We start from the raw sequence: 72,089 nt of genomic DNA on the forward strand, positions 1-72,089 counted from the left end.
CAGAATACACACACCAGGGAACACCAACCATGGAACACCAACACCAGTGCAGCTAAAACAAATACAAAACAATGAGGTTTTTTTTCTTAGATGGGAATATCCACATTGTAGTTCATCGTGTATACCATATGGTTTCTAAAGAATAAAATAAAAAGTATTTTGGGGTGCCGTTGTAGGGCTAATCTTTAGGGTGCCGTTGTAGGGCTAATCTTTGTGTGTGTGTGTGTGTGTGTGTGTGTGTGTGTGTGTGTGTGTGTGTGTGTGTGTGTGTGTGTGTGTGTGTGTGTGTGTGCATGTGTGTGTGTGTGTGTGTATGTGTGTGTGTGCATGTGTGTGTGTACACACAGGTTTACCAATGAACCCCTGGGCCATGGTATAGCCAGCAGCATTGTGGAGTGGAATGGCGTGAAGATCGGGCTGATGGGACTGGTGGAGGAGGACTGGCTGGACACTCTGGGGACCGTAGACAAGAGCAGCCTTCGCTATGTGGACTACGTGGAGACGGCTGACCGCCTGTCCGCTGAGCTCCGCCAGCAGCAGGCCGACCTGGTCATAGCCCTCACACACATGAGGTGGCACAATGATATCAGGCTGGCGTCGGACTGCAAGGGGCTGGACCTCATCCTGGGGGGGCACGACCATGAGTACGGGGTCCTGGAGGTCAACGGGATCCTGATAGTGAAAAGTGGCTCTGAGTTCAGGTACCTGTCCAAGATTGACGTGGTGAGGGACCAGGATATGACTTTTCACTATATCTGCCATAAGATCTCCACCATGAAACGTCTTGAGGAGGACGCCGAGATCAAGCAGATAGTGAACAGATACTCCGGTAACGCACAGGTGTGCCAGATGTGCCAGCATGCCAACACTTTGCCGTTGTACTGTCTACTGACACAGGGCTCTGGAATATTCCACCATCTATCAGAGTGGTATTTTCTGTTCATTTAATTACCAACCACTTTCACATGATGCAGACGTTACAGTAACTCCCACCTGCAGATGACAGTTTATGTAACATGTACACTAATGGGGAATTGATCGTCCAGAAAAAATCGAGGTGAAAGTATCACTCTCTCTCTCTCTCTCTCTCTCTCTCTCTCTCCCTCTCTCTTTCTCCCTCTCTCTCTCTCCCTCTCTCTCTCTCTCTCGCTCTCCCTCTCTCTTTCTCCCTCTCTCTCTCTCCCTCTCTCTCCCTCTCTCTCTTTCTCCCTCTCTCTCTCCCTCTCTCTCTCTCCCTCCCCCCCTCTCTCTCTTTCTCCCTCTCTCCCTCTCTCTTTCTCCCTCTCTCTCCCCCTCTCTCTCTCCCCCCCCCCCCCTCTCTCTCTCTCTCTCTCTCTCTCTCTCTCTCTCTCTCTCTCTCTCTCTCTCCCTCTCTCAGCACATGCTAGGAGAGGTCCTCTGTCACACGGATGTGGACCTGGATGGACGCTTCGCCACAGCGCGGCGAGGAGAGTGCAGCCTGGGTAACCTGATCACCAACGCCATGCTGGAAGCCACTCATGCTGAGGTGGCCATCCTCAACTCAGGTCATTACGGCCGCAACACCCTTCACCTCTATACTTCATTCATAGGCACAGCGGAGGGATTATACAGCCAATATGACCTCACATTGGACCTCAGGACCATAGAGCAGTTTGTATGAATGAGTCTAACTTTCCTCACTTCATACAGAGCACTCAGTAGAACTCACTTCATACATAGCACTCAGTAGAACTCACTTCATACATAGCACTCAGTAGAACTCACTTCATACACAGCACTCAGTAGAACTCACTTCATACACAGCACTCAGTAGAACTCACTTCATACATAGCACTCAGTAGAACTCACTTCATACATAGCACTCAGTAGAACTCACTTCATACATAGCACTCAGTAGAACTCACTTCATACATAGCACTCAGTAGAACTCACTTCATACATAGCACTCAGTAGAACTCACTTCATACATAGCACTCAGTAGAACGGGACATTTTGTCATTCATCTTTTACATGGGGTTAACATATCCTATGTTTGCTTCCATCTTGGACAGGCCTCTCTACTCTTACAAAATAGATGTGTTATATCACTTAGACTTGTATGGATAATGGCTAAGCATGACCCTGTGGTGCAGGTAGTCTTCGTTCTGACCGGGTCCACCCAGCGGGCCCCCTGACCAGGCGTGACCTGCTGCAGATCCTGCCCATCACAGACCTGGTGCTGGTGGTGGAGGTCACAGGGCAGCGGCTGTACCAAGCTCTGGAGAACGGTGTCAGGAACTACCCTGCCCTGGACGGCAGGTAGCTGGAGCTACCACACCCGGGACACTCTAGAGAAGCAAGATACAAAGAACTTCACTCATTGTGTGTGTGTGTGTGTGTGTGTGTGAAAACCTTTGTGACGTGATATCTTGATCTTTCAGATTTCCCCAGGTCGCTGGAATCCAGTTTGGTTTTGATCCCAGTAGAAAGCCTGGACAGAGGATCCTAGCTGAGACGGTGAAAGTCCAAGGCAAGAGTCTGGATAGAGAAAGGACATACTCGGTGGCAATGAAAGAATACTTAACAAAGGTATTATATTTTTGCTTTTCATTCAGCACAATTAATTATGATCACAATTAGTGATCATCTTGCATGAAACTAGGAGAAAGAAAGGAAGTTATTCAGTAAAATAAAAATAAAAAAATATATAAAAATGCACCAAAAATAAAAGAGATAGAATTGTACCATCTCATCATTTGGTCTTCAGGGCAAAGACGGCTACACTATGTTCCAAGGTTGTCCTTGGAGGTTTGACCTTGAGAACGCCCAGATCCTCTCCACCATACTCATCAACCACTTTGAGTCAGGCCAGATCGTCAGGGGGCTGAAAGCCTGCAAGTCTGGTCACAGGATGGGCCTCATCACAGTCTCCAGCAGCCCCTCAGTCGCCGGTGAGCACGGATTGCTTCATTCATTTGATTGGTCATCCATTCAAGCATTTATTAATTCATCTATTGATGAACCATTCATCCGTTCTATTAAGATAAGCATATCTTTGCCACCGAAACATGTGCATGGTTGATTCTTTGAGGTTTTTTTTCAGCCATAGAGAAAAGCGTTAGTGAGAAGCTGTCGGGAGAGGCTGTGGGCGTGGCTGTGGGCGTGGCTGTCGTGCCCGGAGTAGAGGGAAGGATATTCCACGTTTTCACTGACAGCCAATCAGAAACTGAGGGCTGAAGTAAGGAAGGTTTCACCTTAGAACCAGGTTTCACCTTAGAACCAAGTTTCACCTTAGGAGTCCATCGCAGTTCCCTTCAAACCAAGGGACATCCCAACAGTGTCACTGCCCAGTGTCATTTCCCACATGCTGTGTAAGGTGCTGATATCTAAACCAAGAAAACTAGATCAATTGTTTCACCCTCTGAAATGCAGGACTGAGAGTAATATTAAATCACTTGAGTTTTATTTTACATACTGTTAGATAGCCTAAATGAATAGTATTGGAAATGTAATGAAAATGGTAATGTATTATAGTACTGATGTTGGTGTGCTTTCATGTGTTTATGGACTCAGTAATGCAGTCAGTCTATCCAACCTCACAATGGTCTCACGTTTTATTATTCAAAAGCCCATAGATGCCCCAAATACAAAGATATTAAACAAAATGTACCAAACAGAATTGCCCATGCAGTGGTCTGTATTATCATGAGTTCTAAAAGGGTCCCTGAACAGACTGGAATAGAACTGTAAAGTCACCACATAAACCACGTACGCCCATACACTCCCCACTAATGTGAATAGGTCATGGACTGTGAAACACTTGGCTTAGCAGCTTCATTAAATCTTCCTCAATGAAGAAATTCCGATCTGGGGTTGTCCAATACAAAATGTAAACATGGTCTTTTTTTTTAAAATATAAAAATAAGATGTGCCTTTGTAAATATAGTACAATATGGTAAGATAATGTATTTCAAGCTATGCCATTGTGAAGACTTTTAATTACAAAGAATGCACACACAGGAAACAGAAACTACACAACATCCCTTTATACACGAGAGCAAGCAGTCCATGAAAGAGCATGGATCCACAATCCACATCAAAGAAGCATTGCTGAGAAACTAAATGTATTTGGTTAAGGCATTTGAGGGAAAGCATACCATATCTAGATTAATATTGAAAGGATAATTAAGCGTTCCCTATTGTACTCCTTTTCAACAAGTGACTTTGAATATCTTTGGTGAAAATACCAGTCAGGTTCTAAAAATAATACCAGTCAGGTTCTGAAAATAATACCAGTCAGGTTCTGAAAATAATACCAGTCAGGTTCTGAAAATAATACCAGTCAGGTTCTAAAAAGAATACCAGACAGGTTCTGAAAATAATACCAGACAGGTTCTGAAAATAATACCAGTCAGGTTCTGAAAATAATACCAGTCAGGTTCTGAAAATAATACCAGTCAGGTTCTAAAAATAATACCAGTCAGGTTCTGAAAATAATACCAGTCAGGTTCTGAAAATAATACCAGTCAGGTTCTAAAAATAATACCAGTCAGGTTCTAAAAATAATACCAGTCAGGTTCTGAAAATAATACCAGTCAGGTTCTAAAAATAATACCAGTCAGGTTCTGAAAATAATACCAGTCAGGTTCTAAAAATAATACCAGTCAGGTTCTGAAAATAATACCAGTCAGGTTCTAAAAATAATACCAGTCAGGTTCTGAAAATAATACCAGTCAGGTTCTAAAAATAATACCAGTCAGGTTCTGAAAATAATACCAGTCAGGTTCTAAAAATAATACCAGTCAGGTTCTAAAAATAATACCAGTCAGGTTCTAAAAATAATACCAGTCAGGTTCTGAAAATAATACCAGACAGGTTCTGAAAATACCAGTCAGGTTCTGAAAATAATACCAGTCAGGTTCTGAAAATACCAGTCAGGTTCTAAAAATAATACCAGTCAGGTTCTGAAAATAATACCAGTCAGGTTCTGAAAATACCAGTCAGGCATTCTAGCATATGTTTTTGTGCTTTTTTCCATTGTTTTTATTTATTGATGATTTGTGAAGCACTTTGTGACCCCTGTCTGTTAAAGGTGCTATATAAATGACCCGGGCTGTTTCTGTGTCTGTACCTTTAAATGCAAATGAGCTGCTGCTCCCCCCCTCCACTCTGCCCAGGCCTCCAGAAGCTCAAATAATGCAAATGCAGCAGGACGTTTGGGAATGGTTAGTTGTTTTTCTACTTTTTTTCAGATGGGGGCGATATAATTCTGAGGCAAATCTGAATGGCTTGTTGAATCTGTCTTCTGAATTAGGCTGTCTGCAAAAAAATGACTGGGCCTTGTTATTTCACCGTGTGTGTGTTAGTAGGCCCACCAGAGACCCACATGTATGTGCACAAGCACTGAAAAAGTGAGTTTTTAATAATAGGGGACCTTTAAGTCAAAACACTGTATAGACATTGTTGAAACAAACAATTGGAATTACTTGAGGAAAATGTATTACTAACAGGATTCAGGCAGTCCTCTGAGTTTATGGAATAAACACATTATAGTCTCACTGAATATACATGTATGTTCAACAGAGGAGTTAGTCCTGCAAACTTCCTCAGTTCCTCAGTACATGCTGTGTGTGCATCACAGAGAATCAATCATTTCCCCATTTCACTGACAGACTGATGATCAACAACCTGGTACACTGCAGTTTCTCTACCTCCACCCGCCCACCCATCTCTTCATCAGTCCAGCTCTCTACCTCCACCCGCCCACCCATCTCTTCATCAGTCCAGCTCTCTACCTCCACCCGCCCACCCATCTCTTCATCAGTCCAGCTCTCTACCTCCACCCGCCCACCCATCTCTTCATCAGTCCAGCTCTCTACCTCCACCCGCCCACCCATCTCTTCATCAGTCCAGCTCTCTACCTCCACCCGCCCACCCATCTCTTCATCAGTCCAGCCATTCATTCACTTTTCTAACCAGCTATCCACCTATCCACCTGTCCACCTATCCATCCTTTCACCCCGTCTCTCCATCCTTTCACTCCGTCTCTCCATCCTTTCACCCCGTCTCTCCATCCTCAGAAGGTGGGGAAGAAGAAGTAGCAGAGGAAGCAGAAGAGGAAGAAGCCGATGACCCAGTTCACTGAGTATATGTAGATGATCACCATGTCCATGTCGAAGCGCCAGCCCCGAGACTCCTCCTCAAAGTCCATGGCATCCAGACGGTAACCTCCATGAGGGAACTGTCGCCTGGCCATAGGGCTAGCCGGCCTCTGGAAACCTGGGACAGAAATGTCATATATTCTTGTTATAATTTACAATTTAGTCATTCAGCAGACACTTTTATCCAAAGCGACTTACAATGTTTTGAGCTAGTGTTGAGTAGCTTGGTCAAGTGGCTCCTTCGGTCTGGTCTTGAGCCACAGACCTTTTGGTCACTAGTCTGATGCTCCAAACACGGAGTACTACCTCCCTAAAAATATGAATATCATCTCTAGTTTCTGACAGATGATTTGAATGTACACCCTACAAAAAGAGATACCACAATGTTCACTCTGCTTGAAAAACATGTTTTGGTTCCAGATAATTATTTCATACAGCAAAGGTTCCAGCTACAATTTCACCAATAAAATGTTCTACCTGTAATGAAGACTTCTTTAGAACAGGGGCCCCCAAATGTGATGACTAACCAGTGGAATGTGCAACACACTCACCCCCAAAAATACGGAAGAGTTTCCTGCAACTTGGCAGAGGCCATTTTGCACAGCTGGCTTTCTGGAAATTCTGCTTCCGGGAAAGGTATTCCTTTGGGAAGAACGTTCGGGCTGTGTGATTCAACTCTGCAATAGACAAACACGAATGATTGAATTTGCATTAGTCACAGTCTTAGAGTTTATCTCTAATGACCTGGGAAGGTTTTGTTCACATTAGATAACTATCTAGCTATGTATTACTATATCAACTTTATTGATAGATTAATCTGCATGTTACATGACCAAAAGTGAAGAAATTTGAACAATACTGGGTAAACGTTGTAGCTAAGGCTACAATAGTCAGGCTCCCTCCCTCCTCTACAACTTCTCTGCTGTTCTCAGAGTCACCTTGGCTGTGATAACCAACAGAAGAATTTCATCTAAAATCCGCCATCCAATCATTGCCAAGAACCCTTGATGTGTATGAGGCCCTCTTAAGCACCGGCACTGCCTTTTTATGGCATCAGCAACGTCTCTCTCTCTCTTTTCTCACTCTCTCTTTTTTCTCTCTCTCTTGTTCTTGCTTTTTTCCCTCTCTCCCCTGCACAGCATTAACTAGACCAGCTAATATAACTTCATTATGTATTCATAGATTTATTGTCAACTCCATCGGATAATGTGGTAGTATTCTACTCTGGTCTTGACAATCACATACATATACTGTAAGTAGGTGGGTTGACATGAGCATGTCCACTTCTTGAGGTCAGTGATTTCCTCAAGACTCTCCTGTCCACACAGCTCAAATCCTGTCCTTAAAAGTCCTCGGTCCGATCTATCTATGGACATGGAAGTGTGTGATAGTATCAGAAGGGAACTGCCTCCTCTGTTCAGTCTCTCCCCCTCTGGGCCCTCCACAGCAGGGCCCTCCCACAGCAGGGCCCTCTCACAGCAGGGCCCTCTCACAGCAGGGCCCTCTCACAGTCCCTCTCACAGCAGGGCCCTCCACAGCAGGGCCCTCTCACAGCAGGGCCCTCCACAGCAGGGCCCTCTCACAGCAGGGCCCTCTCACAGCAGGGCCCTCTCACAGCAGGGCCCTCCACAGCAGGGCCCTCTCACAGCAGGGCCCTCTCACAGCAGGGCCCTCTCACAGCAGGGCCCTCCACAGCAGGGCCCTCTCACAGCAGGGCCCTCTCACAGCAGGGCCCTCTCACAGCAGGGCCTCTCACAGCAGGGCCTCTCACAGCAGGGCCCTCTCACAGCAGGGCCCTCTCACAGCAGGGCCCTCTCACAGCAGGGCCCTCCCACAGTCCCCCCACAGCAGGGCCCTCCCACAGTCCCCCCACAGCAGGGCCCTCTCACAGCAGGGCCCTCTCACAGCAGGGCCCTCTCACAGCAGGGCCCTCTCACAGCAGGGCCCTCTCACAGCAGGGCCCTCTCACAGCAGGGCCCTCTCACAGCAGGGCCCTCTCACAGCAGGGCCCTCTCACAGCAGGGCCCTCTCACAGCTGGGCCCTCTCACAGCTGGGCCCTCTCACAGCAGGGCCCTCTCACAGCAGGGCCCTCTCACAGCAGGGCCCTCTCACAGCAGGGCCCTCTCACAGTCCCCCCCAGGGCTGGACTGGCCATGTGGCGTACCGGGCAAATGCCCGGTGGGCCGGACCTACTTGTGGGCCGATCTAAAAAAAATGTTTTTTATTTTTTTCTTTGGGGGCTAACGAACGGCCCATAGAGCAGGGACAGCGGCCCATTGGTCCATTTTCTATACTGAAACTGGGCTGACCCAATCATATGTAGGCCCCACCCCTCCCTCTGTTAGTTTCAGGTGTCATTTGCGTGGGCCGTTAGAGAGCCAAAAGTGAGTGGATGGAGAACGATGGATAAGGACAAGTATAGTAAACCAAAGCGCAAGGGGGGCGCAGAGAAATTACGAGTTTAAAAGATTAAAAGTCTTGAGGCGGATGCTGCAACATGTGCAAAAATTACTGATATGTTTGCGCCAGGGGCTGCTTCAACGTCTACAGCCTCAGAACACCATGTTGAACACGAACTTGAAGGAGAGGTGGCTGGTGGCCATGGTGGCCGAGAGCAGGACAGGGAAGCCGAGGAGGGACAGAGACATGACAGGGCCGAGGAGGGACAGAGACATGACAGGGCCGAGGAGGGACAGAGACATGACAGGGCCGAGGAGGGACAGAGACATGACAGGGCCCTGGAGGGACAGAGACATGACAGGGCCCTGGAGGGACAGAGACATGACAGGGCTGAGGAGGGACAGAGACATGACAGGGCCGAGGAGGGACAGAGACATGACAGGGCCGAGGAGGGACAGAGACATGACAGGGCCGAGGAGGGACAGAGACATGACAGGGCCGAGGAGGGACAGAGACATGACAGGGCCGAGGAGGGACAGAGACATGACAGGGCCAAGGAGGGACAGAGACATGACAGGGCCGAGGAGGGACAGAGACATGACAGGGCCGAGGAGGGACAGAGACATGACAGGGCCGAGGAGGGACAGAGACATGACAGGGCTGAGGAAGGACAGAGACATGACAGGGCCGAGGATGGACAGAGACATGACAGGGCCCTGGAGGGACAGAGACATGACAGGGCCGAGGAGGGACAGAGACATGACAGGGCCGAGGAGGGACAGAGACATGACAGGGCCGAGGAGGGACAGAGACATGACAGGGCCCTGGAGGGACAGAGACATGACAGGGCCGAGGAGGGACAGAGACATGACAGGGCCGAGGAGGGACAGAGACATGACAGGGCTGAGGAGGGACAGAGACATGACAGGGCCGAGGAGGGACAGAGACATGACAGGGCCGAGGAGGGACAGAGACATGACAGGGCCGAGGAAGGACAGAGTGAGCAGGAGGAGTGTGTAGTTGAAACGGTAAGGAAATATAGCTGAAAGCTAAAAAAGCTATAGCTAAATATGAATATGGGTGACGGCTATCTGCTGGCTAGCGCCAGCTAGCATTAGCTAGGTACAGCTAGCTAGCATTATCTAGCTACCCACCTCCCTGCCAAGCAAACCGGGTCGTAGCTAGCTTCGTTTGAGCTAGCTAGCGTTAACACTGTTTGTCTAGGCCAGCCAGATAACGTCAGTACTAGTAGTGCTAACGTTAGCACGTTAGCTTGGCAATTAGCACTAGCATTATTACTAACGTTATCTATTCTGGCCTAGCCTAGCAGTGTTGCTGCTGCTGGGCTACTTAACGTTATATCTTCGAAGAAAAAGAGGAGCAGGCTAACGTGAGCTGTGTGTGGCCATGGTCCAAAATTAACCCTAGCCATTTACTAGCCAATGGCTGGCTGCTAAAAACCTATTGGTAATGGATAATTTACCAGCCAGTTGACTGGTAAGCCTAGCTCCTTTCAGGACTGTTACTAAGGGGCTAGGTTAAAAAAGTCATTCTCAACACTGAAATATATCAAAAGCAGACTGAGGAGCAGCCTGTCTGCCAGCAAATTGGAAGCCTTCATGTTGATGGCCACTGTTGCTTTGGACACAGACACTGTCATTGACAAAGTGTCAGAGAAGAGTGAGCTACTGAGGAAACTTATAGTAAGTTGATATGAAATTGTTGTTATTATTATAAAATTATTCATAATAATGTAGCAGCTTTTTAGACTGAAGATAGTGTGATCATGTGACTCATTATTACCCCCCCTCCCCTGTCTCTCAAAGGATGCCCGGCCCTAACTTGTGTGGTTCATTGTCCATTGTTGATGAGGGTATTCAGAGGGCCATTCAGCCTTTTCCACTAAGTAAGTATACAATACATGCAACTATGTTTTTATATTTTCTAGAATCTGTCATTTAATCATTTATAATTTAAAAATGATCATTGATCATGTCTCATCTCTCTCTCACCCCCCCCCCCCCCTCTCTCTCTGTCAGGATATTATTGTTGAGGGTATCCAGAGGGTCATGCAGCCTTTTCCAGTAAAGATAAAGGTATTATGATCATGTAATTACCAGTACTGTGATCAACTCAATCAATTATAATGTCTCAGTCTCACCTTTCTCTCTGTCTCCCCTTTTCTCCCTCTATCAAAAGTTGCCCTCATTTGTTTGAAAAGAAGCACTTTGCTTTTAACTGGAGTGGACTTCACAGGCATCCTTTTTTATGTAAGTAGTGAGATCTATGCAACTGCTTACATTTTCTAGAAGATATTGTTACTATCTGAATCTATAGTTTATCTCACTTATCGTGTCTCATCTCTCTTCCTCCCTCTTTCTCACTCAGGATGCCATTGTTGATGAGGGTATTCAGAGGTCCATGCAGCCTTTTTCCAGTAAGTAAGTATACAATTCATGCAACTCTGATCATCTGAATCTGTAATTTAATCATGTATGACTTATCATTGATCATGTCTCATCTCTCCCTCTCTCTCCCTCTCTCCCCCCTCTCTCTCTCTATCTCTCTCTCTCTCTCTCAGGAGATGCCATTATTGTTGAGGGTATCCAGAGGGCCATGCAGCCTTTATTACTAAGTAAGTATCAAATACATGCAACTATCTCTCTACATTGTTCTCAATTGAAGATACTGGACCAGTACTGTGATCATTTAACTCCATCAATTATCATTCTCACCTTTCTCTCTTTGTCTCTCCCTCTCACTCTTTTAAAGGTTGCCTTGTTTGAGGAGGAGATCTTTTCAGCCCAGTGGAGTTCACAGGCAACATTTTGAGTTACTTGTATACTTTGTACATATATTTCTATACTTACATTTGAATAATAATAATAATAATTTAATAAATAATTTGAAATTATACTTTGACTTCTATCAGAGCTTTTTCTTTGACAATTTCTTGTACTTCTACTGTAACTGTTCCTTGAGTATGGAGATTGTGTACTCCACGGCCACGTCTGATCACCAGGGAGTCAAGAGTGAGTGAGTACACTCGTCCATTTGCACTGGTACACTTGTCCACGGAACTTACTCATCTTTGTAGTGGTTTGGGGAAATAGTACGGTGGTATTGCATATTTAAAGGGGCCGCAAGGATTTCGTACTGGTGGGTGGTGTCCGGCCGATTGTGGTGGGCCGGTCTGGGCCAAAAATGCCAGGGCCAATTTTTTGTCCCAGTCCAGCCCTGGTCCCCCCACTTCAGGTACCTCTGCCTACAACTCCATTATCAACAATACAGACACTGTAAAAGCACCAATAGTCTTGTGCGTCATGCAATCACAGTAATCTAAACGACTCCAGTGCTCAAGCTAGTGATATCATTTGAGCTAATATGCAGGAGGCCCAACCTTATTCCCTAGAAATAATTAATTTGCTTTTTTGTTTCTGATTCAAAAGGGATGATTGCTCTTATATGACCATGAGTATGGATCACAACCTTCATAGCATATAGACGATTTTAAGAAAATGGCCAATTCAGGACTTTTTGGTCCATCATGGCTTTAAAGCCCGCCCCCCGCCCTGCTAGAACTCACCTTTCTGGAAGAAGACGTGGGTGATGATGGTTCTGCAGAGGGGGCAGGGGGTGTTGGTGGGGCTGTTCTTGGCCAGGGTCCTCAGACAGGGCTCGCAGAAGATGTGGCTGCAAGGGTGGCACATGTAGGGGCTGAAGTAGACGTCCAGGCACACAGCACAGACGCAGCCCTCGCGCTCCCCGGCGCCCACGTCCTCCTCCTCACTACTGCTGGACGGGTTCCCTGAACAACTCTGGAGGAGATGCAGACAGAGTTTCAAATATCATTGGCTACAGTAACAATGTTTTGATGCTACTCAGACACACCGCTGAGTGAACAACGCTAAAAACAGAACGATCTCTCTTCTCTTCCTCTTCTCTTGTTGAATGTCATTTTGTGGCTATGCATTAAAGCTGGAATCCCCAAGGAAGGAAGAGAAGCAGTCAACAGTATGAACAGTATGAACACCGACCTCTGGCCTCCGCCAATCCCAGATGAGACACACCCTCCTAAAACGTCCCATGGATATCATCCAACGCCTCTGCTCTGTTCTCTGGAGATTCCATTTTTATAATGTGTTTTGTTCCCTGCTGACCTCAAATGAGGAGGTTGTTGAGCGTTGGAAGGAGCACTTTGAGGAACTCCTGAACCCGACTAATCCACCCTCTACGATCGAGGCAGAGCCGGAAGATGATAGGGAGTCGTCAATTTCCTTGGAGGAGGTCACTGAGGTAGTCAAACTACTCCAGTGGCAGAGCCCCAGGGACTGATGAGATCCGTCCAGAAATGCTGAAGGCGCTGGGTGTAGAGGGGCTGTCTTGGTTGACACGCCTCTTTAGCATTGCGTGGAAATCTGGGTCAGTGCTAAAGGAGTGGCAGACTGGGGTGGTGGTCCCAATATTCAAAAAAGGGGACCAGAGGGTGTGTGCCAATTATAGAGGCATCACATTACTCAACCTCCCAGGGAAAGTTTACTCCAAGGTGCTGGAAAGGAGGGTCCGGCCGATAGTCGAGCCTCGGATCGAAGAGGAACAATCCGGATTTCGTCCTGGTCGTGGAACCACCGACCAGCTCTTAACTCTCGCGAGGATCTTGGAGGGGGCTTGGGAGTTTGCCCAACCTGTCTACATGTGTTTTGTGGACTTGGAGAAGGCTTACGACCGGGTCCCTCGAGAGGTCTTGTGGAGGGTTATGCGGGAGTATGGGGTGAGGGGGTCCCTACTTAGGGCCATCCAATCCCTGTACATCCAGAGCGAGAGCTGTGTCCGGGTCCTCGGCAGTAAGTCGTCTTCCTTTCCCATGGGGGTTGGCCTCCGCCAGGGCTGCGCTTTGTCACCAATCCTGTTTGGGATTTTCATGGACAGGATATCGAGGCGTAGCCGTGGGGAGGTGGGTTTGCAGTTCGGTGAGCTGGGGATCACGTCGCTGCTATTTGCAGATGATGTGGTCCTGATGGCATCATCTGCCTGCGACCTCCAGCACTCTCTGGATAGGTTCGCAACTGAGTGTGAAGCGGCTGGGATGAGAATCAGCACTTCTAAATCTGAGGCCATGGTTCTCAGCAGGAAACCGGTGGCCTGTCCGCTCCGAGTAGGAAATGAGTCCTTACCCCAAGTGAAGGAGTTCAAGTATCTGGGGGTCTTGTTCACGAGTGAGGGAACCATGGAGAGGGAGTTTGGCCGGAGAATCGGAGCAGCTGGTGCGGTTCTGCAGTCGCTTTACCGCACTGTTGTGACGAAAAGAGAGCTGAGCCAAAAGCCAAAGCTCTCGATCTACCGGTCTATCTTCGTCCCCACCCTCACCTATGGTCATGAAGGATGGGTCATGACCGAAAGAACGAGATCACGGATACAAGTGGCCGAAATGAGTTTTCTCTGGAGGGTGGCTGGGGTCTCCCTGAGAGATTGGGTGAGAAGTGCAGTCATCCGGGAGAGACTCGGAGTAGAGCCGCTGCTCCTTTGCGTCAAAAGGAGCCAGTTGAGGTGGTTCGGGCATCTAGTGAGGATACCTTCTGGGCGCCTCCCTAGGGAGGTGTTCCAGGCGTGTCCGGCTGGGAGGAGGCCGCGGGATAGACCCAGGACTAGGTGTTGGGACTACATCTCCGCACTGGCCTGTGAGCGGCTAAAGATTCCCCAGGCAGAGCTGGTTGATGCTGTTAGGGAAAGGGATGTCTGGGGCCCCCTGCTGGAGCTGCTGCCTCCGCGACTCGACCCCGGATAAGCGGATGAAGATGGATGGATGGATGGATGGTTTTGTTCCCCTGACGTTGCATTGCGTGTTCTGTTTGATGGGTGTGATGGAATACCTGTGAAGGGGCTAAAGGAGATACTTCCATCCCCCTCTTCTAATGTCCATAGCTAGATGTATGAGGTAACTGTATTGTTAACTTTTCATAATAACTTTTAATTTTCACCCCAGCTCGATCAGCCTTGTACTCCAGAAACCTCGTATTGTAGCTGAGCTAGTTACAGGCGTCTCGTGTCCCCATCAAATCCAGGTTCAGCATTCCCATGTAACCTGAATTCAACCAGTTGGCTAGAAGACATAAAAACTGATTGTGGATCAGTTACTGGGGCTCCAGTCCTCTAGGGGTCTGGTGTCTGAATGCAGCCAGCCTGGCCAGAGCCTGGGGACCTCCAGCGTAATTACCGCTCTCACACCCAGGGGGAGCTCCAGGGAACCCACCAGCACAGCGCCACCGCATCCCAACGTGTGTCATCAACGCGGAGGACAGAACACCCCCCCACACACACACACACACATCGCAAAGCACAGTCTCACTAGAAACTGCCTCGGTCTGAACAGACTAAAGCCACACATATACAAAAGGCTTTGCTCTAAAAATATATTATCAACCACATAACAGTTAACTATTCTAAACACATATAATTTGAATGGTATTTATTACCTAGCCATCCCAGACCTACAGTAGTACAGTGTCTCCTGCTTACAAATGGAAACAACCCCCCTGGAACCACATGAAATAACAGCTCTGCCGACCTTTGACCTATGAAAGAGCAGCTGCGCTGAACACTTCCCCCTCATTAGCACTGAACCGGTCTGTCCTGAACATTAACACAAGCATTCATTTATACAGTATAGTTCATATTTTGACAAACAGTGCCTGATGATGCATTTACCAACTGCACAAACAATGTCTCCTCTCTGAAGCAGCACACATGCACCAAGAAAATACTCTCTGCTCTCAAACACCATCTGGGTGTGATGCGTCCTCATATCACCCTGGGACAGGACGGGTCTCATATCACCCTGGGAAGGACAGATACGTCCTCATATCACCCTGGGAAGGACAGATACGTCCTCATATCACCCTGGGACAGGACAGATACGTCCTCATATCACCCTGGGAAGGACAGATACGTCCTCATATCACCCTGGGAAGGACAGATACGTCCTCATATCACCCTGGGAAGGACAGATACGTCCTCATATCACCCTGGGACAGCACAGATACGGGGGTATATTGGGCCGCTGCCCTGCTGGCTAATCCCCATGTGCATACAAAGAAAGATATCTGGCCAAAACAATGGCCGGTCTGAATCCTAGCATGGGAGAGAAGAGGAGAAGCAGTTCCCTCTCAAAGCCTCCTATTCTGTGGTCAGAACCAGGCCAGCCCACCAACGGGACTGGGCTTTGCAGTGGCCAATGAACATGGACTGGGTCCTTTTGTTTGGGCGTGTGTGAAGAGCTCTCTGACCAAACCTCATCATGCAGACAATTCAGATGTAGCCCCACTTTAACTGCAAAGACAATGGCATTTGAGAGGAGCTGTCTGCTTATTTACCTGTGGAGGGCTCACACGTGCATGCACACACACACACACACACACACACACACACGTGCGCACACACACACTCACACATGCACACACACACACACACACACACACACACACACACGTGCGCACACACACACTCACACATGCACACAGACACATGCACACACACTCACTCACACAAACACGTGCACACTTACACACCATGGAAAGGCTGGTGAGAGTCCTAATGAACTCACACCATGTGACCAAACGTCTTATGTAGCATCATGATGGCCTGGATCAGCAGAACCCAGATCAGCAGCACCCAGATCAGCAGCACCCAGATCAGCAGCACCCAGATCAGCAGCACCCAGATCAGCAGCACCCAGATCAGCAGCACCCAGATCAGCAGCACCCAGATCAGCAGCACCCAGATCAGCAGCACCCAGATCAGCAGCACCCAGCAGCAGAAACACACCGTTGACTTCTGACATGACCAGTACCCTGAGCCAGGGCTGACCAGTCACCTGAGCCAGGGCTGACCAGTCACCTGAGCCAGGGCTGACCAGTCACCTGAGCCAGGGCTGACCAGTCACCTGAGCCAGGGCTGACCAGTACCCTGAGCCAGGGCTGACCAGTACCCTGAGCCAGGGCTGACCAGTACCCTGAGCCAGGGCTGACCAGTCACCTGAGCCAGGGCTGACCAGTAACCTGAGCCAGGGCTGACCGGAGGAATCATCATAACTGGGATAATCAACTAGATTATATTCCATTATATTAGCTTAGGGGGAAAAACGTGTTATTTGCTTGTCCTTGTGGGAGAGCCTCTCTTTGCTTGTCCTTGTGGGAGAGCCTCTCTTTGCTTGTCCTTGTGGGAGAGCCTCTCTTTGCTTGTCCTTGTGGGAGAGCCTCTCTTTGCTTGTCCTTGTGGGAGAGCCTCTCTTTGCTTGTCCTTGTGGGAGAAACTCTCTTTTTGGTTCTTGGTTGAACCTTATATTGCTAAATAGGCTGTAGCTAGGAGCCTTGTTTAATGAAAGGGTCCTACCTGCAACCTACCTGCAACCTACCTGCAACCTACCTGCAACCTACCTGCAACCTACCTGCAACCTACCTGCAACCTACCTGCAACCTACCTGCAACCTACCTGCAACCTACTTGCAACCTACCTGCAACCGAAACAGGAAATAGAGTTCTCCTACCTGGAGTTCTCCTACTGGGAAAACCCAACAAGCCTTCATGGTTCTGCGTAGCGCTCTGGATGTTGTGCTGTGTGTCTCACCTGTTTGTGCTCCTGCCGTTGGTTCTGTCTCCATCTCTCTCTCCTCCTCTGCCTCTTCCTCAGACTCTTCAGCCTGTTTCTCTCTCTTTTGCTCGTCCTCCTCTCTGCTGCTGGAGCAGGGGTCGAGGGAACGCCGCTGGGCCCCGCCTCCTCCCCTTCCTCCTCTCCCTCCTCCTCCTCCTCTCCCTCCTCCGCCCCGCCCTCCTCCTCCTCCTCCTCTCCCAGCTCCGAGCTGCTGCGAGATGGGAGGCGTGGCCAGGTCCTCTGGCTCGGCGAGGGCCGGCCCACCTCCGTCCCGGGCTCCGCCCACAATGCACCTGTCTCCCTGCACGCGTGAGACCCGTGGCCCCGTGGTGCGGCGGCAGTCCTGGTTCTGAGGGCGGGGCGGGCGGACACGGAGGCGGTTGGAGGGGAGCAGGGGCGGAGGGCGGCGGAGGGCCGGGCGTGGCTGGTGGAGGGCGTCGCGGGCGAGGGGGTCTCTCTTGGTGGTCTCTCCGCGGGCTCTGAATCCTCCACCGTGACGGTCCGGAGGGGGTGGGAGCTGCTGAGGCTCCTCCTCCTGCTCCTCCTCCCCTCTCTGGCCTGAGGCCCCACTCTGTCTCCGTCTCTGACCGGGTCCCTCTGGCTGCTTCCCTGACCGTCCCTGTCCCTGTCCCTGTCTCTGTCCCGTCCGGTTGAACCTGTCCCACCCGCGCTCTCTCTCTCTCTGTCCCTCTCCCGGTCTCCAGCTCTCTCTCCCCCTCTCTCTCTGTGGTCCAGACTCTGAGCCTTCCTCCCAGGCAGCGCGGCTCGTAGCCCAGCTGAGCCACCCTCGCCCCCTGTAGCGCCTCTCTCCGTGTCCCCTAACTGAGACCTCAGGGGGGCCCTAGTGGTCACTCCCAGCTCACTGTCACTGTCCTCCCCTGTTCCAGCTCCAGCCCCACCATGAGCCCCACCAGAACCATACAGACCAGAGGCTCCCACGCGCGAGCACATGACCCAGCACCCACACCCCCTCAGGGAGACATCAGAGCCACGCCCGCCAAGCCTGGCCTGCTTCCACAGTCTCCTCTCCTCCTCTGCTTCTCCCTCCAGCCCCCCCCTCTCTCTCCAGTCTCCTCTCCTCCTCTGCTTCTCCCTCCAGCCCCCCCCTCTCTCTCCAGTCTCCTCTCCTCCTCTTCTTCTCCCTCCAGCCCCCCCCTCTCTCTCCAGTCTCCTCTCCTCCTCTGCTTGTCTCCCTCTGGTCCTCCTGGTCTCGCTGGTCCCTCTGCTGGTCCTGGGTGCCCGAGGGCTGCAGCTCTCTGAGGGACGTCCCCAGACGGTGGTGTGTGCAGCGCCCCCTGCCCTGCCGGCCTGCGGGGGCCCCTGGGACATTCTGCACTGTTGACAAAGCTAAAGCCCCCCTGGCGAGAGCCCCTCCCCTGCAGGTTCAGAGGCGGCCATTGTCCTGAGGGGCCTAGAGGAACAATGCACACACTGAACACACGAGTAAGGCGAAATAACCAGAGCTACCTTTTCAGATAACATGCTGTCAGCTCTTTTATGTTCTGGTTGATCAGCAGGGCTGTGTGTGTGTGTGTGTGTGTGTGTGTGTGTGTGTGTGTGTGTGTGTGTGTGTGTGTGTGAGGGGGGGGGCAATGAAGTGCCAACCAAGCAGAAATAGGTAGGTAAATGCAGTATAAAATTTGATTGTTTTATGCTATAGCCTAATGTAAAAAATAATATATATTTATTTAAAATATTTGGATTATTTTTTTCAATTACTAAGAGTTTCTAAATTGATAGACCTTTAAGAGGGTTGGAAGTTCAGGATTAATTTTGCTCTAAAAATCGAATTGGACTTGGCTAAATACTTTGATCTTTTTACATGTAAACAACATCTAGTCGTAAACATTTCTTATTAAAATGTATTGAAGAACACATTACCGTAAATTTTATAGAAATTTGAAAGAAAAGGTCAATATCTCCATCTTTATCAATATCATCAAATTCTTATTTTTCTTTTTTTCTGTTTTTTATTCTGCATTCTTTAGTTTTATTTCATGTCTGAGATCTAGAAAAGCATTTCATCCAAATCAGCTCCATGTATGGCTGAGACTCCCCCGGCCCCTACTACCATCCCCCTGAATCTGAGACTTCCCCGGCCCCTACTACCATCCCCCTAGACTTCCCCCGGCCTCTACTACCATCCCCCTAGACTTCCCCCCGGCCTCTACTTCCATCCCCTTAGACTTCCCCCGGCCCCTACTACCATCCCCTTAGACTTCCCCCCGGCCTCTACTTCCATCCCCTTAGACTTCCCCCCGGCCTCTACTTCCATCCCCTTAGACTTCCCCCCGGCCTCTACTACCATCCCCTTAGACTTCCCCCCGGCCTCTACTACCATCCCCCTGAATCTGACACTTCCCCCGGCCTCTACTTCCATCCCCCTGAACCTGAGACTTCCCCCGGCCCCTACTACCATCCCCCTAGACTTCCCCCGGCCCCTACTACCATCCCCCTGAACCTGAGACTTCCCCCCGGCCCCTACTTCCATCCCCCTGAATCTGAGACTTCCCCCGGCCCCTACTTCCATCCCCCTGAATCTGAGACTTCCCCCCGGCCCCTACTTCCATCCCCCTGAACCTGAGACTTCCCCCCGGCCCCTACTTCCATCCCCCTGAATCTGAGACTTCCCCCCGGCCCCTACTTCCATCCCCCTGAACCTGAGACTTCCCCCGGCCCCTACTTCCATCCCCCTGAATCTGAGACTTCCCCCCGGCCCCTACTTCCATCCCCCTGAATCTGAGACTTCCCCCCGGCCCCTACTTCCATCCCCCTGAACCTGAGACTTCCCCCGGCCCCTACTTCCATCCCCCTGAACCTGAGACTTCCCCCGGCCCCTACTTACATCCCCCTGAATCTGAGACTTCCCCCCGGCCCCTACTTCCATCCCCCTGAACCTGAGACTTCCCCCCGGCCCCTACTTCCATCCCCCTGAACCTGAGACTTCCCCCGGCCCCTACTTCCATCCTTGGTGAATTCTTGGTCATCATCTTGGTGAATTCCTAGAGGAGCTCGATACACTAGTTTCGCACTTCCCAGATGATGGGTCCGCACTCATCCTTCTCGGGGACTTCAACATCCAGAGTGAGAAATTGGAACCTTTCCTCTCCTTCCTCTCCTCCTTCGATCTTCACCTCTCTTCTTCTCCTCCTACTCACAAAGCCGGCAACCAGCTGGATCTCATCTTCACTAGACACTGTTCCACCCCTAACCTCTCTGTCACACCCCTCCATCTCTCTGACCACTATTTCATGTCCTACTCCCTCTCCATCCCCTCTTCCCCTGTAACTCCTCCTCCTACCCACATGGTTACCGCCCGTAGCCATCTCCGCTCGCTCTCCCCTACTGACCTTTCCTCTACTGTCACCTCCGCCCTCCCCGCCCCTGAATCCTTCTCTCTCCTACCCTCTGATACTGCCACTGATCTTCTCCTCTCTACTCTTTCCTCTTCTCTGGACAATCTCTGTCCCCTCACTTCCAGGCCTGCACGCCCAACTCCACCTGCCCCATGGCTGTCGGACTCAGTGCGTACTGATAGACGGAGCCTGAGAATAGCTGAGTGCAAATGGAGGAAAGGCAAGCTCCCAGAGGACCTTCTTAATTTCCAATCTCTTCTTTCCACATTCTCCTCCTCTCTGTCTGCTGCTAAAGCTGCTTTCTTCCGCTCTAAAATCCTAACCCCTGCTTCCAATCCTAAAAAACTCTTTGAAACCTTCTCTTCACTACTCCAGCCCCCACCTCCTACTCCCAACTCCTCCCTTCTCCCTGATGATTTCGCCAACTTCTTTGACAAGAAAGTTAACGATATCAGATCCTCTTTCCCCCCTCCCCCGGTCAACGCTCCATGCACGAAACTCACCCCCCCATCCCCACCCTCTCTCCACTCCCGGCTCCCCCCCTCCTCTCCACGCCCCACCTTATCCCACTTTTCTCCCCTCTCCCCCAACGAGGCCCTCAACCTTGTAACATCTAACCGCCCCACCACGTGCTCCCTAGACCCTGTTCCCTCGACTCTCCTTCAGTCTGTTGCACCCGAACTCCTTCCCTTCCTAACCCACCTCATCAATGCATCTCTTGTTTCAGGATGTTTTCCCTCTGCTTTCAAGACTGCCAGAGTCACCCCCCTCCTAAAGAAACCATCTCTCGACCCCTCTGATGTCAAAAACTACAGACCGGTTTCCCTTCTATCCTTTCTATCCAAAACACTTGAACGTGCTATCTTTAACCAACTGTCTTCGTACCTCCACCAGAACGACCTCCTAGATCCCCACCAATCCGGGTTCAAGGCTGGCCACTCGACAGAGACCGCCCTCCTTGCAGTAACAGAGTCACTCCATGCCGCTAGAGCGAACTCTCTCTCCTCTGTCCTGATACTCCTAGACCTGTCAGCAGCATTTGATACGGTAGACCACCAGATCCTCCTCTCCACCCTCGAGGAGAAAGGCATCGATGGCTCTGCACACTCCCTGTTTGCATCCTACCTGACGGGCCGCTCCTACCAGGTGACATGGAGAGGGTCGACGTCGGAACCGCGTAGTCTGACTACGGGGGTTCCACAAGGGTCTGTCCTGGGTCCTCTCCTGTTTTCCCTCTACACTACATCTCTGGGCTCTGTCATTCGCTCGCATGGCTTCTCCTATCACTGCTATGCCGATGACACCCAACTGGTTCTGTCATTTCCCCCTTCTGATACAGAAGTGGAGACACGCATAGCTGGGTGCTTGGCTGACATTTCGGAGTGGATGACGACACATCACCTCAAGCTCAATCTGGACAAGACTGAGCTGCTCTTCCTCCCGGGGAAGGGCTGTCCGCACCGGGACCTGGCCATCACCATTGAAGACACAGTGGTGACCCCGACTCGGACTGCGAGGAATCTGGGTGTGACCCTGGATGACCAACTGTCATTTTCCTCACATGTCACATCCGTCACACGTTCCTGCAGATTCATGCTCTACAACATCAGGAGGATTCGCCCTTTCCTCACTAATGAAACGGCGCAGGTACTCATCCAGGCCCTGGTCATCTCCCGCCTGGACTACTGCAACTCCCTCCTCGCGGGGGCACCGGCGTCAGCCATTAAACCTCTGGAACTTGTCCAGAAAGCTGCTGCTCGCCTGGTGTTCAACCACCCCAAATTCTCCCACACAACTTCCCTCCTCCGTTCCCTACACTGGCTCCCTGTAGCGGCTCGCATCCAGTTTAAAACTCTGGCGCTAACCTACAGGGCAATGAAAGGAACAGCCCCCTCCTACCTCCAGGCCATGGTCAAACCCTACATCCCCTCCCGACCACTACGCTCTGCTACCTCAGGGCGACTGGTTGCCCCGTCACTCCGAGGCTCCTGCGGTCGATCGACACGGTCACGGCTCTTCTCTGTCCTGGCCCCGCAGTGGTGGAATGAGCTGCCCACTGATGTCAGGACAGCAGAGTCGCTGCCCATCTTTCGTCGCAGGCTCAAAACTCATCTCTTCAAGAAGTACTACAACAATCCTCCCACCTAAGCACTTATTATATTATATTGCACTGTACTTTAGATTGTGATTCTTGCACTTTGCCTTCAGCACTAGATTATGCTCTTAGTCACTTGTTTGTTTTAGAAAGAAGATGCACTTGTGAGTTCTGGCAAGTAGTAGTACATTGGCTCTTCCTACGTTAAATGCAATTATTGTTAGTCGCTTTGGATAAAGGCGTCTGCTAAATGACTGTAATGTAATGTAATGTAATGTAATGTAAATCCCCCTGAATCTGAGACTTCCCCCGGCCCCTACTTCCACCCCCCTGAATCTGAGACTCCCCCGGCCCCTACTACCATCCCCCTGAATCTGAGACTCCCCCGGCCCCTACTTCCGTCCCCTTAGACTTCCCCCCGGCCCCTACTACCATCCCCCTAGACTTCCCCCCCGGCCCCTACTTCCACCCCCCTGAATCTGAGACTCCCCCGGCCCCTACTTCCATCCCCCTGAACCTGAGACTTCCCCCGGCCCCTACTACCATCCCCCTAGACTTCCCCCGGCCCCTACTTCCATCCCCCTGAATCTGACACTTCCCCCCGGCCCCTACTACCACCCCCCTGAATCTGGGACTTCCCCCGGCCCCTACTTCCATCCCCCTGAACCTGAGACTTCCCCCCGGCCCCTACTACCATCCCCCTAGACTTCCCCCGGCCCCTACTTCCATCCCCCTGAACCTGAGACTTCCCCCCGGCCCCTACTACCATCCCCCTAGACTTCCCCCGGCCCCTACTTCCATCCCCCTGAATCTGAGACTTCCCCCCGGCCCCTACTTCCATCCCCCTGAATCTGAAGTTTCCTTGTGACCTCAACCATCCAGGCCAGGCACTCCTATACAGTCCCTCCCTCCCTCTCTCCCTCTCCCTCTCCCTCTCCCTCTCCCTCTCTCCCTCTCCCTCTCCCTCTCCCTCTCCCTCTCCCTCTCCCTCTCTCCCTCTCCCTCTCCCTCTCCCTCTCCCTCTCTCCCTCTCTCTCTCTCTCCCTCCCTCTCTCTCTCTCCCTCTCTCTCTCCCTCTCCCTCTCCCTCTCCCTCTCCCTCTCCCTCTCCCTCTCCCTCTCCCTCTCCCTCTCCCTCTCTCCACGTCCTGCTCTCAAGGTACAGTTTGATTTGGACAGGTGGAAGCATAAAGCTTCACTCTTAAGTCTCAGAACTTTCTACAGCTTAATTCTGACAAGACAGAGATATTAATTCTAGGCCCCAAGCTCTTAATAGGACAAATACAACCCTGTTTGGGTTCCCTCATGATCCAATGTGAAATCTACATCTAGAAAATTGTTGTTATATTCGGCCCAGATGATGTTACTTCCAGTTAAGAGTCCTTTCAAGAAAAAGACCATATGGTAAAATCTATGATTTCATATCATCTCGACTGCAATATTGCAATTCTCTACTCTCCTGTTTAAACCACCATGCTATTTCTCACCTTCAAATAGTACAGAATTCAGCTTGTTGTCCAATACTAGAAAGAGCCCACATTACAACCCAGCCTGACTTCAACATTCGGCTAATTACATTTAAGACAAGGCACGGTCTTTCTCCTGAGTGTATTAGTGATATGGTCTTTCTCCTGAGTGTATTAGTGATAGGGTCTTTCTCCTGAGTGTATTAGTGATATGGTCTTTCTCCTGAGTGTATTAGTGATATGGTCTTGTTCCTGAGTGTATTAGTGATATGGTCTTTCTCCTGAGTGTATTAGTGATATGGTCTTGTTCCTGAGTGTATTAGTGATACGGTCTTGTTCCTGAGTGTATTAGTGATATGGTCTTGTTCCTGAGTGTATTAGTGATATGGTCTTTCTCCTGAGTGTATTAGTGATATGGTCTTTCTCCTGAGTGTATTAGTGATACGGTCTTGTTCCTGAGTGTATTAGTGATATGGTCTTTCTCCTGAGTGTATTAGTGATACGGTCTTTCTCCTGAGTGTATTAGTGATATGGTCTTTCTCCTGAGTGTATTAGTGATATGGTCTTTCTCCTGAGTGTATTAGTGATACGGTCTTTCTCCTGAGTGTATTAGTGATAGGGTCTTTCTCCTGAGTGTATTAGTGATATGGTCTTTCTCCTGAGTGTATTAGTGATACGGTCTTGTTCCTGAGTGTATTAGTGATATGGTCTTTCTCCTGAGTGTATTAGTGATACGGTCTTTCTCCTGAGTGTATTAGTGATATGGTCTTTCTCCTGAGTGTATTAGTGATACGGTCTTGTTCCTGAGTGTATTAGTGATATGGTCTTTCTCCTGAGTGTATTAGTGATATGGTCTTGTTCCTGAGTGTATTAGTGATATGGTCTTTCTCCTGAGTGTATTAGTGATACGGTCTTTCTCCTGAGTGTATTAGTGATACGGTCTTTCTCCTGAGTGTATTAGTGATATGGTCTTGTTCCTGAGTGTATTAGTGATACGGTCTTTCTCCTGAGTGTATTAGTGATATGGTCTTGTTCCTGAGTGTATTAGTGATATGGTCTTTCTCCTGAGTGTATTAGTGATATGGTCTTTCTCCTGAGTGAATTAGTGATACGGTCTTTCTCCTGAGTGTATTAGTGATATGATCTTTCTCCTGAGTGTATTAGTGATATGGTCTTTCTCCTGAGTGTATTAGTGATATGGTCTTTCTCCTGAGTGTATTAGTGATATGGTCTTGTTCCTGAGTGTATTAGTGATATGGTCTTTCTCCTGAGTGTATTAGTGATATGGTCTTTCTCCTGAGTGTATTAGTGATATGGTCTTGTTCCTGAGTGTATTAGTGATACGGTCTTGTTCCTGAGTGTATTAGTGATACGGTCTTGTTCCTGAGTGTATTAGTGATATGGTCTTGTTCCTGAGTGTATTAGTGATATGGTCTTTCTCCTGAGTGTATTAGTGATACGGTCTTGTTCCTGAGTGTATTAGTGATACGGTCTTGTTCCTGAGTGTATTAGTGATACGGTCTTTCTCCTGAGTGTATTAGTGATACGGTCTTTCTCCTGAGTGTATTAGTGATATGGTCTTTCTCCTGAGTGTATTAGTGATATGGTCTTTCTCCTGAGTGTATTAGTGATATGGTCTTTCTCCTGAGTGTATTAGTGATATGGTCTTTCTCCTGAGTGTATTAGTGATACGGTCTTTCTCCTGAGTGTATTAGTGATACGGTCTTGTTCCTGAGTGTATTAGTGATATGGTCTTGTTCCTGAGTGTATTAGTGATATGGTCTTTCTCCTGAGTGTATTAGTGATATGGTCTTTCTCCTGAGTGTATTAGTGATATGGTCTTTCTCCTGAGTGTATTAGTGATATGGTCTTTCTCCTGAGTGTATTAGTGATATGGTCTTTCTCCTGAGTGTATTAGTGATACGGTCTTGTTCCTGAGTGTATTAGTGATATGGTCTTTCTCCTGAGTGTATTAGTGATACGGTCTTTCTCCTGAGTGTATTAGTGATATGGTCTTTCTCCTGAGTGTATTAGTGATACGGTCTTTCTCCTGAGTGTATTAGTGATAGGGTCTTTCTCCTGAGTGTATTAGTGATATGGTCTTGTTCCTGAGTGTATTAGTGATATGGTCTTTCTCCTGAGTGTATTAGTGATATGGTCTTTCTCCTGAGTGTATTAGTGATACGGTCTTGTTCCTGAGTGTATTAGTGATATGGTCTTTCTCCTGAGTGTATTAGTGATACTGTCTTTCTCCTGAGTGTATTAGTGATATGGTCTTTCTCCTGAGTGTATTAGTGATATGGTCTTGTTCCTGAGTGTATTAGTGATATGGTCTTTCTCCTGAGTGTATTAGTGATATGGTCTTGTTCCTGAGTGTATTAGTGATACGGTCTTGTTCCTGAGTGTATTAGTGATACGATCTTTCTCCTGAGTGTATTAGTGATATGGTCTTTCTCCTGAGTGTATTAGTGATATGGTCTTTCTCCTGAGTGTATTAGTGATATGGTCTTGTTCCTGAGTGTATTAGTGATATGGTCTTTCTCCTGAGTGTATTAGTGATATGGTCTTTCTCCTGAGTGTATTAGTGATATGGTCTTTCTCCTGAGTGTATTAGTGATATGGTCTTTCTCCTGAGTGTATTAGTGATATGGTCTTGTTCCTGAGTGTATTAGTGATATGGTCTTTCTCCTGAGTGTATTAGTGATATGGTCTTTCTCCTGAGTGTATTAGTGATATGGTCTTTCTCCTGAGTGTATTAGTGATACGGTCTTTCTCCTGAGTGTATTAGTGATACGGTCTTTCTCCTGAGTGTATTAGTGATACGGTCTTGTTCCTGAGTGTATTAGTGATACGGTCTTTCTCCTGAGTGTATTAGTGATATGGTCTTTCTCCTGAGTGTATTAGTGATACGGTCTTTCTCCTGAGTGTATTAGTGATATGGTCTTTCTCCTGAGTGTATTAGTGATATGGTCTTGTTCCTGAGTGTATTAGTGATATGGTCTTTCTCCTGAGTGTATTAGTGATATGGTCTTTCCCCTGAGTGTATTAGTGATATGGTCTTTCTCCTGAGTGTATTAGTGATACGGTCTTGTTCCTGAGTGTATTAGTGATATGGTCTTTCTCCTGAGTGTATTAGTGATATGGTCTTTCTCCTGAGTGTATTAGTGATACAGTCTTGTTCCTGAGTGTATTAGTGATATGGTCTTTCTCCTGAGTGTATTAGTGATATGGTCTTTCTCCTGAGTGTATTAGTGATACGGTCTTGTTCCTGAGTGTATTAGTGATATGGTCTTGTTCCTGAGTGTATTAGTGATATGGTCTTTCTCCTGAGTGTATTAGTGATATGGTCTTTCTCCTGAGTGTATTAGTGATACGGTCTTGTTCCTGAGTGTATTAGTGATATGGTCTTTCTCCTGAGTGTATTAGTGATATGGTATTTCTCCTGAGTGTATTAGTGATATGGTCTTTCTCCTGAGTGTATTAGTGATATGGTCTTTCTCCTGAGTGTATTAGTGATATGGTCTTGTTCCTGAGTGTATTAGTGATACGGTCTTTCTCCTGAGTGTATTAGTGATACGGTCTTGTTCCTGAGTGTATTAGTGATATGGTCTTGTTCCTGAGTGTATTAGTGATACGGTCTTTCTCCTGAGTGTATTAGTGATACGGTCTTTCTCCTGAGTGTATTAGTAATATGGTCTTTCTCCTGAGTGTATTAGTGATACGGTCTTTCTCCTGAGTGTATTAGTGATATGGTCTTGTTCCTGAGTGTATTAGTGATACGGTCTTTCTCCTGAGTGTATTAGTGATATGGTCTTTCTCCTGAGTGTATTAGTGATATGGTCTTTCTCCTGAGTGTATTAGTGATACGGTCTTTCTCCTGAGTGTATTAGTGATACGGTCTTTCTCCTGAGTGTATTAGTGATATGGTCTTTCTCCTGAGTGTATTAGTGATACGGTCTTTCTCCTGAGTGTATTAGTGATATGGTCTTTCTCCTGAGTGTATTAGTGATACGGTCTTTCTCCTGAGTGTATTAGTGATACGGTCTTTCTCCTGAGTGTATTAGTGATATGGTCTTTCTCCTGAGTGTATTAGTGATATGGTCTTTCTCCTGAGTGTATTAGTGATATGGTCTTGTTCCTGAGTGTATTAGTGATATGGTCTTGTTCCTGAGTGTATTAGTGATATGGTCTTTCTCCTGAGTGTATTAGTGATACGGTCTTTCTCCTGAGTGTATTAGTGATACGGTCTTTCTCCTGAGTGTATTAGTGATATGGTCTTGTTCCTGAGTGTATTAGTGATATGGTCTTGCTCCTGAGTGTATTAGTGATATGGTCTTTCTCCTGAGTGTATTAGTGATATGGTCTTGTTCCTGAGTGTATTAGTGATATGGTCTTTCTCCTGAGTGTATTAGTGATATGGTCTTTCTCCTGAGTGTATTAGTGATATGGTCTTTCTCCTGAGTGTATTAGTGATATGGTCTTTCTCCTGAGTGTATTAGTGATATGGTCTTTCTCCTGAGTGTATTAGTGATATGGTCTTTCTCCTGAGTGTATTAGTGATATGGTCTTTCTCCTGAGTGTATTAGTGATATGGTCTTTCTCCTGAGTGTATTAGTGATACGGTCTTTCTCCTGAGTGTATTAGTGATATGGTCTTTCTCCTGAGTGTATTAGTGATACGGTCTTTCTCCTGAGTGTATTAGTGATATGGTCTTTCTCCTGAGTGTATTAGTGATATGGTCTTTCTCCTGAGTGTATTAGTGATATGGTCTTTCTCCTGAGTGTATTAGTGATACGGTCTTTCTCCTGAGTGTATTAGTGATATGGTCTTGTTCCTGAGTGTATTAGTGATATGGTCTTTCTCCTGAGTGTATTAGTGATATGGTCTTTCTCCTGAGTGTATTAGTGATATGGTCTTTCTCCTGAGTGTATTAGTGATATGGTCTTTCTCCTGAGTGTATTAGTGATATGGTCTTGTTCCTGAGTGTATTAGTGATACGGTCTTGTTCCTGAGTGTATTAGTGATACGGTCTTGTTCCTGAGTGTATTAGTGATATGGTCTTTCTCCTGAGTGTATTAGTGATATGGTCTTTCTCCTGAGTGTATTAGTGATATGGTCTTTCTCCTGAGTGTATTAGTGATACGGTCTTTCTCCTGAGTGTATTAGTGATACGGTCTTTCTCCTGAGTGTATTAGTGATACGGTCTTTCTCCTGAGTGTATTAGTGATACGGTCTTTCTCCTGAGTGTATTAGTGATACGGTCTTTCTCCTGAGTGTATTAGTGATACGGTCTTTCTCCTTAGTGTATTAGTGATACGGTCTTGTTCCTGAGTGTATTAGTGATATGGTCTTTCTCCTGAGTGTATTAGTGATACGGTCTTTCTCCTGAGTGTATTAGTGATACGGTCTTTCTCCTGAGTGTATTAGTGATATGGTCTTCCTCCTGAGTGTATTAGTGATATGGTCTTTCTCCTGAGTGTATTAGTGATATGGTCTTTCTCCTGAGTGTATTAGTGATATGGTCTTTCTCCTGAGTGTATTAGTGATATGGTCTTGTTCCTGAGTGTATTAGTGATATGGTCTTGTTCCTGAGTGTATTAGTGATACGGTCTTGTTCCTGAGTGTATTAGTGATACGGTCTTTCTCCTGAGTGTATTAGTGATATGGTCTTGTTCCTGAGTGTATTAGTGATACGGTCTTGTTCCTGAGTGTATTAGTGATATGGTCTTTCTCCTGAGTGTATTAGTGATATGGTCTTGTTCCTGAGTGTATTAGTGATAGGGTCTTTCTCCTGAGTGTATTAGTGATACGGTCTTGTTCCTGAGTGTATTAGTGATATGGTCTTTCTCCTGAGTGTATTAGTGATATGGTCTTGTTCCTGAGTGTATTAGTGATATGGTCTTTCTCCTGAGTGTATTAGTGATACGGTCTTTCTCCTGAGTGTATTAGTGATATGGTCTTTCTCCTGAGTGTATTAGTGATATGGTCTTTCTCCTGAGTGTATTAGTGATACGGTCTTGTTCCTGAGTGTATTAGTGATACGGTCTTGTTCCTGAGTGTATTAGTGATACGGTCTTTCTCCTGAGTGTATTAGTGATATGGTCTTGTTCCTGAGTGTATTAGCGATATGGTCTTTCTCCTGAGTGTATTAGTGATATGGTCTTTCTCCTGAGTGTATTAGTGATATGGTCTTGTTCCTGAGTGTATTAGTGATATGGTCTTTCTCCTGAGTGTATTAGTGATATGGTCTTTCTCCTGAGTGTATTAGTGATATGGTCTTTCTCCTGAGTGTATTAGTGATATGGTCTTGTTCCTGAGTGTATTAGTGATATGGTCTTTCTCCTGAGTGTATTAGTGATATGGTCTTTCTCCTGAGTGTATTAGTGATATGGTCTTGTTCCTGAGTGTATTAGTGATATGGTCTTGTTCCTGAGTCTATTAGTGATCTCAGAATTCCTTGCGCACCAGAAAGGCCTGCAGTAAAGCTCTCTGGTCTGGTCTGATCCAGAGCGTGCAACATAATGCTCTCCTGTATTGTCCTGAGAGTGGAACCACAGGGAGTGTGCAACATAATGCTCTCCTGTATTGTCCTGAGAGTGGAACCACAGGGAGCGTGCAACATAATGCTCTCCTGTATTGTCCTGAGAGTGGAACCACAGGGAGCGTGCAACATAATGCTCTCCTGTATTGTCCTGCACAACATGGTGACCAGGCGCAATGCCCCTCTCAGTGATGTCACTGTTCATGATGCACCTGAACCCGTTGGAGACCCTGACCAACCTCCAGCGCTCTGCCAGAATGAGACCCTGACCAACCTCCAGCGCTCTGCCAGAATGAGGGACTGACTGTTATTCGTGGACACCATTGAAACGACTCTTGGATTGTATGTGCGGAGGATGATTGGCCCATGCAGATAGGGGGCTGAGCGCGGAGGCTGATTTGCCCTCTGATTGGTCACTGACCTCAGCTTTCCATTTTTGGAACAAGTCCTGCATTCGTGCGAGCTGTCAACATGAGCTGTCAACATACTGGATTTGGCACTTCAAGTGCAATTCAGGCTACTTGGACTTTCTTCCACGTTAACTCTCTTCACAGAGTTGACTAGCTACAGTTTTCCTCTTTTCTGGGCTGGACCAGTTTTTCATTTAGTTCCGACTTTATGCTCCTGATGAAATCTGTTCAAATGCAGCTGGATTTGAAAGGTAGGCGCTGGCAAGAGATAGACAGGGACAGACACACAGAGATAGACAGGGACAGACACACAGACAGGGACAGACACACAGAGATAGACAGGGACAGACACACAGAGATAGACAGGGACAGACACAGAGATAGACAGGGACAGACACACAGACAGGGACAGACACACAGAGATGGACAGACACAGACACACAGAGATAGACAGGGACAGACACACAGAGACAGACTGGGACAGACACACAGAGATAGACAGGGACAGACACACAGAGATGGACAGGGACAGACACACAGAGATAGACAGGGACAGACACACAGAGACACAGGACAGACACACAGAGATGGACAGGGACAGACACACAGAGACACAGGACAGACACACAGAGATAGACAGGGACAGACACACAGAGACAGACAGGGACAGACACACAGACACGGGACAGACACACAGAGATGGACAGGGACAGACACACAGACACACAGAGACGGACAGGGAAAGACACACAGAGACGGACAGGGACAGACACACAGAGATAGACACGGGACAGACACACAGAGAGACAGGGACAGACACACAGAGATAGACAGGGACAGACACACAGAGACAGGACAGACACAGAGATAGACAGGGACAGACACAGAGAGAGACAGGGACAGACACACAGACAGGGACAGACACACAGAGACAGACAGGGACAGACACACAGAGAGACAGGGACAGACACACAGACATGGGAGACACTGGGAACAGGAAGAAGGCAGAGAGACAGAAAGTCTAGAGACAGAAAGTCTAGACTGAAATCCAAAGGAGGAGACCAAGCCTAAAAAACAACAACCCTAGAACAATCTTCATTTAGAAATGTGATCAGCTAAAACAGTCTTCTTTCTATCTCTGTTGAAAACCTATTTCTATACACTTGCTTTTGATAAGGTGTAATAATACAAGTGTAACAATATCTATGATTTTGATTGTTATGAGGCGCCTTGTGTTATTCATGCTTGGAAAGCACTATACAAATAAAAGGTATTAGTATTATGTTTCTTTTCAAAGATGTTATTCATCTTATTAAAACAGATTCGTGATTTTCCAAGGAAAGGAGAGAGGATGGATGCATGCTTATTATTATTATTATTATTATTGTGTGAATTCAACTGGGTCATGCATAGGATATGGAAAATGCAAATCCTGCCCACTGGTGGCGTGTTTCTCACTTTGTCCAGCAGAGGGCAGCAGATCCCCGCTGTGGAGCTGTCCACGGTGCTGCTGAGATCCAGCAACTATTATCTCTGCTTCTACCAAGTTCTAGAGTATTTTTCCGTCAAACGTCACATTAAGAAGGGCTCCCCTCTTTCTTTTTCTGATGAAATCCACTCTAACCAGCAACTTAATCTGATGTAAAATAAAGAAACATTTAGCCTAAATGCTCGAACTAAATTGCAACCTAACGATTCTGCTGCTCCAACGCAGGAAGAAAGTGAACGAGATTTGAACATCTTCTGAGAGCTTATCTGCTGAAAGTGTATGACTAACTTTTTGATCTACAAAAAAAACAAAACAAACAAAAACAAAGGAAAACGCTGTTGTTAAAGAAAAGTGACAAAGAGCACGGGGAAAGCTTCGTTCTTCATCTGTGGTCTGCGGCTGAGACAGTCCGGCAGACGAAGCACAGAAACTAACCACGACCTCCTCGCTGTCTGACGCATCACGCTGCTGGGATGAATTCATTCACGGCGTCACCAGACCCATATCATTCTCAGGACCAGTGAGCACCCAGCCGCCAACACGCTCATACAACACATACGCGCACGACGGCGCCATGCGTCCTCAGAGCGAGGGGACGGGCTCGGGAACACCGGACCCTGGCAGTGTCCACACCGGCACCACCGTGCTCTGACCGCCTGAGCCCCGGTACCCTGGCAGTGTCCACACCGTGCTCTGACCGCCTGAGCCCCGGTACCCTGGCAGTGTCCACACCGTGCTCTGACCGCCTGAGCCCCGGGATCCTTGTTGTTTGCCCGCTGGTCCTGCCGGACGCACCTCTGTGTGTCCCGCGGATGAAATATGGATTTTACAAACAGCAGCAACGACAACGATACGATCGCCACAATCTCAGACGTGGTGGACATTGTTTCAGACTGGAGCGCGAGGGAGAACGGCACGGCGGGTCCTCGACATCTACGGGACGTGGAGCTGAGTTACCAGGTGACCACCTCTCTCCTCCTGGGTGCCCTCATCCTCTGCTCCATATTTGGGAACACATGCGTCGTCGCGGCCATCGCGCTGGAGAGATCTCTCCAAAACGTGGCCAACTACCTGATCGGCTCCCTGGCCGTGACAGACCTGATGGTGTCGGTTCTGGTCCTCCCCATGGCGGCACTCTATCAGGTCCTGAACAAATGGACCCTGGGCCAGGAGATATGTGACATATTCATCTCGCTGGACGTGCTGTGCTGCACATCCTCCATCCTGCACCTGTGCGCCATCGCCCTGGACCGGTACTGGGCTATAACCGACCCCATTGACTATGTCAATAAACGGACACCCAGGCGAGCCGCGCTCCTGATAAGCGTGACTTGGCTGATCGGCTTCTCCATCTCCATCCCGCCTATGTTAGGCTGGAGGAAAGCGGAGGACAGGGCTGACCCCGACGCCTGCACCATCAGCCAGGACCCGGGATACACCATCTACTCCACTTTCGGAGCGTTTTACATTCCGCTCATCCTCATGCTGGTCTTGTATGGACGGATTTTCAAGGCGGCCAGGTTCAGGATTCGAAAGACGGTGAAGAAAACAGAGAAGGCAAAAGTGTCGGACAGGTGCTTGGCCATGTCGCCGGCGAGTTTCCACAAGAAGACCACCGGAGAGGCGGAGGGCAGGAACTGGAGGCGCAGCGGGGACCCCAACCCCAACTCCTCGTGCGTAAACGGCGCGGGGAAGCACGAGGAGGACGGAGAGGCGCTGGAGATCGAAGACGTTAGAGATCACTCCAAAAAACACCTCCCGAACCACCCCCTCCCGAACCACCCCCTCCAGAACCACCCCCTCCCGAACCACCCCCTCCAGAACACCCCACCGTCTCACGCATTCGAACACAGGAACGAGAAGAACATGGAGGCAAAGAGGAAGATAGCTCTGGCCAGGGAGCGCAAAACTGTGAAGACGCTGGGAATAATCATGGGGACTTTTATCTTTTGCTGGCTGCCGTTCTTCATCGTGGCGCTGGTTCTGCCTTTCTGCGCGGAGAGCTGCTTCATGCCCGACTGGGTCGGAGCCGTGATCAACTGGCTGGGCTACTCCAACTCCCTCCTGAACCCAATCATATATGCCTACTTCAACAAAGACTTCCAAAATGCTTTCAAGAAAATCATCAAATGCAAATTTCATAGACCGTGAGATGTTCATTTACAGTGAGTGTGTCCGTGTGTGTTTACTCCATTTGAATTATGGATTTTAAAAAGGACAAATATTTTGCTGTCTTTTGAGTTTATGAAACGCAAAAAAGCCACAGACTTTTATTCAGGGACAGAAAGCGGTGCGAGTCACAAGTAGCCTATAAGCAGATTGACGTCAAAGGCCATGTAGGACATTGCAAAGCCCGTGTCCGTTTTTACTCTGTTGAACAGGCTGCTCCTGTGTATTCGATGTCGTGTCTTAATATCCAGTCCGAAGCATCGTTGCATCACCACGCCAGACGCGTCATCCGGGCAGCCGAACTCAGAGGGGTTCCGTTCTACATCATTAGCTCTGTACTGAAACAATAAAAACAAATCCCCCAAAAAGTCCAATCAACGCTCTTATTGTGCGCTCTACTTTTGTCACACGTCAAAAGGAACAGACATCTCAAGAAATCAATGTCGTAGGCGATAGGCTTACCTGGGAATCAAGTTGTTGTTTTTAAAAAAAACTAGCAGATCAATGGATATCAGCCACGTGTGTCATTCCTCGAGGGCATACCCCCCATCAGGCTATATGAAAACAATAAGTAGGTCACTGAGCTAGGGGGACATCAGCTCAATTGGGCCACTTTTTTCTTAATCGCTTATGAAACTAAGAAAAAGCAATTTATGACATGAATTGTGTTTTCATAGTTAATAAGGATTGTTGTTAATATTTTTGTGTTGAATTGATGTAATAAAATATAATAGTTCAGGTGTTACAGCATTTGAAACATCACCTGTCCGACATTTTTTTAAATGAGCAATGTTCAGGTAAAATGAGCCACCTGATCAGCTAAAATGAGCCACTGAAACGGCAAAGCAAAACAGTCATTTCTGATAAAACAATCAAATTTACTTACATTTTAACACACATAAAACACAATATAACATTACATTAAAATCACTTTTAAATAATTCATGAATAATAATATTGAAGCATTAAGAATTTATAATAATTTGCAATTTTGTAACTATGATGTGTGTGTGTGTGTGTGTGTGTGTGTGTGTGTGTGTGTGTGTGTGTGTGTGTGTGTGTGTGTGTCAAGTAGCTGTTTGGCTGTATATAACATTAGCCTACATTAAAACATGAAACATGAATACATTGAAACATGAAAAGTGTGTGTGTGTGTGTGTGTGTGTTTGTGTGTGTGTGTGTGTGTGTGTGTGTGTGTGTGTGTGTATGTGTTTGCGTGTGCGCTGTGTCTGCATGTGTAGTGTGTGAGGGGCTCCGCTATCCGTCGGCAGGGGGACAGATTCTACAGGCAGGCCTGACAACAGAATCCATCATCATCACAAATCCCACTGTCTTCTCCACAGCTCTGGTGGAACCAGGCCCTGCAAGTCCACAGCTCTGGTGGAACCAGGCCCTGCAAGTCCACAGCTCTGGTGGAACCAGACCCTGCAAGTCCCACAGCTCTGGTGGAACCAGGCCCTGCAAGTCCACAGCTCTGGTGGAACCAGACCCTGCAAGTCCCACAGCTCTGGTGGAACCAGGCCCTGCAAGTCCCACAGCTCTGGTGGAACCAGGCCCTGCAAGTCCACAGCTCTGGTGGAACCAGGCCCTGCGAGTCCACAGCTCTGGTGGAACCAGGCCCTGCGAGTCCACAGCTCTGGTGGAACCAGGCCCTGCCAGTCCACAGCTCTGGTGGAACCAGGCCCTGCAAGTCCACAGCTAACCCAGTCTTCAGTGGCCTAAGACAAACAGACAGATATCAATTTTAATAATCCTCTATGAGTAAGTTCTTCATTGCAGGGCAATACAGACTGTTCAAGACAATACACAATACAGTAGTATCCAACAGTCATGGTCAGGTAAGAACATACAACCTTGCTCACATATGTAGGCCTACAGGGTTTGCAACCCAAGGGCACAAGGAAACGGTAACATCAGTGAAACAATAGCCTACCTTTGGGTCACTGGGATCGCCATAGAGGATCTGACATCCTCGACAGGGTTCGTTGTCCTCCTTCTTTGTCCTGTTCCCGTATTTTTTTGCCGTGTTTGTCTTCTCTTTCTTCTTTGGTTTCCCTTTTGAGGAGATATATTCCAGGTGTTCCTGCTGACTAGTTAGAACAAATGATGGTGGCTTTGTCCTCTTCCTTGTGGTCCTCTCTCGTTTAGGCAGGGAACAGAGATCGCTGAATGTGACAGACTGCCCAACATACAAAAGAAAACAAAAAGGTATAACAATAAATCATCCGTTTGATATGGTTACAGACTTAATGTAATATAGAGTAGTGTTGAATATTATGGTTATTCACTTACGGTTCCTCCTGTGGCGTGAATAGATTAAAGAGAGCCATCTCATCCTCTGAAACATACTCAGCGCCGCCTAGCACAAGCTCTTTATACACCACCACCTCATCATCCTGAAATAGGTGTAGTGTGGGTGCCTCGGGTATCACAGCAGGGTGATGGGTGGGGCTGATGGTGACTGGGGTCTGCCGGTCGAGGGCTGGAGATGACTGTGGTCTGCTGGGTGGAGCGGTCAGTGACTGCGGTCTGCTGGGTGGAGCGGTCAGTGACTGCGGTCTGCTGGGTGGAGCGGTCAGTGACTGCGGTCCGCTGGGTGGCGCGGTCAGTGACTGCGGTCTGATGGGTGGCGCGGTCAGTGACTGCGGTCTGATGGGTGGAGCGGTCAGTGACTGCGGTCTGCTGGGTGGAGCGGTCAGTGACTGCGGTCCGCTGGGTTGGGATGGGAGAGTGGGTGGCAGGGGTCTCTCTGTTGTGTAGCTGGGAGCAAAAGCTCTCTCTGGGATGATGTTCTTGTTCAGAGGGAACATCCCTGTCCCTCTGAACCCTGCCTGGGCATTCTCAACTGTGGCAGCTCTATTCCATGCCCGGTTGAAGACAGAGAAAAACTCTGATTTTGGCAGCTTCTGCCCCGCCATCAGCCTGGTCCACTTCCTTCCCTCTTGGTCCCAGTGGTGCTTCAGGCTCCGGAACAGAGCCTTGTCTGCTGGCTGAAGAGCGTGGGTGGTGTGGGGAGGGGAGCACAAGATGTGGACGTTCTTTGCCTTAATCAAACTGAGCTGGCAAAAATAAAAGTAGCAGTGGCAACTGGCAACAAATACAATCAAGTGAAGTCCAAATGGAACTGAGTAGGTCTGCAACCATCAACTGTGGAGAATTAAAAAATTCTACTACTTCTAATTCTACTACTTCTACAAGTAGCCTCTGACCCAGACCGACTACCACCAGCCTGACTCTGAACGTCATCATCTAAATAACATGTATGGAAATGGAGATTATTCATATAGTGAAAGCTGGTTTACACAATTAAACAAATGGCACTAACACAATAGACAGGGACTCTGGAGGAGTTTACCTTCGACTACACTAACGTTAGCTGCGCTGCTGTCGTCACCCCGCATCAAAAACGGGACATTCCTACAAAGTTATCGCATGCTGTGCGGCCAAATGTTTTTGCATATTTGTAGTATTTCCCCCCTTTGATGATATACGTTTTTTGCAAGCAATGCAAGTGGCCGTGTTGTCATCTTGTCGCGTGAAATGTAACCACACTTTCAAACGTTTTTGCCTAGACGACATGCTGGCTTCTTCTACCGCGGTCTAATAAAACAAAACAAGGCAGCGTGCGTGTGACGTCATCGCGCATGTGCAGCACCAACAGGAATCGATAGCGGAATCGTTCAGGATTTTGGCCAACGATTCCAAGGAATCGATTCACTGGGAGCCGGTTCTCAACAAGAACCGGTTTTCGATGCGCATCCCTAATTTTAATGTTATCACTTCACTGTTATTGTGCATTTGGATCAGATAGAGGTATTTTTGGTTGCAGGTGCTGAGGCAGGGGCTTGTCACTGGAGCTGTGACGCCAGACACATTGTCAGAAACGTGAGACGTGTACAGAAGAAGAGAACCCTCTAAAGGAAGCCCAGCCCAGAGACAGCACACCGTTACCACAACACGCGCAAAAACAACCTGGCCAGTTGTGGACACGGTGGGCCGAGGTGACCAGACAGTGGGGGGTGGACAGCTCACTGCCTGACATCTCCCCAGCCACCTTTGACCTATCACCTGGCTGTCAGCCCTGGCCTGTTACCTGGGGGCTGCCACCTGGCACCAACCCTCCACTAAAAGAATTATGTCCCTGAACTTTCATACAATCCAGTACAGTATTTAGCAGGCCCAGGCCGTAAACTGCTGCTGCTTGAGTCTGTCTTCAGTGTCAAGTGGCCGGGGGTTTGATTTGGGATTTGGGTTTTTGGGGGACTGTTCCATTGGTTCTACTGTGCCAAGCAAGATCAAGCACTGATCAATGTTTGAAATGTTTCCAAACAGTATTTCAACCCAGGTCTAATATAAAGCCACAGAGAATCACTTCTATTGAGGGCAGGGCAGACAATGCAGACACAGATCTGATCTCGAATCAATACGAACATCTTGTCCAGATCAGATCCGAGGCGTCTGGAGATTAACTGGAACAGAAAGCCGTTGCCTCTCTCTCAGAGCCGGGCTGACCTGAGACCAGTTCTACCTGTTTACATTAAGGTGAGTGCCTATAAAAGGTGTGAACATGGGATACAACGGGAAACATTGACAGTGCCTTCCCGTTTTTCTGGTGCGTCACATTTGACATCACAAACACGCAGAAAAAGGGTGCAGGTGTGATGTCAGCGAGGGACCAGTAGAGACCAGATTTACTGTTTTTCTCAAATCCTAGCTTTATTTCTCTCAACATCTCAGGACCACACATCCCAGAATAGCAATTACAACATGTATTAGACACTCAGTCATTTCCATTTAAAGGAATGAAAATTGATGAATAAACACCAACAGCAGTTGCTGAATGAAAAGGATGCGTCTTGTCCCGGTCGCTAGGGAGACAGAGCTACTAACATTATGATAGCTTTGTGAGACCTATCCTGATCTTGGATCAATTAGGAACCAATACATACAGGTTGACGGACTGATTGATTGATTGATTCAAGATTGGTTTATTAGCCATGTATATGGTTCACACATACTAGGAATTTGTCTAGGGTAATGATGCATACACTGATGGACACAACATTAGACAGGGTGCAGGAAAGGATGATTGATTGATTGATTGATTGATTGATTGATTAATTGATTAATTGATTGATGAGTCAAGTATGTAATGCAGACACAACTATTAAAGGCAGACAAAGCAGTGTGACCTCACTCCCAACAAGAGCGGTGAGGTGTTCTTCAGAGATGATACAAAGGTGAAAGGTCACTCTCCTGTCTTATGACAGGTGAGGTCATCCTAACGCGACGCATCGTGGTGAATGACAGTGCAGATCAGTGCAGATGGGGATGCAAATGCTTTCTAACATGAAACGATGGCTAGAACCCTTTTCAGCTGAGTAAGATGTTTGGAACCCTAAATGGTTGTTTCTGACCTGAAAATGTTTCTTTCAGACGGTTTTATGGTTACTAATGGCGTTATATAGCGCTCTTTTTTTCAGAGTGGAGGGGAGGGCTGCGGTGTCTCAGGCAGGGGGGGGGGGGGGTGATGCAGGCTGAGTACCCTGGCAGGGACCCAGGTTCCCGCTCTGTTACGTACTGTAAGAAGGACTGCAGCTCCCAGAACACATGACTGACATTCTACTACTGAGAGAACTACATCTACCATGGTTCTAAGAACTCCAACCACCAATTGCTACTGTACAGTACATCACCAGGGTATCAGACCTGGGGACAAATAGTATTTAGAAAATACTAAAATACTTGGGGGACTTAGTATTGCCATGGCATTATAAACAATGGAACAGTTGCAAAAAGGGACCTTTTGTTTTTGAATGATTTTTCACGGTGCCCACCCACATCCATTGTATGACCTAAACGGTGGTAGAGCAATTATCAGACTTTCTCAAAAGTGCTAGTTTTGTTAACGTTTTAATCTGAACCATTGTATATGATCATAAGTAACCTTAAAACAGGTCTAAACATGCATTTTCCCTTTACTACTCCTTTAAAGGATCGATACATGTTTCTACCACAAGGTGGCGCACGCACTGTAGAGCAGCTGAGTAATGCGTCTCCCCTCCTCTTTCTTTCTTTTCCATCGGAACCTCGTTGTGAAAAGCACGCTGTGCTAATCGAGAAAGAATAGGTATTAAACTCTACCACAAAAGTCATAAATCCCTTATACATATCATCATAATTAATATCTAATAAGATGTTTATCTGTCAGAATCTAATCCTAGTAAGACAGAGACCGTGATGGGTCTGAGTTAGTCCTCTCACTGAGACCTCCAGCTGTGTGATGGTCCATGCTGGGTTAGCTTGTGGTTGACTTTTTTATACTTTTCACAAAACCAATCGGAGTTTTATCAAAGCTGTCTAATGTTTAAACCTACAGTGGTGCAACTGCACCATTGTATCATCACAAATAGATCGCTAGCTAGTGTTAGCGTGTAAGCTAACCGTTTACATTGATTTATGTAATGGTGTAGCTGGCTGGGCTTCACGGCTGTAGATGCTGTCTGGTTGTGAGGAATTGATGACGTGATTCAGTACTAGATGGTAAAGCACTATACTATACTAATACTATACTAGGTTCTAGTGATTCAGTACTAGATGGTATAGCACTATACTAGGTTCTAGTGATTCAGTACTAGATGGTAAAGCACTATACTAGGTTCTAGTGATTCAGTACTAGATGGTAAAGCACTATACTATACTAATACTATACTAGGTTCTAGTGATTCAGTACTAGATGGTATAGCACTATACTAGGTTCTAGTGATTCAGTACTAGATGGTATAGCACTAGGTTCTAGTGATTCAGTACTAGATGGTATAGCACTAGGTTCTAGTGATTCAGTACTAGATGGTATAGCACTAGGTTCTAGTGATTCAGTACTAGATGGTATAGCACTATACTAGGTTCTAGTGATTCAGTACTAGATGGTATAGCACTAGGTTCTAGTGTAAAAAAAAAAAAAAAAAATGGTTCTAGTGCCATTGAAGATAAATGATGGAGGTCAATTGATTATCCTGGTTTCCATACAAATGTTTATTTTATTTTATTACATTATTTCATTTTGTACAAAAGTGGTAATACAGTTCATAAGGATACAATATATTAAAATGATTTGTGTTAAAGGTATATGTAATATGTGGATTAAAATTAAAAAAAAATAAAAAAAAATAACACATCCATAGGGCTTTGCGAAGGCTGCAGAGTAAAAGTATTGTTTTTCCATAAAAAAATATATTTTGTCAGAAATTATTACATTATGAAATGTTGACGGCCCGACAATGACACTCTGTTGATATCATACCAGCCAATAGTATTACAGCGTTGGTACTGCGCGCTGGGTTGCCAGGTACTATTCTAGCTTCACCACTGTGAGATTAGCAGTAGCCAGCTAATGTTATACTTCCATGAATTAGCAGCATTATAGATGTTGGTTAGTGTGTGTGCGACTATAAAACGGCAGCTTTTCCGTCCACTTCCGCACACTCTTTTCAGCTAAACGTTTGGTAAAATGGCCGAGTTTCGTCGTCCTGCTTCTCCGCCTGAGCCCCGGCGAACCAGCTCAGTGACCGAAGAAGGAGCAAAAGTCGGATAGATACAGTGCATTCTCTGGCATTTTGGCAACCAATTGTGTTGTTGCAGTTCTTATCTTTAGACACTACATGGGGGAAATAATCCACATATTACATATTATAATTTTAAATCAGTGAACATATTAAGAGATTTAAAAAGAGAAATAGTAGTTTAAAAAGGTAATTTCATCCTTTAGAGTACCAGTTGTGAATGGTGACTGGAGATAAATAATTCATTTATTCTGGAATACCATTCTTAATTCTTTGTATGTCAATTCATTTCACAATGTTTAGATTACTGTATTTCTTGAGCTATGGTTATACATGATTATATATTCTGAGTGGAGAATGAGTTGATGGGGTCTCATGATGAATAGAGAGAGAGTAACAGTTGCATTCTGCACTATGTGTGTAGACTGGTTTTCTGACAACAGATTCATTCTGAACCTTGGATGGTTCAGTGGCGAGCCAAGCTCAGAGTTACTATTAGGATTCATTCTGAACCTTGGATGGTTCAGTGGCGAGCCAAGCTCAGAGTTACTATTAGGATTCATTCTGAACCTTGGATGGTTCAGTGGCGAGCCAAGCTCAGAGTTACTATTAGGAAGTGTGCACACTAAACTCTCAAGGAAAATTCCACTCAACAAAAGGAACACTTTATTCATTCATTGTTTTGGGGAAAAGAGCTCTATTTTGTTTTTTATTTTCATTCAATGCAAGGTACTGAATGCAAGCACTGTGTAGTGCTATATTTCTCTGTGTTGAGGCAATAAAATTGTCAACTGTTCAACTTTAACTCAACTCTCTCCTAGTGAGTTACTTGAAGCGCTTAGATATAAGGTATCCAGCTCTCCGAACCTAGGTGGGTGCTAGTGTGTTGTTCTTATTGGTTAGTAGGAGCAAGGGGCGCTACACCAGCATCGAGTTAAACATTGCATTGATCACGTTTTGTAGTTTTCATTCAGTCACCCAACACTATCACAAGCAAAACGAACTACACCGGAGGTCTAGTATTTCATCCGGCAAGCAACGTGCAAAGCAACGCGCGTGTGTTCTTGTGCACATATTTCTACTGAGGAAGAAAAACGGAGCAGGATTGGGTTAGAAGGGATGGGAGTGGGATTGAGTAAAGGTTCGGCTCGGGATTGGATCAGTCTTCTGTGGGAGTGGGAGGGATTGGGACGGGATCAGTCTTCTGTGGGAGTGGGAGGGATTGGGATGGGATCAGTCTTCTGTGGGAGTGGGAGGGATTGGGACGGGATCAGTCTTCTGTGGGAGTGGGAGGGATTGGGATGGGATGAGATCAGTCTTCTGTGGGAGTGGGAGGGAGTGGGACGGGATGGGATCAGTCTTCTGTGGGAGTGGGAGGGAGTGGGACGGGATGGGATCAGTCTTCTGTGGGAGTGGGAGGGATTGGGATGGGATGAGATCAGTCTTCTGTGGGAGTGGGAGGGAGTGGGACGGGATGGGATCAGTCTTCTGTGGGAGTGGGAGGGATTGGGACGGGATGAGATCAGTCTTCTGTGGGAGTGGGAGGGAGTGGGAAGGAAAGGGATTATTTCTGTGGGAGGGAGCGGGAGTCAAAATCCATTCCCATGTCAGCTTAGCGCACACATACTAGGGATGCACTGAGACATCGTTATCTGTATTTGTATTCGGATAGAAACCAGAAGTGGGCGTGGTTTATATCGGAAGTTGCATTAAATCGTATCTTCTAATAACTTAATATTAATTGAGAATGCAATTTTTGAGCATTATATTTCTACGTTCGAGTCCGTCAACTAAAAGGTAGCAGATTCTTAATTGAAGTTCTCAATGGAGTGCAACGAGTTCGCAATTCTGTCTGATATCAGGATGATTCAACTGAGATGTGATGGAAAACAACTGTCAAATACAACAGTATAGGGCGCTGTGCTACCATTTCAGATGCCAGCGGTCACATGACCAGCAATGTTCACTCAGAGTCGAGACATGAAGCGAGCAAAACAGTTTAGACATGAATGAAATGTGCTGCTAAATGTGCAGCGCTGTTTTAAAACTTAGCAGCTGTACTACGACAATGCAGGCAGAAGAACCACATATGTAAACAACCACAAGCCACATTTAGTCTCAGACTGAGTGTAACCTATTTTAGTTTAGTTGACAATAACGTTACGTTATATGGCTCAAGCCATGTTTTTTTCCCCATAACATATAATGGATATAAAGTCTGCCGGTGTAACACCCTTTCAAATCCATACCTACCAAAACAGAATGACCAGCTAACATTAGCTGAATTAAGAACCTTGCTGCTTCACCTTCCAACTTTATCTGACAACGGCTGAGTGAAAATGTGTCTCTTACTGCCTCGCTGTAGGCATTACCAGTGGTCTCATCAGATTAGCACAGCGACCATTTTAGGGGCAATGCTATTTGGCCTTTGGTGTAATTTTTTAGGGCACAGAGGCCACATGCCAAGGCACAAAGGCCATTGAGTGAAATAAGAGGATTTGAAGCCAATGAATAAATGACTTTAAAGCAATAGTTCAGTGATCCCTTTAACCGAGTGGTCTACTGAATTTTTACCACCCAAATAAGATACAATAACTGTTCTCTATGCCCAATAAATACGAAACATGAATGACATTAAAAACATTAATAGCCTGCTTTATTCACTTTTTTTGTATCAAATGATGCCTCCATAATGTTGTCATAAGTCATGCAATCTTGGTTGAATCCTATGGAGCCGAGCGAGCATTATGCCTCTTCACTGAACATGCTATGTAGCAGGATAGTATGGGCTAGCCAAGCAAGCATGACAGTCATCCATGCACTTAGCAACACAATCTGCTTCAGTTGATGTAGTCTCTTTAGTCACGCCATTATTCTAGAAAGGCAATATAGTGCAACATACTATAATTAGGATAGCTAGCTATCAATAGCCAGTGTAATCTAATTCTATCTGGCTATGCTAGCTAGCTAGCTAACTGAGTCAGTTAAGCGCTCAATAAGTCAGCTATCTACCTAGCACTAACGATGCTGGCTGTCATTAATGTAACATTAGCTAACGTTAGCTAGCTAACTGAAGCTGTGCTTGTGGTCTGTGGAGTTGGCTACCTAGCCGTCACGTTAGCCTTCACCTTCACAAAGAGAGACTTTCTCTGCTCTGGAAAGTATTTTGTTGAAAAAGAAGAATAGTTGGGCAATGGCTAGATAGCTAAGCCATTTTGAACCGTGTCATAATTAATTAGCTATCAATATAGTCAATTCAGACCGTGTTTGCTTGCTTGCACCGGCTAGTTGTATACTACCAGTATAACGTTTTATTGATATCAATGTCGCCTCAATTGAATTCATTTGGGAATATCAGGAAAACGACAGGAGACCACTGATGCCTTTAAGGGAACTCACTCTCGCACACAAACACAGACACACACACACATGGAACTCAAAAATGGCACTACATATAATAAGCTCAGACCCAAAGACAATGCACAGCGAAGCCTTGATATCTCACAAGACACACAGAAGTCGCAACCCTGGAGAAAGACTAGTGTCTCCAGCCCCCGGCAAAAGATGTGGGGCACAGTGAAGATGATAACTCTGGACCTCAAGATGTCCCTCTAGGTTTGATGGGCGAGTCTAGTCTGTGACAGAAAGGTCCTGGAGACCAGTGCACTTTTGAGTGATTTTATTGCAAGCTTACAGGTACAGTACCAGAGAGTTGGAAGACAAAAAAACAAGATGTGAACTCATTTGCATTACTTTATCTTGCTGAAAAAGCCTAATTTATTTCCCTGCACGTTGAACTGATATGTCCTCTGCCACATCCTACCCACCCCCCCACACACTTCCACATCCCATCTGTTCTGCACTTTCTGTGACCTTTGTGACTGCTTGCACCTGCACACACGCACCCACGCGCACACAAGCACGCGCACACACGCACGCGCACACACACACACACGCACCTCACATTCACACAAGAAAATCTTCAGTCGGTTTTATTTTTCATCTTATGAGACACTTGTTTTGAAAATGTTGTACCTGATTTCTGCACTTGTTTAACTTGTATAATAAGTTCATCTTTATCTTATTTTTATTGTGTTTCATCTTCCATCTTATTTTCCCTGCTTTATGTTCATTACCTCCGCCCCAGCGACAATGCCTGGATGCCCATTCACCTCCATTCATTTTTTGGACTAACATTACACAAAAACTACCAGACTGCTTTTCATGAAACTCGGTGGAGGGGTGCAGCATGGGCCAATTTAGAACCCATTCAATTTTGGCGTGAACTGAGCCCTGAAATGCATTCAGGGGCGGAGGTCTGTGCTCTCTGAGCACCATTTCTAGTTGTCACTATTATTGTAACTGTTTTAGGTGCACGGGCCTTCATCAATTCTATGCAGCAAAAAAACGAATTGCTACTGACATATTTATAGCCCAATCTCAATCACTGCTCAGGTCAAAGAGCTGACCCTTTGTTGTTCTCCTTTGCTGGCTCCCTGAGGATCGCTCCTGTCGCCTTCAAAGAGCCAGAGCCAAACTCTAATAGGCAAACGGAGCAGAAGAACAGAATACAGAGCAGTCACTACCATCACAGGACTGGCGCTGAAGAAAGGGTCACTGCAAAACTAAACAAGTACCTCTGAACAGGCCTGCAGGCTGGGATGACATGGCAGTGAGGAGAGGAGAGGGGATGTGAGGCGAGGAGAGGGAGGAGAGGGGATGTGAGGCGAGGAGAGGAGAGGGAGGAGTGGAGAGGGAGGAGAGGAGAGGAGAGGAGAGGGAGGAGTAGAGGGGATGTGAGGAGAGGAGAGGAGAGGGAGGAGTGGAGAGGAGAGGGAGGAGTGGAGAGGGAGGACAGGAGAGGGAGGAGTGGAGAGGGGATGTGAGGCGAGGAGAGGGAGGAGTGGAGAGGAGAGGGAGGAGTGGAGAGGAGAGGAGAGGGAGGAGTGGAGAGGGAGGAGTGGAGAGGGGATGTGAGGCGAGGAGAGGAGAGGGAGGAGTGGAGAGGAGAGGGAGGAGTGGAGAGGGAGGAGTGGAGAGGAGAGGAGAGGGAGGAGTGGAGAGGGAGGAGTGGAGAGGAGTGGAGAGGGAGGAGTGGAGAGGGGATGTGAGGCGAGGAGAGGGAGGAGTGGAGAGAGGAGTGGAGAGGAGAGGAGAGGGAGGAGTGGAGAGGGAGGAGTGGAGAGGGAGGAGTGGAGAGGAGAGGGGATGTGAGGCGAGGAGAGGGAGGAGTGGAGAGGGAGGAGTGGAGAGGAGAGGAGAGGGAGGAGTGGAGAGGGAGGAGTGGAGAGGAGTGGAGAGGGAGGAGTGGGAGGGAGGAGTGGAGAGGAGAGGGAGGAGTGGAGAGGAGTGGAGAGGGGATGTGAGGCGAGGAGAGGGAGGAGTGGAGAGGAGAGGGAGGAGTGGAGAGGAGTGGAGAGGAGAGGGAGGAGTGGAGAGGGAGGAGTGGAGAGGGGATGTGAGGCGAGGAGAGGGAGGAGTGGAGAGGGAGGAGAGGAGAGGGAGGAGTGGAGAGGGAGGAGAGGAGAGGGAGGAGTGGAGAGGAGAGGGAGGAGTGGAGAGGGAGGAGAGGAGAGGGAGGAGTGGAGAGGGAGGAGTGGAGAGGGGATGTGAGGCGAGGAGAGGAGAGGGAGGAGTGGAGAGGGAGGAGAGGAGAGGGAGGAGTGGAGAGGGAGGAGAGGAGAGGGGATGTGAGGAGAGGAGAGGGAGGAGTGGAGAGGGAGGAGTGGAGAGGGGATGTGAGGCGAGGAGAGGGAGGAGAGGGGATGTGAGGGGAGGAGAGGAGAGGGAGGAGTGGAGAGGAGAGGGAGGAGTGGAGAGGGAGGAGAGGAGAGGGAGGAGTGGAGAGGAGAGGGGAGAGGGGAGTCAATGAAGTTCTTGAGTTGTAGCTGCCCTAAGTGTAACCCAGGTTAAAATAATAAATAAGACAGCTACAATTACATAAATAATTCATAGTTAATAATAAATAAATAGCATTAAAAGTTAATTAATCTAAAGATTGCAGATAAAGTGCTTATTTTCAGTTCATTTTAAAAGGGTAGCCTACTGGTTCTTGAAATAAGAGAGGTGCTGATTAGCCAATCAGCAGCCGCCTAGCCAGAAAGAGAAAGTTTGGGAACGAGCTATATTCTGTACATTCCAGAGCTGAGACCCTTTGAAGGAGAACGATTGCATTGTAGAAACGCGACTACAGCTAAATGTAACATTTGAGAAGCAGTCTAGCGACTATAAAGCTTATTCTTTTCTTTTATTCTCTTCTGACGATTGTACGTCTGTCTACTTGGAATTCCACCTTGTTCTGCATTCTTTATCAATGATTTGGCCAGGTTTATGATTCACAGAGATTGCTTGGGGTTCTGCATTCCAAGCTGGGAACAGACAAAGATGGCGAGCCACCCAGAAAAGACCTCCACTGGTCAGCACGTGCGCCTGCTTGAGTAGGCCGCTTCCAAGGACAGCTGATTTGGTCTCGTGGTAGGACTGATTTGCTGGAAACCGCAGTAGAACTCGTCTTGAGCTTAAAGGTGCTGCTCTCATGTTCCTACAGTCCTACCTGACTCATAGGAGCTTCTCTGTCCAGCTGGGTGAGTTCTCCTCTTGTGTGGCCCCCCTCACCTGCGGTGTCCCCCAAGGATCCATCTTAGGCCCTTTATTATTTTCTTTATATATGCTTCCCCTGGGTTCCATTCTACGGAAACACAATGTGTCTTTCTACTGCTATGCTGACGATGTCCAACTGTACCTCCCCCTGAAATTGAACTGTAAGGATTCCTTTAAGCCTGTAACATCTGCGCTAAATGACATCAAGACCTGGATGGACTTAAACTTCCTTAGTCTGAATGATGGGAAGCCCGAGGTTATTTTGTTTGGTTTGTTTGTAATGTTCATTTTTAAGGCTCTACATGGTTTGGCCCCCCAATATCTGGCTGAACTGATTCAAGTTCATGCGACATCTAGAACCCTGAGGTCCTCCTCCGAGACTCTTTTAACAGTCCCTAGATCAAGACTTAAGACCAAGGGTGACCGAGCTTTTGCGGTGGCTGGCCCAAAGCTCTGGAACAGCCTCCCTCCACACATTAGACACGCACAGAACAAAGGGCTCTTCAAGTCTCAGCTCAAAACGCACTTGTTTTCACTGGCTTTTGAGGCCTGATAGCCTACATCCCCTGTCCTGTTTTGTGTTCTGTCCTTTTATTATTCTGTGATTATGTGCACTTTATTCTGTTTTAGTTTATTTGATATATTGTACAGCACTTTGGTGCAACTTCGGTTGATTTAACGTGCTTTATAAATAAAGTTGACCTTGACCGTGACAGTGTCTCCTGTTCTCTTTTGCATATTCCCTGTAAAGGTGTATATACTGCATAGAGAGGTCCGGGAGGACTTTCTGATTTCAAGGACGGTCTAGTGATGAGAGGAGGAATCTCGTGTTCGTGTGTGTAATGCATCTCTATAGAGCCAGTTTTCCCTTGTGGACGTCCAAGTGCATATATGGTAAATGGACTGCACTTATATAGCGCTTTTCCACCTTAGCGGCACTCAAAGCGCTTTACAATGGCCTCTCATTCACCCATTCACACACACATTCTCACACCAATGGCGATAGCTGCCATGCAAGGTGCTAACCTGCTCATTGGGAGCAATTTGGGGTTAGGTGTCTTGCTCAAGGACACTTCCACATGTGGACAGTTGGAGCTGGGATTCGAACCACTAACCATTGAACGACCCGCTCTACCAACTGAGCTACAGCCGATATATAGACTATGTGCTTGCGTGTGTATGTTTGAGCATGTGTATGTGCATAATTAAGTGTGTGCATTAATAGTAGGCCTATGCGTGCATAAAGTGTGCATGTGGCAGTCGTGCCCGGTATACGAGGGGGCTTGGTCAGCCCCCTCAGTTCTAATTTCAGGCCCCTCCTATAACTTTAATGTAACGTTACACTAACGTTATAGAAAAATAGCAAAAACAACAAAAATATTGGCCAGGAGATAGGTATCATCGAGGTGGTGTTGAGTAAAATAATTGACTATATCTTAGGTCAATTTTCAAAATAAGTCCAAAAAGAAAACAAGTTGAGGCACGCAGAAGTCCAATGTGATGACTTTATTGCTTTTTCAGAAACAAAATAGCAGTAAAGCCGGTGCTTCCCGGGAAAGAGACACACCCTTGTCTTTGTGTTACTCCTTAAATAGTCTGCCACCATCCCCGTCTTTCTTGACCACATCCCACTTTCCAAACATCATCCCTACTTTGGCACAAATCCAATGGTGTCTAATATGCCGACTCAGCACCAACCTATGCCCAAATATGTCCTTTTAGTACGCCATTATTTCCGGCAAGGGGGGGGGGACCCTATCGGTACATGGGCAAGCGTAGACTGTTTTTGTAGACAAGACTGCAGTGCCAGCATTAATTAATTCAATCTTTTGGCAGATCAGGGAGGAAAAGAGGAGAACATTGGGAATTTAACAGGAAGAAATCGGGATATCTAAGCGGTCAGGGTGAGCGTACACTATTCCAGCTGCCATAAAACTGCTAGCCTCAGCAGCCTTAAACTGCTGACCTAAGTAGGAGAACTCCACTTTCACCGGATCAGTTCCCTGTGGCTACATCTAGTGGTTGTATCTGATATTACTGTTGAGCAGTTTATTATTGCCACATCTAGTGGTCCCCTCTGATATTACTATTGAGCAGTTTATTATTGCTACATCTTGGTGTTGTGGCTGTCTAAAACAATCATACCATATTATATTATATATATATATATATATATATATATATATATATATATATATAATAATAAACTAGAAAGTACATTTCCCAGAGAAAATGTGAGGTGGGCTAGCTGCTGGAGCTGTATGTAACAGCTACTGCTAGTACTACTACGGACCGGGCAATCTCCATGCACCCACCGGCGAAGACCGTGCGTCTCTAGCCCACTCAGGGGCTGAGTTGTGGGGTCTGTGGTGTGGACAGTGGCATGGTGGTGAGACTCCGCCCCCTCAGGTCAGAGCTGGTCGGGGACAGTGTACCCCTCTCCGGGCCACCTACCTGACTCCACCGGTGAAGACCATGTGTCTAGCCCACTCAGGGGCTGAGTTGTGGGGCCCGTGGCGTGGATAGTGGCGTGGTGGTGACACTAGGCCCCCTCAGGTCAGAGCCAGTCAGGGACAGTGTAGCCCTCTCCGGGCCACTTATTGACTCCACTGGTGAAGACCGTGTGTCTCTAGCCCACTCAGGGGCTGAGTTGTGGGGCCCGTGGTGTGAAAAGTGGCGTGCTGGTTAGGCCCCACCCCCTTGGGTCACAGCTAGTTGGGGACAGTACAGTGACTTCCATGCATCCACCATTGAAGACTGTGTGTCTCTAGCCCACTCAGGGGCTGAAAAGTGGGTTCTGTGGCGTGAATAGTGGCATGGTGGCAAGGCTCCGCCCCTTTCTGTCATAGCCAGTCAGGGACTTATGGTGCGTTCGTTTATAACTGGGAGGTGGCAAATTGCGACTTGCTACTAGGAATGATTAAATAAAACGCCGCGTGAACTCGCACTTCCTCGTCGCAAATTCGGATATGTTTTTCAGCCCCCAGTTGCCGGATGACGTCAATCCAAAATGGCTGCAAATACGATAAACGGTAAGTAAAAATATTATTTAAACACAAATGTGTGAATTGAAAAGACAATGTTCAACTTTCTAATGCAGTAGTTACTAAAACCTATCATTATTGGCCGTTCAGTGTTTTTTCAACGGTGAAGTTGTAACTTGCGACTAGCAAAAGTGATGAAACGGTCACAACCGTCGTCTAGCTAACGTTACAGGCAATCTTTAGCCCTAACGCGTTAGCTAGCTAGGTAACGTATCTAGGTAATGTCATTTAAAAAATGGTTAGAACAAGATTATATTTTTTATCCCAGTGTAGTTCATATAAGACAAACTGAAGAAAAAAGTGTCTACAATGTTCTAAAACTCTCTGGGTAATGACCTTGCCCTTAACTATACACTTCAATTCTGTAGTGTATTCAGACAGAGACATGAACCTCTTCCTGGACAAAGAGCTGAGGACTCGTCTCCCTACCCCCCTGTACCCTCTCCCTACCCCCCTGTACCCTCTCCCTACCCCCCTGTACCCTCTCCCTACCCCCCTGTACCCTCTCCCTACCCCCCTGTACCCTCTCCCTACCCCCCTGTACCCTCTCCCTACCCCCCTGTACCAGGCTGAATGGGACCCCATCACCTACTACTTGGACCAGGCCCTGACAGTCCAAGTACAGGTGCATGCTGCTGGTGAGTTACTGGTGTCAGTCCTCCTACTGGTCACTTACATGTTACACATCAGATTAAACAGGATCAAAATTAAAGCATGATGAAATCAGATGATTTTATTATGAAGGATCAGAATAAAAGCATAAAGTTATCATGTGCTTGTCTACCATTTTTGAAATAGTGGTAACCTGCTTTTGCCATCCTATAACTTGGATGGCTATATTTTGATAATATTGTGTTACTCGTATGTCTATCAATTGTGTTATTCTTCATTATAGAAGTCAAGTGTGAGGAAATGGAGAGAGAAGAACCAGGTCCAAGTTCCACACCCCTGCCTACCAATGAGTCTTTCACTAAAGAACAAACACTATTTTTAATAGACTTGATGCGGCACCAGTTGGTGACTGATGGTGGAGGTCTCCCCAAAAGTTTGAAGGAGCTCAACGAAAGAGTAAAAGGAACAAAAGGTCAGAAAAAACACGTGGCGTGAAATGGCACAAAAAATGTCAGACCAGTTCATGCAGTTGTTTGACGCAGAGAAAGTGGCTAGAAAATGGCATACACTAGAGGATGCGTATAAGAAAATTAAAGACAATAACCGCTCTACTGGCAAAGGAGCTATGCGTTTTCAATTCTCTAATGAGATGGAGGAGCTGTTGAGCGGGCACCACGATATTGACTTTCCAGTAGTTGGGACAGCTACAGGTATCGAGGTGCGCAGACCGGAGGCCTTGGTGGTGGAAGGTGGTAAAGAGAATTAAGTACCAGCAACTACAGGCAAGCGACGAAGAACAGAAGACTCTCTACTTGAGTTCTTGCGTGAGTCGGAGGCTTCCAGTCAGAGGAGGCATGAGGAAAACCTTGCCCAGCTCAAAGCTTCCCAGGCGGGGTTTGAAGAACTCTTGAGAGACTTTCTGGAGAGGACCTCAAAGGAGGTTTAACCTTAAGTTAAAGAATCTGTTGAACTTTTTATTTATGATTTATTTATATGCCATAATATTTAAGACTGTTGCTGACTGTTAAATTGACATTGCATTAAAAATGAATTGAAATTGGCCAAATGAATATTCTGGGGCATGTAATGTAATTGACAGTTTAAGAAAGATATATAAGAAGTATAAGACGATAAAAAAATATATGAAACCCGACCTGTCATTTTTTCAAAATATATAAATTTACCTTCAGCTCACAACTTTTAAACTCATCCATGCAGGATTGCTCTGTAGTGTAGAGGTGATCCAGCAGAAGCTGAGACAGAGGTATGTAAATATATTAATATATAAACAAAATAATTAAGATGTGGGATGTAAATAGGCAATTACAAGTGCAAAGATACAGCCAGCCAATACAATAAAAAGATGTAAATACATAAACAAATATACAGCCAATACAATTACAAATATAATGTATGTATATAAAAAAATATATGAATATTAAATAGATCTGACACAGGGCAGGTCCATGCGGTGAAAGGCATGGAGGGAGAACATGGTGAGGAGCCGTTGGGAGCTCCCTGATGGCGAAGGGAAAACCTGGTGTTTGTGGTGTGTCCATGCTGGAGGAGAGGCTTGAACGTGCCGGCGAGGTAGACTGGGGCAGACACTGTGACTACAACATTTACAAGTTGTGGTCTTCCTCCCTTGGACAACTATGTGGGTGCTCCTCACACACTTCGTTGGCATCCATACACATATTGTGATGAAAGCAGGCGGCCATGATCTTTGTGTTTTGCCGTTGGTCTTCATCGGTGAGGGCCCCGTTGTCCCTCTTTGGCATGACAATGAATGGGTAGGCTTGTCCAATGTAGGCACTGTCACCCAGTAGCCTGTACTCCCCCATCTTCTCCTCCCAGTTGATGTAGAAGGGTGAGGCCCTCAACATCCTGGCATCGTGCACCTGTAACAAGAGTCATCATTAGTTTGCTAAAGTTTGCCAAAATACTTCTTTCATTGTTTCATTTCGATAGGGTTGATGCTAGAGTAGATCGTCCGGACGGAGGAGGGGAGGAGACTCCACTACACATCAACCAATCACAAGCAGCTCATGGGATCAGACGTGGACACAGGGGTCAGGCTGATTTATGAAACTGGACCCAGGAGTGGAGCTACTTTGATGGTGCTGATTGGGCGCGCTCCACATATCGCAATACTCCTGCTCGGGCACGCTCACGGAAAAGCAGGGGAATTGCTCAATGCTCGCTGCCCGGCTGCAAAATGGAGTCCCTGCCCCCTCCTCCGTCCATCTAATCTAGCATCTACCTTTTGAAAGCCTATGCAAAATATATTCAGTTATATTATATATTCTGGTTTTCTGTGGCCTGTGGGTGCCCTCTAGTGGTAGGTTGGCTGTGCTGTCATAGGCTCATTCCCTTTGCCTGAGAGAGCGGCGGTTATGGGATAAAGTAGCAGAGATATATTATTGAGCCAACCACCGTATGTTTCGTATTCATCTTATTTACCCCAGGTGCTGGTAAATAAAGATACAGAAAGAGAGCCGCCTGCCGTGTCTGATGTCTGCAGTCAAGAAGGAAAGGATTACATACCCTGCCTGGTGGTCCAACGAAAATGTGGATGAAACGGCCCCTCTCGTCGACTATTCCCTGCAGCAGGATGGAATAGTAGGCCTTGCGGTTCATGTACTCCCCCTCTTATCTGTGGCCTCTGGAGTCGTATGTGGCCATCGATCGCTCCGATGATTCCTTCAATGCCACAGATCCTGTGGAAAGCAGCTGCGGACGCTCTCTTCTCACACCTAAGGGGAAGGGAAATAGCATAAGCTCCATCCTACTACTTTTCGAACAATGAAATCATGTATTTAAACGTCTGTTATTTGTCTGTAACTTTTATTATTCGGTTGAAATCATGTTCAAAATAGATTTTCATTCATTCATTCAAAAATGTTTCATTCACCTTGTTGGCCAGGAGATATAACAATGCCCAACGGTGCAAAAGGTGTGAAGCACTTGTAGAATTGATTCATGTGCAGTAGACTGAGATACGTCAAACTTGTCTGATATTTCTCTGAAGCTGTTCTGATTCGCCATGTACCAAAGGAACATGAGAACCTTGTTCTCTGAAGGGACTTGTGGTAGGCCTAGACCCCTTGCAGATTCTTGATCTAGCCCATGCCGCTGCAAATTGCTTAGCAACAATTGAAACTGGGCCTTGGTGACTCTTAGATGCCTGAAGAAAGTGTTCTCATCCATCTTCAGCTTTATTGCCCACTCTGTGCCTGACTTAAGGACTGTGCATCTTGCCTGAAGCAGTGAGGAGGCCACTGCAATCCTATGGGAGGAATAAAGATAATAGGAATAGGGTCAATTCATAATGCAGGCTAGTGTTAATATTCTGTCAGTAGGCCTATTCATTCTGAAGATTCAGCACAGGAACTGGCTGGCAATAACATTTCACTGTACCCTACAATTTGTATTTGATTAGCCTAACCATTTGTTCTATGAATTCTCATTCTCGTTCTGCATGTTTGTTTGTATAGGCCTATCAGTGCCCAATCAGTGAAAAGCACTATTTTCTGAGACCCTATTTTCTGTAGGCTTCCTACAGTAGGCCTAGCCTACAAAGTTGGCTATTTTTCCCAAACTGGCATAGCAGTTATTTTCAAAATAGCCTAGCCCACCGAATCACTGGAATCGCAACTGAGCTCAGCTGAACTAGCTACAAAAGATCCCAAAAGACCCGTTATTTGGAGTGAAACAGTAACGACACGCTATAGCGTGAACTATAGTTCAAACAACAGCCGGCGACCCAAGCGAAACAAAATGTTTCATAGGCTGCGTTAAGTAGGCTGCCAATCGAAACAACGTGTGGTAGCTCTGTTTTGAATAGGCAAGTTATGGGCTACATAGATAAAAGTGGTTTAATCATAAATAACAATAACAAGAATAGAATAGATATATTGTTTTTTGATAGAAGTGATCAAACGGCTAACGCCGGTAGAGTGACCGTTATTCTAGACTCGACTGTCAAACGTAGGCTAGGCTATGGTCTGTAAAAGGAGGACAAACACAGAAAAACAACAAAGAAAATAGTAGCGCACCTTTCACGTTTGGTGTTTTCTTCATCTTCTTCCAAACGAAGAAATTCACGAAGTTTTTGGTGCCGGTGTGGATAATATACAGTAAGCGCAACAGAGAGTATATGCGCATCCATGTTTTTGCGACTTCGCTATAGCTCGAATGCACACAGGTCGGAGGTAGGTATTTTGCCACTTGCGACTTGCCACCTCCGACCACAAACGAACGCACCATTAGTACTCCTCTCCGGGCTACCCACCGGCCCCCACTGGTGAAGATCATGTGTCTCTATTCCACTTTGGCGGAGTTCTGTGCTACCACATTAGTTATAAAAGGGTGCCTGTACCTTTAAGAGAGGCTGCACATGCACACAAATTCAAAAAAAGCAACAGCTGCCACCACTCTAATCCCAACTGACACTCTGATCCTAGACATGGTCCGCTTCAGACAGCTCTATTGCAAAAACTATAAATGTTACAGCTTATATATTGACATCATAGAAATCCTGAGAACTTGCAGAACATTTCTATGTATAATATGTCTGTATAGCTTAAACACTGTAGGCATGGCGACAAGTTAGAAAAAGGGTAAAAATGCTAAATTAGCAGCTCAAAAGTTAATGTGGAGCGCAGTTGCCGAAAAAATCATCATACCTAAAAAACAGTAAGTCACACAGCTTAGATACTTACATTGTACGAATCAGCACAGTTGTTTGAACATTTCGCTATATAATATGTGTATGAGCTGTTAAAACTGTAGGTATAGCAACAAGTTAGAAAAAGGGTAAAAATGCAAAATTAACAGATCAAAAGTTAGAGTGCAGCACCATATGTTTCAATGGGGAGCGCAGTTGCCGAACAAATCGTCAACCAGCGAACTGTAAGTCACACAGCTTAGATACAGTAGGACCCCACTCATCCTACAGTAGGACCCACTCATCCTACAGTAGGACCCCACTCATCCTACAGTAGGACCCACTCATCCTACAGTAGGACCCCACTCATCCTACAGTAGGACCCCACTCATCCTACAGTAGGACCCACTCATCCTACAGTAGGACCCCACTCATCCTACAGTAGGACCCACTCATCCGAACCTCCCGGTCTACCGGACAGGCTTTAAAAACGTTGTTTTTTTTTAGCCTGCTATCTGGTTACTGGTGGGATTTTCATTACAGTACTGTATCCTACTGTGAATAAAAACAGAACTGTATGTAGACCTACATGTTGCCTGTAGGCTGTAGTCTACTGTCACGTTTCATTTCTTTGTTACTCTAATGAGCGCAAAACGCAAACGAGTCTGCTGTGTGAGCTGCATTCCTTGGCAGCCAGAAAGCGCGTCAGCAACCTGAAGCAGAGGAGCATCGAGTCATTTTTCGTTCCCAGTTAATGGACTTCAGGAACACAGACGTGTTGTGGGCATGTAGATTAGCCTACTAGGCCTACTGTATTTGTTAAATAATAGCCTACAGCCTACCATTAGCCTACATCGGTTGTTTTAGAGACTTTCCTTTAGGCTGCAATAGCCTAAGACACGACAACTTGTCTGTCATTTCATTTATTTATTTATTAATTATCATTTGCTCTAATTGTTCTAATGTTGGGTTGTTTTTAGGCTATACCATTTTGTTCTGCGAATACAGTAGCCTATCGATGCAGCGTACGCCTCATTTGAGAATAAAGTAGCCTACTGTATTTGATCAAAGCATGCACTCAAGTGGAAATTCGGTTATTTTATTCTAGGCTACTGTAGGCCTATTATAGGCTAGGCTGTATTTTGAGTCTGAGCCTGAGTTTAGTTGGCTATTTGATTGCAATTTTGATGCATTTTCACAAGTAATTAAGGGTATTTATTGGTCTATTATGAGTCTATATGAAACAAGTATACCACTTATTGAATTTGGTGCATTTTAACATAAGTTTCAGTCATCCAGACATTTCAGAGATACGAACGACCTTCGGTCCCGTTGGGTTCGGATAAGTGGGGTCCTACTGTACTTACATTGTACGAATCAGCACAGTTGTGTGAACATTTTGATGTATAATATGTGTGAGCTGTCAAAACTGTAGGAGTGCCAGCAGTTTACAAAATGTGTGAATATTTTCAAAGCAACAGCTGCCACCACTCTAAAAACAAAGTTTCTGAACATTCCAAAAGCAGTTTCAATGGGACAAAAAATAGTTTTAAAAGTTAAATTTCTAAAAAAAACTAAAAAATATCCATTAAAGAGCTAAACATTATGAACATTTTAAAGTTTGAATTAAGTTTGTAGCACAAAGTATGAAGAAGTAGTTAAGGAGACAAAAACTGGGGAGAATAATAAGAAAGAAAGAAAGAAAGAAAGAAAGAAAGAAAGAAAGAAAGAAAGAAAGAGAAAGAAAGAAAGAAAGAAATAGTGGGAATATCACAAGTTGGGCTAGCTTTTGCAAGACCTAATAATACATTTTATTTGTAGTGCGCTTTACATTCTGAGAAATCTCAAAGTGCATAGGTAATACAATAATAAAAATATACAATAATAATAATACAATAATAATAATAGTGTAGATATTGTTCATAAATTCTTCTGCGTCTTCTTGTAGACACTCCACTGTTAGGCTGGATAAATGTAGCTTATTTGATTGTGAAACAGTAGTCTTGTGTTGTTGTTTAGCCACTGTATTGCCTCCCACATTATGAAAAAAATGCACTAATAGGTATAGCATGATAATCTACTGCTTTACTATAGAAAAAGATAAGCCCCCTCACTATTTTTGTTAGCACCCTCGGCCATTTCATCCTGTTCATGTGAGTTTGTTAGCTACATAAAATAAATCTAAAATCACAATAGTAGGATTACAGTAGTGCAAAATTACTGTACAGCAAAAGTGGTGTAACAAATGACTGTTGTAGCCCCTTTGCTCAGTGTTAATCAGACTGTGGACCTCTTGGCAGTCAGAACATCACGTTAGAGATCAACAGAGCACTCCCAGCCCCGTGCTGGAGATTTGGATGCCCTTAGTTTGATTTGGGGTTTGCACCCTAAATGATATAGCCTGCTTACTGTTTCTGCTCCCGCCCTCCCCTTTGGTCCCATCGGGCTCTCTATGGTCCCATCAGGCTCTCTATGGTCCCCTATGCTCTCTATGGTCCCCTATGCTCTCTATGGTCCCATCAGGCTCTCTATGGTCCCATCAGGCTCTCTATGGTCCCCTATGCTCTCTATGGTCCCCTATGCTCTCTATGGTCCCATCAGGCTCTCTATGGTCCCATCGGGCTCTCTTTGGTCCCATCGGGCTCTCTTTGCTGCATCTGTGTGTAAACGGCCATCTTGGGGTGTCCTTCTTGATGTCTCCTGTGTCTGTCTGCGTCTCAGAATTTATTTTCAATGTCTATTTATTCCATGACAAGAAAACACTCAGCCTGGGCAAACGAACGATGGACGATAATGAAATGATTGTGGATGACAGCAGACGGATCATCAGATGTAGTATTCTGTCACTGTACATGCAGCTGCTGGTGATATGAGGAGAACTGGGAGCATATCAGCCTAAGATAGTATGTTAAAGCTGTGGGGGATGAAAGGAGTGCATCTTAAATAGTCAGTGCAAGGCCTAGCACCTTTTTAAAGAATGTGTGTGTGTGTGTGTGTGTGTGTGTGTGTGTGTGTGCATACATGCACATGCGTGTACTTGTTACTCCAGACCAGGGGTTCTCTTAGCCAATTTTCACATTTTCTTTCAAACATATTTCTTCTTCACATGCTCTAACTGCTAATATAACCCAGCATGACGCTCCTACACACCACCCAGCATCAGACTGAGAATCAGAACAGAACAGGAGACAGGATGGGGAGCTGTTTATCCTGCTCAACTAAGCTGCTTATAGTGCAGTTTGGCTAAGAGCATTTCAGCAATATACTGTACTGTTCACAATACACCGAAGTCTGAGAGAGACTATCAATATTATGGCATTAGCAAGTGATGTCTGCCAAAAAGTTATTTCTGTGTTTCTTTCCTTTCAACCAAATGAGCAGACCCAGCTGTTGTTCATGCTTTCTAAAGGTTCCCTTTCTGTGGGGATATTCCCACCCACACCTCAACACCATCATTTCAGATACATTTCAAATACAATTTGAAATCATTGACAATACTTTTTATTTTATATATTTAACATGTATTTTCCCAGAGGACAGGGTCTTGTTTTCAGTGGTGCCCTGGTCACAAAACAAAGCAAACAAAAAAAAACATACGTCAATGAAATACAAATACATCATACATTTACACATTCAGATGAAATAAATACAAACACATCAAACAGTTACACAATCAAATTGATAAAACTGATTAACATTATTAAAAACGTGCACAGATATCGACCGCAATTACATTTCATATTTTTAAAACTGCTTAAGAAGACTAAGGCATCCAATTTGATGCTCTCTTGAAACTCATTGCAAGCTATAGGGGCAGAGTAAAAGCAGTTTTTCCCAGCTCGGATTTGACTTGAGGGACCTCAAGAACTAACCAGTTCCGAGATCTTGTTTAGTGATGACTAGAACAATGCAAGGAACCGCTCCCTCCTACCTCCAGGCCATGGTCAAACCATACACTCCCTGCTGACCACTACGCTCTGCTAGCTTGGGGAGAGTGGTTGCCCCGACACTCGGAGGCCCCTGTGGTCGATCGACACAGTCAAGGCTCTTTTGTGTTTTGGCCCCGCAGTGGTGGAATGAGCTGCCCACTGACGTCAGGACAGCAGAGTCGCTGCCCATCTTTCACCGCAGGCTCAAAACTCACCTCTTCAAGAAGTACTACCAAGATCCCTCTTAAGCACCCATTATATTTTTATTTTGCTAATCTTGCACTTTGTTTAGAAAGGAGACGCACTTCTGAGTTCTGGTGAGTAGGCTAGTAGTACACTGACGACCTACTGTATGTTCAATGCAATTATTTTAAGTTGCTTTGGATAAAACCGTGTGCTGAACAGAGCTGCCAAGCCCGCCTATATAGCATATGAATTCTGCCTTTTTTTTTCTTTCTAGAAGTCGCTTCTGTGTTTGTGAGCTTTCAAGTCGTAATATGGGAACAACATGGATGCTACAAAGTAGATAATGTATTTTATTGCCCAGGGCGTTTAAACAACCTGCTGGTAGCTGTTTCTAGTTTTTGCGTGACAATAAAGGACAAAGGATTCCCTGAAGCACAAAGATATTGCTTTACTACCCAAATTGTTGAATAACTTTAACTAATGTAGATCACTCTACGTGGACAGCAACTAACGGTTACAACCTAATATCATATGTGTTCATATATATATCCTGTGTTTATATATATATATACAGTATATGTACACACAAATTACATGTTATCCAAAAATAAAGTTTATTACCACCACAACTAAAAATGATGTTGATCATGCAACTTCACATCATCCTAACTATCTTATGAAAGAAGTTTCGGGAGTCGTTGCCCCATTTCATTCCGGCTTTTTCTACAATGCCAACAAAGTGGTGCAAGTATGGAAAAAGATGCAATAAAGACTTGGAGAAGGGAAAACAACTCAAAGAGTGGATATTATAGTATAGTATATATCCGCCATGTTCGGTGCCCCACAGGGTTACAGACAACCACTTTTATCTATTAGTTTTAACCAAACTTGTTATAAATATATTAGCAAAATTAAGGTTTGTATATTGAAAATGGGCCCCCTGAGCCTGGAGGGAGGACGAAACCAACCTACCCATACGACGAAGAAAATAATCTATTTCAATAAATTATGTATTAACACTGATTTCTCCTGGACTTGGTGCCAAAAATGTAAATCCCGCCTCCTCCTGTCCACATGTCGAAGTGTCCTTGGGCAAAGACACTGAACCCCACATTGCTCCCAATGAGCAGGCTGGCTCCTTGCATGGCAGCTGCCACCATTGGGGTGTGAATGGGTCAATGAGAGGCCACTGTAAAGCGCTTTGGGTAAAAGCACTACTGTATATAAGTGCACTCCATTTCCCATTCTACTCAGGAGCCTGTCTACTTTCTAAATCCCGAGTTCAGAGCTTGAGTCAGAGCTCGTCTTGCCTGGTTGTTTGCTGCACCAGGTCAGCAGATGGTACTGTACATAGGAGTTCACTGCACAAACACAACACACACATATTGCATATAAACACATTGCACATACATGAACACATTGCACATCATTTGTATTTGCCCATGGCTCCCCGCGCTAATATACATTGTGCACCGTCCTGTCTGGTCCTTGCACCCCGTCAACTGTTCTATATCCATTAGTGTAATGCACCAACTGACGGGAAAAAATTCCTAGTATGTTCAAAAACCTACATGGCAAAATAAAATATGACTCTGATCAAGGTGTTTATTAGCTCTAATGGTGCTTGTTCTAAATGTTAGGATTCTCATAGGTTAGTCAGTCAATTTTATTTATATAGCACATGTTCATAAAAGCAAACGTAGCACACAGTGCTTTACATAATAAATAAAGTTTATTGGTAGATGGCATAAAAAATAAGAAAATAAAACAGGACGGATCATATATGGTAAGGTTAGTATCGGGTTTAGGTGCATTATGTCTACAATTATCATTAGTTATAGTTGTTAAAGCAATACATTGCGATACTTGGACCTTTACAAACATGTCTGGTGCTAATTCTCCAATTAGATTTACTAAAAGTAAGCTGAATGGTCCAGTCTACTCAGAAAGATAATACATTGACATTTATTACCTCTTAAAACTCGCGCCCCCGGACGCAGCATTCAGTCGAAGTGCGCATACTCAACGTTGTGCTTAAACAACACAGTAGTAGCTAACTATTCCGGCGTCTATGGATATCATGCGTTTTTTAGCTCAATGATATCACGGCGGAGGTGAGAGAACCAAAGCGCAACATCACGGAGGAAGCCAGAAAAAGAAAGTAGACAATCTGATCACTTTACGACAGTACAACAGTGCACTTACTCGCAGAGCCTATGGGGGCGCAGTTCCGAGAAAACGCTATGTATTGCTTTAACTAGCCTTATGTGCCTAGAGCACAGGAGATTGTCCTGAACAAAGTCCCAAAATCATCTCCTATCGTGTTTTGCTGCTTTCTACCATCTGACCACGGTTCGTCCTGAAAATACCTTTGAAGATATATGCAATAGCTTTGCAAAATGATGATTAACATGGTAAGAGAAAGAAGACAGATACCTCTTATCACATCCACAGCTTTACTAAATTATATTTCTGGACATCTGTCCAGTCTGAGGTCTGTGGGGCAGCAGGCTATTTCCACTGAACAGCGACTATCACCACAACTCAAATACATTCTCTCATGGGGAAAACCTAAGCTATGCTATACTTTGCTATAATGCTGTTTCACTCATTTACAGCTCCTCAAATGGCTAATCAGTCTGTCTCGTTGACTAAAAGCTTTGGCAAGTTCATGGCAGTACAGGGTTAGTTTATTTCTGTTATAGATACTCCTATGGCCAATTAAACTCCTCTGAGCACTAAAAGCGTTCCTCCATTCCTCACACTGATATCATTTCTCTCACGTGTGGATTCTTCTTCTATGTTTAACTAAATCAGATTTTTGACAAAAACCTTTGTCACATTCCTCACACTGATATGGTTTCTCTCCTGTATGGATTCGTCTATGGGTAACTAGATTACTGTGATCACTAAAGGCTTTGCCACATCTCTCGCACTGATATGGTTTCTCTCCTGTATGGATCCTTCTATGTTTAACCAAATCAGATCTTTGACAAAAACCTTTGTTACATTCCTCACACTGATATGGTTTCTCTCCGGTGTGAATTCTTCTATGGCTAACTAAAGAACTCTTACAATTAAATATTTTACCACATTCCTCACAACATGGTTTCTTTTCTGCGTGGATTCTTATATGTCTAACTAAATTACTGTGATCACTAAAAGCTTTGCCACATTTCTCACACTGAAATGGTTTCTCTCCTGTGTGGATTCTTCTATGTCTAACCAAATCAGATCTTTGACCAAAACCTCTGTCACATTCCTCACATTGATATGGTTTTGGTTTCTCTCCTGTGTGGATTCTTTTCTGATATGTTTTCTCTCCTACATGAAATCGTCTATGTCTAATGAAACTACTTTGTACACGAAAAGCTTTGTCACATTCCTCACACTGATATGGTTTCTCTGCACTGTGGATTGCTCTGTGTTTAACTAAACTGCTTTTTATACTAAAAGCTTTGTCACACTCCTCACACTGATATGGTTTCTCTCTTGTGTGGCTTCTTCTATGGACCACTAATTGGCTCTTAAAACCAAAAGCTTTATCACATTCCTCACACTGGTACTGTGCTGCTTTGCTCTCAGCACCCCCAGAAGAGGCATCTTCACTCTCACTTCCACAGTGGGAACTGGGAATAGGTGTGGTCCGTGGGCTGCTCTTGGTCCCGAGGCAGGGGCCAGTTCTGGAACAAGGGCTGGGAATAGATCTAAAACACTTAGCCTGTGTTCTCCTTGATTTGATAGGTGATTTAAGCGCTCTGGTAGGCAGAAGCCTGAGGCAGCAGGCCGTTAGTTCAGGCCACAATCCTCCTTTCTCCTCCTCTTCTAAACTCTGAGTTGCAGGACAGTCTGGAGGTGTAGTAGTGTCTGGAGTTGTAGGACAGTCTGAGGTTGGGGGCTGAATGTCACTGGCTGGTTCTGGTGCTCCATAGTCCTCTTCATCAGACTCTGCTTTGATTTGTACCTCAGTTGTGATGGTGGCTAAAGAGTCTCTTTCTCTGTTCTCCAATGTTGGAGTTTGGTCAAGAGGTGGAAGTTGAGACAAGTCATCTGAATCACAGAGGGGTTTCACTCTGGGAGAAGTGAATATGGAGGGTGTAGTATCAGACTGAAGCCCTTGAAGCTGCTCTCCCCCCTGACTGGTCCACAGCTCCTGTTCCTCTTTCATCTGTGGGGGCTCTGGGATAGAGAACTGCAGGACATCTGGGGGAAAATGAAAATAAAATATTAGGATAAAGCCTACTTAATCATTCTATAACCTAGCATGTTTGACAGCAAAAATCTGGAAATCCAATTCAGAGAAGGATTTGTTCGCAATCAAGCTTAATTTCTGTGAGAGCTCCTAGGCTGTGGAAGTCTGCCAGAAGATTAGACTAGCTAATTCTTTATCCTCCTTTAAATCTCTTCTGAAAACTATTTTTTATAGACATGCATTTGATTAGTGTAGCCATTTCCCCTGCATAGTATTAGTTTTACTTATTGTATTAATTTAGTCTTAAAGGACAATGCACGTCTTTTGACACGAAATAGCTTCCTCACTTGCTCCAGCACGCATGCGCACAGCGTGCTGGAGCAACGATTGCGCGCTGTGCGCATGCGTGCTGGAGCAAGTGAGGAAAGTATTTCGCTTCGAAAGACGTTTCTAAAGATCATATTCCAGAGGCATGTGAAAAACCACCACAGGCCTACGCTCTATGTAAGCACAACTAGCGATTCATAAAGACAGATTGATGAAAACAACCGTTTTGCGGCAGAAAATAGATTTTTAGAAACTGCATTCTAAGTGCCCCGACCACCGCCATTACATGGATATACTGGCTCGCGCTGGATTTTAAATTTCTTCTACATGCCTCCGAACTACACCAAAGTTATCTCGGTGAGTCAAACGTCTTATAATATGTCGTAAATAAGGTCCAGGTGGTCAAAAACGAGCATTGTCCTTTAATTCGGTAGGGATGGGAATAACGGCTATTTTAGGAGCCGACTAGCTAGGCTTTTTTTTTCTTATAGCAGTTATAAGTAGGGATGCACCGATATGAACATTTTGGCCGATATCGATAACATATATTAACACTGCTGTCATGACCGATAACTGATATTTACCGATGTAGATATTATTTGTATAAAAACAAGTTATAATCAAATGTTATACATATGGAAAAACACATGGAAACACCGTCTATTTCCAAAACATTTGGAAAAGCCGATAAATCATAGATTTACCATATTGTATCCTCTCAAACTACACACACAACAGCAGCTAGACAGAAATAATTATCAGCCGTTCACATCGCCCCCGTCTTGCATATCGTACTGATTAGGGATGAGACGGTATGGATTTTTGCATTACGGTACGGTATCTAGTTACACGGTATGGTTTACGGTATACACACAGGCGTTTGAATAGGCTGAGTTCTAGAGCCCTACAGTGCAACACATGATGGAAAATACACACTATTGTAATTAAGCTCATTTTAATAAAAGCTTATATATTAAATTACAAAATTAACTGTTGCAAGCAACTTGAAATGTGAAGTTTCAGCAGCGCATTATTGTGTAATACCGTAAACACAGGGAGTGTCATGGTTCTAATACCGTGACATTTTATACTTCGGTTCACAGTTTTACGGTATACTGTCTCATCCCCAGGACTGATACTGATATATTACAGAATGACCAACATCGGCGGATACCGATATGATTGCCGCTATATTGTGCATCCCTAATCATAAGGTTCAATAGTAAAACTATTATGCATGTTCAGACACGACAGCCACAGATTAAACAGTATGCAGTATACCCACTGATGTATAAGGTCATAGTTGGAGAGAGCTCTAGCCATTGGACTGAGACTATGTATAGGTGCTATAAAGGTGGGACAAACTCAACACCATGTTGTCTGACCAGGGAGCGTTGATGCCAAAGTGTTTCTCTGTGACTGACCCAGATGGGTTGCTGTTAGACTTAATAAATGGTGAATTTGATCTACAATTCAGTTCCGGGAATCTACTTTCCTCTCTGGTCATTGACTCTTCAATACCAGAATCAACACACATCTGGTTTCTAGATCGCTTGCGCCCATGTGTTCACTTTATGGATGTATTAAGAGAATGTCAGTTGGGGAAACATTTTTACTGATAACTGTTATGAGATATCCATCTAATTCAAAATAAGCGGTTAGCCGTCTAATCGGTAAGCCGTGCACAACCCTAGTACCCTGTATCAGTTAGCAGGATGGTATGAAAGTATTTTTATACTTGGTTTAAAAATAAAGAGCAGTGGTCGATTCAAGCTGGTTTCCAACAAAGACAATAGATTTATTCTGAAATACGTTTTGCAAAAGCGGTCTCTCACACAGGAAGTGTTTCCATAGTCAGAGCACTGACACCGAGTCAGGGATCAACTCTTATAGGACGGTACAGAGGATGTGAGTGACATCACAGACCAAATGGTCTTGATAAACAGAGATTCTGTGGGAACGGAGTTAACTTCTGGTTTCCACAAACGTTGTAAAACAATAAACTCAGAGAACTTCAAGAACATCAATCAAGTAGGAAAACAGAAAAACTATTTTGGGGGTGAACACATGGGTGATACTTGAATTTCATTAACAATGGCCATCGTTAACTGTAAGGAGACAAATGCATTTTTACATATTTGTGAATATGGTGACCTTAGGTGAGAACCCAATTTAGCATGTACACAACACGTAGCTCGGGAGGTAGGCAAGGTCCCCAGTTCGATCCCATCTCCCTGCATAGTGCTTAAGTGTCCTTCAGCAAGACACTGAACCCCACGTGTGGCACAGTACCTAGTACTGTCGCCTCACAAAAAAAGCTCTCTGCGCCTTTCTGTGCATGTTCACCCTGTGTTTGCAAGGGTTTCCTCCCAAAAGAACCCAATACAAAAAACATGCAGAAGAACAGATGCTCTTCGGTCCGGTCCCTGACCAAGACCTGGACTGAGCACTTGGTCCCTGACCAGGACCTGGACTGAGCACTTGGTCCCTGACCAGGACCTGGACTGAGCACTTGGACTTGGTCTCCAGGCGCCATGCCCGCTGCTCCTGGAGGAGGACAGCTTGGATTTTTGATTGATTGATATATTTTATTAGAGTGTCATGCTTCAAAAAGCCCAGCCCATATATGGGCTTACAAGACGCAAGTCGCTTGGATGGGGGAAATGCAGGGATCGATTTCCACCGGCGAGACAAAGTGCAATCTCCAAACACTAGACATGGAAAAATGACACCCTCTCACATCTAGACGTAGAGTTTTTAGTCACAGACGATACGCTTTTGCAAAGACTGCAGCTCATTTGCATTAAGACTCAAAACTTCACTTGATAGTAAACATGATTTTACTAGAACTTCAAGAGAAAAATACTGATTTAAGACTCGGATTGCCAGTTAGTCAACAGATATTGCCACTGCTAGTCTACTGATATTGGCGACAGGTGACAGGAATCGTGGGGGACAACGAAGGGTCCGCGCGTCACTGCCTAGTGGACATGCACCCTGTCAGTCCGTATAGTAAGGGTGGGCATTGGGACATGCACCCTGTCAGTCCGTATAGTAAGGGTGGGCATTGGGACTGGGCCATGCATTGGGACTGGGCCATGCGTTGTTAGTGATCCGGCTTTGGGAGCATGGGTTCGACCTGCGCTCGGGGTGAGTTCTCGACTCCTCCCCCGTTCTCTACTCCTCCCCCGTTCTCTACTCCTCCCCCGCTCTCTACTCCTCCCCCGCTCTCTACTCCTCCCCCGTTCGCTACACTGCAGACATGGGCCCAGTCCCAATGTCCACCCTTGCAGACTCGCAGACTTAAGAGCGCGCTCCCGCGAAGTCCGCGAGGGCTTAGGGGTGTCCCAATGTCAACTCGGCAAGTGCGTGAGGGCTCTCAGGCAGCCATTTTGAGCCCTTTATGGCCCCTTCCCGTAAGTCTGCATTTCTGCAGACTTAGCCCAAGGGAATTACCCACAGTTCATAGCGTCGTGACGTGAAACACGGGGTTACCTGAAGAACAGCCAATAAACAAGCAAGGACAGATCAACCAACCGTAACGTTCACGTTACAGAACAAAATATGTTTTCATGTTTTCAGCTGGACTTGCTTATCTGCACAAGTAGCCTTATAATTATTTTGGTTTCATTATTTTTAAGTATGGGTTATCAACCCCATGGGTTTGTATAATGTGATTTGTTTGAAAATATGTAGGCTATGGTTATAATTTACATCGATTTCTGTTGCTCTAAATCATATGATTGCCCAGTTAAAAGCAGTATGACATTAATTACCCATTTCGGTGCAGTGTTCTTTGAATTGAGATTTCCAACATGAATATGGAAAGAGTTGTGAGGTGCAGGAATGTGTATACATAATATATTATCATTCTTAAGTTAATACTTTAGGATTCATCACAAACAAGAATCACAGGCAGTAATGTAGTTCGCATATGACCACAAAATGAAATGATTTCAAGTTGAACAAATGTTTTGAGGGTAACACAGAGAGTTCAGATAATGTAAAGGGGATCTGACTCAGCCAAAATTAATTTACACGAAGGCCTACAAGAAAAACATGTACAATTTACAAATTGATTTAAAAATAGCCACACACCCACAATAGTAAGAAATATGTTTTCACGTCAATGTAACGTGATGTCGCAAGTGCTGTCCCATTCCTTTTTATACCAATTCGAGCCCTTGCAGCCTCGCGCACTCAACCACTTTACCAGGTGACGTCAATAAGTCTGTGAGGGCTCAGGGCTCGAGGGTTTAGGGACTGGGCCATGATCTTTAACCTCCACTGCATCATATCACATCTAGCTAGTGCTAGCTAGCTAACGTTGGCTCATTTAGCAAACACTGGAGCTCATTTAATCAGTTAAATTCCACATATCGCTATGAGCAGGGCGACATATAAACGATAGGGACACATTGCATGATTATACTTACGCATCAAACAAGCACTTTTATAATTTAATTCAATACAGGCCGCTGGTTAATGTTAATGGCGACAAACCGGAGCTCTGTCCAGACGTGGATGCTAACTAACCTCAGCTACATGTTCTAGAGAATAACGGGTCAGATCTTAACATGGACCAGTGACTCTAACCACAGTAGATAATATATCAATATAAACCTGCTCGATGCAGCTTGATCTCGGGTTGAATGTCCAACATCCTTCTCAGTTGTGTGATCTTCTCTCTGGAGGAGCAGATCTCTTGCTGGCTCTCTGAAAGCGTTTTCTCATAGTGAACAAATATCTCAGAAGCTGCCGCAGCTAATCGCTCATTGATGAAATCTCTGAATATCTGTAGTTTGGACATTGTTACGGTTTAAAATGAGGAAACGTGCCCAGTTGCTCTACAGCCCTGTGTGAACAATGGCGCTGTGTGAAACATGTCCGCTAGCTTTCTCTCAAGGAATTTCAAAATAAAGGTCACGCAAAAACGATTGTCTTTTTGTGCGTGGCTGGAAGCCAGCGCACCTAGTAGGCCTATACTGCCCTACAAAGGCAAAAGACCTTAAAGGACACTCGTTTTTGACAACCTGGACCTTATTTACGACATATTATAAGACGTTTGACTCACCGAGATCACTTTGGTGTAGTTCGGAGGCCTGTAGAAGAAATTTAAAATCCAGCGCGAGCCAGTATATCCATGTAATGGCGGTGGTCGGGGCACCGAGAATGCAGTTTCTAAAAATCTATTTTCTGCCACTAAACGGTTGTTTTCATCAATCAGATTGGATGAATCGACAGTTGAGATTCCTCAGCGCGAGGCATTGTTGTGGTTTTCAAATACGGGGTCTTTTGTGACTACACAAAAGTGATCTCGGTGAGTCGAACTTCTTATAATATGTCGTAAATAAGGTCCAGGTTGTCAAAAACGAGCATTGCCCTTTAAAGGACAATGCTCATTTTTGACAACCTGGGGCCTCATTTATAAACGTTGCGTAAGTACAAAAGCGTGCGTAACCCATGCTGAGCAACTTTCTACGCAACTTTCGGTATTTATAAAAAACGAGCTGAGCGATAAGTTGGCGTAACTCTACGCACACTCCGACCCTCCTGTAACTACGATAAGCACGTTTCTGGAGAAAGGGGAAAACGCGACTCCGATGGCAGAGGGATGAAACTCGGGAAAGTCTGCGAAACACATGACATATTGAATAATAAATACATCGGTCGCTGCAAGAAACCCTCCAATGTGTCACACAGTTTAAACTGAATCAATCGCCACCGTAGCCTATAATCACGAAATAATTATATTTAATAAATAAATTGCTTTGGATGTGCCTGTGAATTGACCCATTTGTGTCATAATATAATGTTATGTTGTAGGCCTATTCATTTATAGGCTATCCCGAGAAGCATCACGGGCAGTAGCGTATGAATAAAAGCCACATTACGTTGATAACACAACACGACACGAGCCTATAGGCTTATCATAGTAATGATTCCGTATGTCGATAGCCTACAACTATAAGGCCTATACCGCACCAAACAAATGTTGCATTCGGCGTTGAAGTATATTTATTCAGTTAATCATTTATTTAGTTAATTATTCGTATGTTTAATTATCCACCTATTCATTCGTTAATGTATTTATGTATTTATAACCTATATTTGATTAGGCTTTTATGTAAACCCGAATGACCACTGAGGCAAGCCGCAATTACAATGATGTTTTGAGAAAGTATGTGAAATGCATGACATCCCGGAAAATACACAAATTGGCTGCTGCAAAGAACCCTCAGATCTGTCGTACAGTTAAATTGGGGATACTTGC

At 45.9% G+C, this 72,089-nt stretch overlaps 2 protein-coding genes and 1 pseudogene across 3 annotated transcripts; 1 reads left to right on the plus strand and 2 right to left on the minus strand.

Annotated features, from left to right (window-relative positions):
• Positions 1-6,037: 6,037 nt before the first annotated feature.
• Positions 6,038-19,477, minus strand: rnf180a (ring finger protein 180a; the record flags this gene model as incomplete). Its single annotated transcript, XM_084456896.1, has 6 exons — positions 6,038-6,240; positions 6,674-6,799; positions 12,110-12,341; positions 17,146-17,255; positions 17,434-17,800; positions 19,376-19,477. The coding sequence occupies 6 exons, from the start codon at positions 19,475-19,477 to the stop codon at positions 6,038-6,040; spliced, it is 1,140 nt and encodes a 379-aa protein (XP_084313022.1).
• Positions 19,478-33,344: 13,867 nt separating this feature from the next.
• On the plus strand, positions 33,345-34,676 carry htr1aa (5-hydroxytryptamine (serotonin) receptor 1A a; the record flags this gene model as incomplete). The annotated part of the gene is made up of 1 exon (XM_084456897.1): positions 33,345-34,676. The coding sequence occupies one exon, from the start codon at positions 33,345-33,347 to the stop codon at positions 34,674-34,676; it is 1,332 nt and encodes a 443-aa protein (XP_084313023.1).
• A 19,458-nt stretch (positions 34,677-54,134) lies between these two features.
• On the minus strand, positions 54,135-55,722 carry LOC311324445 (annotated as a pseudogene). The gene is made up of 3 exons: positions 55,427-55,722; positions 55,060-55,268; positions 54,135-54,413 (listed from the first exon to the last, which is right to left on the minus strand). The product of its transcript is annotated as an uncharacterized misc_RNA (transcript).
• Between the last annotated feature and the right edge of the window lie 16,367 nt (positions 55,723-72,089).

This window comes from Borostomias antarcticus (assembly GCF_949987555.1).
Source record: "Borostomias antarcticus genome assembly, chromosome: 23".
Lineage (NCBI taxonomy): Eukaryota > Metazoa > Chordata > Actinopteri > Stomiiformes > Stomiidae > Borostomias > Borostomias antarcticus.